Source organism: Ochotona princeps, chromosome 21 (genome assembly GCF_030435755.1).
Source record: "Ochotona princeps isolate mOchPri1 chromosome 21, mOchPri1.hap1, whole genome shotgun sequence".
Lineage (NCBI taxonomy): Eukaryota > Metazoa > Chordata > Mammalia > Lagomorpha > Ochotonidae > Ochotona > Ochotona princeps.
This window is the reverse complement of record NC_080852.1, coordinates 34,756,324-34,826,182: the sequence shown is the minus strand read 5'-3', so window position 1 is coordinate 34,826,182 and position 69,859 is coordinate 34,756,324. Positions and strand designations below refer to the sequence as shown.

Here is a 69,859-nt window from a genome sequence, read left to right as displayed (position 1 = left end):
GCAGCTGGTCTCCAACATGGGTTCGGGGCCCAAGTACTTGAGCTGTCTTTTGTTCTTTGCCACGCATATTAGCAGGGAACTGGAGCATCTAGGGCTGAAACTAACGCGCACAGAGGGTATTAGTGCTGCAGGCAGCAACCTAAGGTGCTGTGCCACAGCACTGCTCCCTCTCGCTTTTACTTGCTTATTTATTTTTACCATTATAAAAAAGTTTTTTATTTTGGGCCCAGCACAATGGCTCAGAGGCTAGACCCTAACCTTCTACACACCAGAATCCCATATGGGTACCAGTCTGTGTCCCAGCTGCTCCACTTCCCATCCAGCTCCCTGCTTGTGGCCTGGGAAAGCAGTCAAGGACAGCCCAGTCCTTTGGGACTCTACACTCATGTAGGGCATCCAGAAGAGCCTCCTGGCTCCTGGCATGAATTGGCTCAGCTCTGGCTGTTGCAACTACTTGGGGAGTGAATCAGCGGAAGGAAGATCTTCCATTCTGTCTCTCCTCCTTTCTGTATATCTGCCTTTCCAATAAAAATAAATAAATCTTTTAAAAAAAGTTTTCTCTGGAGCTCTGCCTTCCCAATGCAAATACAAGTCAAAGAAAATATATTTTGTTATATTGATTAAAGCACATTAAAAGCGGCCCAAGCCTCTCTCATCTTTTGAGAGACCCTGAATATTGAGTTAACGATGGAGTTTGCTTCGTACAATGCAGGGAGGTGATCGGGTTGATCTTATTCATTTTGCAACCTGTGGTGAGCCATGACACAAGCATGCTTGAAGGAGAACGCTGCGTGGCTGGCTGGGGACATCCTGCCAAGTGAGGAAGTCCAGTGGCTTCCCTCCCACCCCACCTGCAGCAGGTGCTCTGGTGCCCAGGGCACAGAGCCTGCCGGCCGGTCCCAGGGCACCTGCCGGCCCCGCTCTGGGGAGGGCACTGAGCACGCGGCTGTCTGGAATAACTCACGGTGGCTGAGCCAGGTTACCATTCTTTCTCAATATAGTCTCTGATTTGCTTTCCAAAGGTCAGCAGCTGGAGGTAATGTGTTCCAGGGATAACCTGGTCGACTTGTATGTAAGAGGACCTTCTTCAGGGGGCACCTAAGAAAGTCTGTGGAGGCATGGAATTAAAAATTTATTTTAGCGCAAAAATTTTTGAAATTTGTGTTCCTTCTTCTCTCTGTAAGTCTGCCTTTCCAATAGAAATAAATAAAACTTTTAAAACAAAAGAAAACTGTGGTGTGAGGGAGGCCCAGGGAGAGTCTCTTGGTCCTTGGCTTCATCCCGGCCCAGCCCGGGCATTTGCAGTCATCTGTGGAATGAACCAAGGAATAGAACACCTCTTTCTCTGTTTCTCCCCCTCTCTCTGTAACTCTAACTTTAAAATAAATAAATAAATCTTTTTTAAAAATTGTGGTATATTATAAATGATGACATTTAATAATTACCACTTTCAACACAAAAATATTCTATTTATAATAAGATTCTTCCAAAGATCATTGTGAATTATAAATATATGGATGGAAATAATGCATTTTCCTCTTTAAAAATATAGCTATTTTTTTGGAAAGATTTTATTATTATTATTATTGGAAAGCCGGATATACAGAGAGGAGAGACAGAGAGGAAGATCTTCCATCCAATGTTTCACTCCCCAAGTGAGCCGCAATGGGCCGGTGTGCGCCGATCCGAAGCCGGGAACCAGGAACCTCTTCCGGGTCTCCCACGCGGGTGCAGGGTCCCAAAGCTTTGGGCCGTCCTTGACTGCCTTCCCAGGCCACAAGCAGGGAGCTGGATGGGAAGTGGAGCTGCCGGGATTAGAACCGGCGCCCACATGGGATCCCGGGGCTTTCAGGCGAGGACTTTAGCCGCTAGGCTACGCCGCCGGGCCCCGTATAGCTATTTTTTTTTAAAGCTGGGAAATAAAAGCTTGCTATTTTTTAAGTAGTATGTTAGTTACATTTTCAAGTAACACGTTCAGTAATTTTTTTTTCTTTAATTCCTAGCCAACTTTTCAGGTAAAGCATCTCTGAATTTAAAGGAATGCAACTATTGTTAATTTGACGAACTAAGCAAACACACAGGGACATTTTACATGTACTTTCTCTACTTACAGTTCATGCCAGTCATTCTTGTTTGAAAAAGGAAGGCAAATTCAAGGTAATATGATAAGCATCTTCTTTTAATCCTGCCAAACTCTCTGACTCACACACACCCTTGTATGGCGATGAAGTGGTGGGAAAATGTGCAGCCTGGCCAGCTGCCCGTGGCAGGCCCTGCGCTGGGAAAGCAAGCGCTGCAGGCCGCCGACAGACTCTGCCGCTTGGAGTCAAAGGGTTCGGCCTGGAACTTGACTTCTGTTATTTCTAGTATTTGGATGCTATAGTAATAAAGCGGTCTTCACTGGGTTGTGTAGAGATGAACTGAGATAACGCATAGAAAGGCCCCTAGTATAGGGCTTAGTGTGTAGGTTGCCCAAAGGCTTGCTTCCTTGAACTGACTCTCCTTGGCTAGGTGCAAGGATTACACAGGATGATGTATGTGAAAACAAATGTTAGTTATAATTAGAACGGGTGACAGTGCCCTGAGTCCAAGGCCAACATCATATCTGTCTGTGAGGTTGGGAGTGTCTGTGATGGGATACTAAACCACAAACATTGTATTTTTTAACCTTTTAAAAAATGTTCAAAAACCAGAGTGTGACAGAAAGAGAGAGAGAGAGATTTTCCACCTGCTGGTTCATTCCCAAAATGTCTGCAGCACGAGCTGGGCCAGGCCAAAGCTGGGATCCAGGAACTCCCTCTGGGTCTCCCCCAAGAGTGACAGGGATTCAATTACTTGAGCTGTCATATCTTGTTTGTTTCCGTGTGTAGTACTTACTTATGCAGACTGAGGTAGATAGTTACACAAGTGGTCTACGACGAAACACATAGTCCGGTGTTTATGCTGTCTTGGAATCCCTGGGGTTAGCCATGGCTTGCTTTGATCAAAGCGAAGTAAGAGTGAAGGAAAGGAAGAAAAAAAAAGTGAAGCAAGCAGAGACTTGACATGCACAGATGTTCCTTGACTTACCATGGGATTAGGTCCCAGTAAGTCCTTTGTAAAGTTAAAAACAACTGTGCAGTGTAAGTAAGCAGTTTAAGTTGTCTGTCACCTGTATGTCCTCTTTTTTTTTTAAAGATTTATTTTTATTACAAAGTCAGATATACAGAGAGAGGAGGAGAGACAGAGAGGAAGATCCTCCGTCCGATGATTCACTCCCCAAGTGAGCCGCAACGGGCCGGTGCGCGCCGATCCGATGCCAGGAACCAGGAACCTCTTCTGGGTCTCCCACGCGGGTGCAGGGTCCCAAGGCTTTGGGCCGTCCTCCACTGCTTTCCCAGGCCACAAGCAGGGAGCTGGATGGGAAGTGGAGCTGCCGGGATTAGAACCGGCGCCCATATGGGATCCCGGGGCATTCAAGGCGAGGACTTTAGCCGCTAGGCCACGCGGCCGGGCCCCACCTGTATGTCCTCTTAAAACCAGTGACCCTGATGAGAACACAGGTCCCAACTCATTGTCCCAACCATCCCAGCTGAAAAGCCAACAATGTGAGTGAAGAATCCATTTTAGGTATTCTAATCCCAACAGATACCAGGTAGAGCAGAAGAGCCTTGTGGACCTTGCTGAGTCCAATTCCGTTGGAAGAATCACAAGAAAATTTGAAAAGTAATCCAAGGGGCCTGGTGCTGTGCCACAGTGGGTTAAGCCACAGCCTGAAGCACTGGAGTCCCTTTTGAGTGCCAGGTCCAGTCCTGCTTTCTCCACTGCCCATCCAACTCTGCTAATGTGACAGGAAAAGCACCAAAAGATGGCCCGATTCCTTGAGACCCTGACGTCCACATGACAGAAGAGGCTCCCGGTTCCTGGTCTGGCTTCCGCCTGGCCTGACCTAGTCTCAGCTGTTGTAGCCATTTGAGGAGTGATCCAGCGAATGGATGACCTACCTTTCTTCTCCTTTCAAGTAATAAGTAAATAAATAAATGAATAATCTTAAAAAAAAAACTAAGTTGGAAATTTATTATGTAGCAGTAAGAAGTGAAGATTGGTGTTTATATTGTGCTATAAATGACTGTATATATCTTTCTCCACTAGAGTTTAAGGTAACAGGTTGCAAATATATTAACCTTTGTACTCCCAATTTGCCTGGAATTCTGCACAAATTAGTCAATACAAGAGTCTACTTTTTAAAAGAATTTTTTAAAGATTTATTTATTATTTTTTATTTGAAAAGAGACAGAAAGATCTTTCATCTCCCCAAATAACCTTAACAGTCAGAGCTGAGCTGATCTGAAGCCAGAAGCCAGGCGCTTCTTCTGGCTCTCCTGTGTGGATGTAGCCATTCTCCTAGATTATAAGCAGGGAAGTGGATCAGAAGCAAAGCAGCTGGGACATGCAGTGGTTCCCATATGGAATGCCAGTGCTTGCAGGCAGAGGTCCCCAAGAGTCTAACTTGTCAATAATCCAAAGATTTACTGAGCTCTTTAAAAAAATTTACTTATTTTTATTGGAAAATCAGATATATAGAAGAGGAGAGACAAAAAAGAAGATCTTCCATCCGCTGACTCACTGCTAAGTGACTGCAACGGCCAGAACTGAGCCAATCCAAAGCCAGGAGCCCAGAGCTTCTTCTGGGTCTCCCACACCGGTGAAGGTTCCCAAGGCTTTGGGCTGTCCTTGACTGCTTTCCCAGGCCACAAGCAGGGAGCCAGATGGGAAGCAAGGCTGCCAGGACATGAACCGGTGCCCATTTGGGATCCCAACGTGTGCAAGGTGAGGACTTTAGCCACTTACACTAGGCTACCGTGCCAGGCCTTACTGAGTTCTTTGATGTGGTACTCTCCAGTGCTCTGTGTGTGTCAGGGATGGGGAAGGATATGAAAAGAGGAAGTGAAGATTCACTTCCCAATCATGTCACAAGTCAAAGACCACACCCAGCTCCCAGCATTGTGGCGTCAGCTCAGGACACAAACATCAGGGTCAGGAGATTTCAAAGGCAAGGGTTTGTGGGTGCCCAGAGGGGGCAGAGGTGAGGCAGGCGGGTGGGAGTGGCTTCCTCATCCAGGCAATGGATCCTGAAGTCAACACCAGCAAGGTCCTACTTGCTGTTTTCAAGCATAGGGAAGTTTGTAAAGTGCCTCTGATCATTTTTCTCATGAGCTCTTTCAGGCCGTCCTGAGGGGTACTGGCAAGGTTGTTTCACGGCTTGTCCCTGGTCATACAGCTTGTGAAGGACTTGCCACAGCCAGGCCAAAAAGACAAGCCTTCTGCAGATCTCAAAGCTGGCCTCACTGCTGTCTCTGGCCCCTAAGGTACACAAGCCTTTGTGTCTGGACCCTGGGCAGGGACACGGCCCACCTTCCCTGTCCCCTGCTTCCACAGCACCAGCTAAGCTGCCCTTTGGGAGAACACAGAAGTCAAGTCTCTAACCTTGCCAGATGGTAGCTTAACCTGATAACCACAACACCAGGCCTCAAGTTAGAAAAATGTTCCTTTCATCTGAAAAGCAGAAAGCTCTCCAAGTGCCTACATTGACCAGGGCTGGGCCACGCCAAAGTCAGGAGCTCTGTCCGGTTGTCCCACATGGGTGCAAGGAGCTCAACTCCCCGAGCCATCCCTTGCACCCCTGAGGCTGCACATCAGCCAGCGACTCACACGCTCTGCTCCGGGTTGTGCACATCCCAAGGGGCGACCTAACTGCTGCACTAAATGCCTGCCCGTTTATTTTTTTTAAATGCTTTTTGAGCATTTTAGTTGTAAAAGTAATCTTTTTAACTCTCAAATAATCGACCTTATCTTTTAATCCACTTCCAAGTGTCATCTGTTTGAAACTACTTCATTATATCCTAGAAGAAATTTTAACAAGGAAGAAATAAAGAAAACGAGACTTTCTGCTTCAGCTCAAGTTTATACAGAGCAGGGTTTTGTTTTTTAAACCACACATGAAGGAAACTGTAAGATAGCTCTTGCCTTTCCGTCTCCTATTCTCTCAGCCTTTCCTCTCCCACTTCTTTCTCATGTAAGAAGCTACAGGGCAGGCATTTGGTGCTGCAGTTTCCTGCATTCCGTATCAGAGCGCCTGGGTTTGGCACAGCTCCACTTCATGTTCATGCACATCCTGGGGAGTAACAGGTGATGATCCAAGCACTTGTGCTCCTACCACCTACAGGGGAGACCTGGACTGAGCCGTCGTCTCCTGGGGTCAAGCAGGCCCAGCTCTCGTTGCTGTGGTCACTTGGGAAGGAAACCAGAAGATAGATTGACACAATGACTCAGTGGCAAAAACCTCACTTGCATGTGCCAGGAATCCACGTGGGCACCAGTTTGTGTCTTGCTTGCTCCACTTCCCATCCAGCTCCCTGCTTGTGGCCTAAGAAACCAGTAGAAGATGGCCCAAAGCCTTGGAGCCTTGCACCTGCGTGGGAGACCGGGAAGAAGCTCCTGGTTCCTGGCTTTGGATCAGCTCAGCTCTGGTCATTATGGCCACTTGGGGAGTGAACTAGCAGATGCAAGATCTGTCTCTGTCTCCTCTTGTCTCTTTGAATCTGCCTCCCTAATACAAATAAATAAAATCTAAAAATTAAAAAAAAAGTCGATCTCTCTCTGTCTCACTCTTTCAAATAAATAAAAACAAATTAAAAGTTTTCTAAGTCCAACATACAAAACAGTTACAAAATTAAAAATTTGTTCATACTGGGTGCTATAGTAGCACAGCAGCTTAAGCATCCCATGTAAGGGTACTGGTTCGGGTCCTGTCTGTTCTACTTCTGATAATGCAGAAGATGCCCCAAGCCCTGGGCCTCTGCCACCCACACAGGAGATCCAGAAGGAGCTCCAGGCTCCTATTTCACTCTGGCCTAGCCCTGCCAGTCTATTGTGGGCATTTGGGAAGTGAACCAACGGATAGATAATCTCCCTCTTTCAGTCTCTTCCTCTCTGTTACTCTGCTTTTCAAATAAATAAAAATAAAATATAAAACAAAACAAAACAAAAACTTATTGGGCCCGGCACTACGGCTCAGCGGCTAAATCCTTGCCATGTACACACAGGGATCCCATATGAGCACCAGTTTGTGTCCCAGCTGCTCCACTTCCCATCCAGCTCCCTACTTGTGGCCTGGGAAAGCAGTTGAGGACAGCCCAAAACCTTGGGACCCCGCACCCATGTGGGAGACACACAAGAGGCTCAAATTGACCCAACTCTGGCTGTTGCAGCCATTTGGGGAGTGAACTAGCAGTTGGAAGATCTTTCTCTCTGTCTCTACTTCTCTCTGTATATCTGCCTTCGCAATAAAAATGCAAAAATCTTTAACATGTATATTAAAAATAAAACAACCTGTTAATAAACTGAATATTCACTGAGTGTATTTTCCTCACAGAATTAGAGCTGATTTCAGCTCTTGTACATAATCACCTAACATGTCACACTCAAGAAAATTTTATTCAGACACAATGTTTGGACATAGAACTTGAGGGTAAGGAAGTAACATCGTTATCTCCACTTCCTGTCTGGGAGCACAGGGCAGTGAGCCAAGGTGCTGGAACTAATGCACAGGGTGGGAATGAAAGTGCTCTGTGCTCACAGCCTTGGATGGGAGGTACTGAGGCAGCGGTCCACATTCTGAGCATGTGTAAGCAACTGCCTGGGCATTGGGCAGCCCCTGGGGGATTCTGCTTAGCTTTTCTGATAATCCTGGGGCCTGGGGAAGCCTGCAGCCTTCCCATTCCCTCTCTTTTCTTTTTTTTAAAGATTGATTTATTTATTTTTATTACAAAGTCAGATATACAGAGAGGAGGAAAGAGAGAAAGATCTTCCGGCCAATGATTCACTCCCCAAGTGACTGCAACAGCCGGTGCTGAGCCGATCCAAAGCCAGGAGCCAGGAACTTCTTCCAGGTCTCCTACATGGGTGCAGGGTCCCAAAGCATTGGGCCGTCCTTGACTGCCTTCCCAGGCAGCAAGCAGGGAGCTGGATGGGAAGAGGGGCTGCCGGGATTAGAACCAGCGTCCATATGGGATCCTGGCGCATTCAAGGTGAGGGCTCTAGCTGCTAGGCCACGCCACTGGGCCCTGATCTGCCTTTCCAACAAAAAATAAATAAATCTTAAAGAAATTGTTTACAACCTCGGGTTGTGACTGCAACTCAGACTGCTCCCATGCTTGCACATTTACCCAGAATGCTTTGTGGCTCACCTCATTCTGAGTCAAAACGAAAACTAAGGCTAGTATGAACCAGCATCTTACGCTCTCTCCCTGATGTCTACTCTGAGTCGTCTGAGGGAACAAACATTAAGTATCTAATCACTGCCAATGTTTGTGCAGCACTACACTGGAGCCTACCTCTTAGGCTCTGTGCCCTTCCTCCCCAGGCCCCAGCTCCTGCACACGCCACTTCCAAACTGAGCCACGGTACATCCCTAAAAACAATTTTTGAATGAAAAAAGCAAACTTACCCTAAGTGGCTGAACTCATAATGACTTCCAAGTGCAAGGGCTGCCACAAATTACGCTCCCCCAGCCCCACCCCGGGGAGACAATCCAAGTGTGTCCTTACACAGGACACACAGGTAGCAGGGACACGGGTGCTTGAGCCAGCTTCTGCTGCTGCGTAGGTGCCTTAGCAGGAAGCCGGATCAGAAGCAGAACAGCTGAGGCTTGAAATGGCATTCCAAGAGGCAGCTGAAGCTCCCTAACATGCTGCACCAGAATGTCCACACCTCCAAAGGACTTTTAGCTACAAAGTTCATCAACCTCAACACAACTGGAAGAATTGTTCAGTTATTTATTTAAAAAGCAGGCAGTGAGACAGATAAACAGAGATCTCCTAGCCACTGGTTCGCTACTCAAATGCCTGCAACAGGCAGAGCTGGAACACATGCAGCCAGGAACAGGGAACTTGTTCCAGGTATCTCACGTGGGTGACAAGGTCTTCAGGACTTGAGTCATCATCTTTTGCCTCCCAGGGTGTATGTGAGCAGGAAGCTCAGGTCAGGAGCTGAGCCAGGATTCAAACCCAGGCATCTTGTGATGTGGGATGTAAATACCCCGCATGGTGTCTTAGCTGCTTATGCCAAATGTCTGCCCCCAACCCAATGTTTACTGTGTCCAAGTGTAATAATTTGTATAAGAAGTACTACTAAGCAGGATGGCGGAGGAGGTACAGGCCTAGAGACTTCCTCACTGACCCTCCCTGTGAGTGAGTGAGCTTGTCCTTATGCATTGGTCTACTGGTGGGTGGAGACATCCTAAACCCTTTCTGCTGATTGTCACCAGATTCTGGTGACTCATGAATAGCCATACCCCTCCTCCTGGAGGGCGGGGAGAGTCCTCCTGCGGTGACCCGGAGGCTTTCTGCAGGCTTTGGCCAGCTCTCAGTCACACTCAGAAGGGCAAGTTGGGTTGGGAACCCAGGGTCCACCAAGGCTGCATTGATCCCCTGTCGTCGCAGGGCTTTCTCAGCTTTCTCACTGCAGATCCTATCCTCACCTGTCTGCAAAGACAGCAATTTCAAAATGAATGCTATCTTGTATCTTTTTTTCAGGAAATCTTATCGGGGTGGGGAGCCTTTTTTTCTGCTAAAGGTCTTTTAGATATTTGCAGTATCTTTCATGAGTCATACACATTTATCCACTTAAAGATTATCCTGCTATGGATTTATTGAAGACTTTTAAAGATTTACTCCTTTTATATATTTTTTAAAGATTTATTTATTTTTATTGTAAAGTCACATATACAGAGAGGAGAGACAGGAAGATCTTCTGTCCGATGATTCACTCCCAAGCGACCGCAATGGTCGATACTGTGCCAATCCGAAGCCAGGAGGGTCTTCCAGGTCTCCCACGCAGGTGCAGTGTCCCAAGGCTTTGGGCTGTCCTCCCTGCTTTCCCAGGCCACAAGCAGGGAGCTGGATGGGAAATGGGGCCGCCGGGATTAGAACCGGCGTTCATATGGGATTAGAACCGGCGTTCATATGGGAGCTCAGCACATGCAAGCCCAGGACTTTAGCTGCTAGGCCTCTGCGCCAAGCCCAAGGTTTATTTATTTTCAAGGCAGAGTGAGAGACAGAAGGAGATATACATCCTCTTGGTAGTTCACTCCTTCAAATGACCACAATGGCCACAACTAGACCAAATCAAAGTCAGCAGCCAAGAGCTTCCGCCAGGTTTCCCATGTGGGTGCAGGGCTCAAGTCTTTCGATCATTTTCCACTTGTTTCCAATGTACATCAGAAGTGGAGCACCCACGAACTACACTGGCACCCACTTGGGATGCTGGCATCACAGGCAGTAACTTAACCCAGAAGGCCACGATGCCAGCCTCTGACTTGTTGGGTTTTGAGCCTTTCCAATGGTTACCTTACAGGGCCAGATCGAATGATCTTTCAAGTTGGATATTCCCCACTCACGGTAAATGATCAAACTGAAGGAACTTCATCTTTCTTTACTAAAAATAATACATCTGGAGTTGCCCAGACCAGGGCCGATACCTGGTCATTTGCTCATTCAAGGAACGTGACCCGTGCACTGTGTAACTGACTGTGTGCCAGATACTGGGAGATGATGGAACAGCAGGGTGATGTTCCAGGGTGAACTTGATGGGCCTCAGGTACCCGAATGTAAGGGCAAACACTACTCTGAGTATTTCTTTTTTTTTTTTTTTTTATTGTATTGTTGTTGACAATCTTTACATAGTTAACTATAGTTGAAGGAAAATCAAGAAAGAGAAGAAAAAAAAAAAAAAGGTTCAGGGGGATAGGGAGGTGGGCAATGCTATTATGTCCATATTGTTTCCATCATGTATCTGAGGTAAAAGGGAATATTGAGGGAGAAGCCCCACCCGGTTTCCCGCCCACCCCAAGTCCCGGATGTGGGGCATGCTCTGAGATATGTGCTCAAGTGGAGTTAATAGTTCTCCAGTTATGAGTCACTGCCAGTTTCGCTCGATGAGGTGGTCCACTGATTGATATGGTCCATCATGAAGTCTCCATTTGTCCCATATTTCGCTGCCAACATGTAGCTGAGATGAATGATTGTCCTATTCTGTCTTCTGTCTTTTCTTGGTTAGAATTCTGAGTCCAGCAGTTCAAGTGGGGAGATCTCCAAAGATACTTTGAGGTATTCCCAGACCAGATTCTTGTATGTTCTAGCAAGCACAGGGCCCGGCACAGTCCATCACCCTGATCAGCTGGTGGTTGCAATTGCTGTGTTGGTTCTGTTTTCAGTCCCGAGTTGCACTGGAACCAATGGGTGTTGCAGTCCAGTCTGGTTCGGCCCTTACATCAACCAGTGGGAGCTGCAGCCTAGTTGGGGCGACCCACAATAACCCCCACCAGTATGGTTTGCCAGTATGTGTAGCAGAAGACCAATCTGTCCCCCATCCCATTTGGCTCTGGTATTTGTCAATGGGTATTAAAGCTTAGTTTTATCTAACCAACTCAACCATCCAGCCCTCACAGATATTGTTGAGTACCTCTCTATCTAGCCATCCCAGCCCCCGTCCTAGTTTTCATGCCCTCCCACGGGAATAGTGACCCAAGAAGGGGGAACCCACTTTTTCCCTCCCAGGTCTCTCTGTCCCGGTTTATGCACTCTTTAGGTGGTCCTGTGATTTGACTCGACAGAATTAGTCCCCAGTGCCAGCTTCTGCCAGCTGATGCTGTGGCCCTGATCTTGTCCACATGCAGCGCACAGGTGTTGTAGCCTTGCTTAGTCGTGTCTGTCTCTATCCCAGCCAACACTCTCCAGTGGGAGTGGTTGTCCAGCGAGGGGACCAGCCCCTTAACCCCCCCGCCAGCTCTGCCCCTCCCTTCCTGGATCTCACGTGTGCTGGATGGGTGCTGCATTCATATCCAGTACAGGCAACCACGCCCTGGCATTCCATAATGTGTACTGGTTTTGTCGCAACCAAACCCGGCCCATTCCACACTCTGTTCTGGTGATCGGATTTGCCAGAGGATGACATGAACTGATTCAGCCTGGTCTGCTCCTGACCCATGCCGAATGCATGCCAGTGGGAAACTTTCCATGGCCTATTCTGGGCTGTTTCCAATCATGCTTCTCGCGCTTACCTGCAGGGACTGTGTCCTGCCAGAGGAGTTGCCCAGGCTCCTCCATCAGAACCCCTCCCAATGCCAGATTTTGCGCTTGCCAGGGGGTTCTTGAGCCAACCTTACTCAGTTCACCTCCTGTCCTAGCAGGAACAGTGGCTTTTCCTGGCTGGCTTTCACCCCATTCTGACTCTTGTTGTTGGATGTTTCAGCCCAGCCATGGCTCGTCCATACCCACATACAGCTCACACATGGCTCAGAAGGGGATTGAGACCCAGCCTAGTCAGTCCCACATCTACCCTGTTTCTCCATAACACCAGATGGTGCTGGGATCTGAACCGGCCTGGTGCATCCAATCCCAGCCCACACTAGTGCCTCGGGTGACTGCAACTGTTTCCTAGATAGAACGCAGCCCCCATTCCAGCACATACACCCCTTGGTGGGAACCTCATCCCAGCTGTGGCATCCCAGATTAGGACCGTTTCTAGCCGTAAATCACGCACTTGCACGTGGTTGCTCCGAGGACCATTAGGTGCCAGCCTGCTACACAAGCCGGAGCTTATCTTTTACTTGATAGGTGTTCAAAGCTCAGCATTATTAAGGGATTGGAAGTTCTTCAAAGGAAGAGTTACTGGCATTGGGAATCTTTAGGATTGACTCAGATCCCAGAAACAGTGGGGTCACTCTAGAGCTATCTCAGCAGCGATTCAGATGTCCAATACCCCAAGGCTCCCCGGCCGGGCGGCCAGCAGGCTCAGCCTGGCGCCAAATGGCGCACTGGCATATCCGTGCCCAGCCCGCCATGAGCCATGGGCACATGGCGGACTGGGTTCGGGATCCGAGCTAGACGTCCTCTCCCGCAGCCCTCGGCTCGCCTCTGGCAGCCGGAGGTTAAATCCTGCAGGCCCAAGGTTGCGCCCCTCCCCAATCCCGTTCACCCACCACCCAATGAGGGTGGCGGGTGGGCCCCGGACATGCCCAGTCACGGAGGCCTCCCCCCTCGGCGTACTCACCCCAGAAGGAAGCAGGCCGCACCCAGGCATGTCCGGGCCCAGCCCGCCATGAGCCATGGGCACATGGCGGACTGGGTTCGGGATCCGAGCTAGACGTCCTCTCCCGCAGCCCTCTACTCTGAGTATTTCTGTGAGGGTGTTTCTGGATGAGGCCAAAATTCAAATTGGAGGACTGAATAAAGCAGATTGGGCCTTCCTAATGTAGGTGCGCTTCAACCCATCCGGTTCAGAGAAACCTCATGGTGTCTAATAACCAACCCAAGATGGTCATCTTTAGGAAAAGGAAGTTAGATTCCATGTGACATCATCTACACTCACTAACTGGCAGAAAGTGTGTTGAGTCAAATGGGATGGGCTGTGTACCCATGGTGGGGGTACAGTGCTGTAGTGACACTTCAGGAAGACAAGAGGCATTATCAGGATGAATGTTCCAGGCAATGTCCCTCCGAGAGGCAACTCTGAAGACGAGAATGTTCACAGCAAGTTATTTTTGTAACCAAAAAAACCCCTCTGAAAACAGCATGATGCCTAGCAATAACAAAAGTGATTAAATATAATGTGGTATATTTGCACTGGGATATTATACAATAGTGACAAAAACATAACACTGAGTATAGCAAGCTCTAGAATACTATCTATGGTGTGATAACATTTTTATAAAGCTCAAAAACAATCATACAAAATTTGACCTAGAGGTTAAGATGCCTACAACCCTGGAGCCAGTGTGATGACTCCATTGGCTAATCTTCCTCCTTAAGGACCAGGAGCCCATATGGGTGCCATTTCATGTCCTGGCTGCTCCCTCCCATCCAGCTCCCTGCTGGTGGCCTGGGGAAGCAGGAAAGGATGGCTCAAGTCCAAGGGACCCTGCACCCACATGGAAAACCCAGAGGGGGCTCCTGGTTCCTGGCTTCATATGGACTCAGCTCTGGCCATTGAGGCCATCTGGGCAGTGAACCAGCAGTTTCTCCTCTCATCTGTTTGTCCTTCTCTTTCTTTGTAAAGCTGCATTTCCAATGAAAATAAATGAATAAAAAAAATGATGCCCTTATCCTATATCAGAGTGCCTGAGTCTGATATCTAATTCTCATTTGAATACTCCTAGTCCCAGCTTCCTGTTAGTGTAGACCCTGGGAGATCCCCAAGTACTTGGGTTCCTCCCGGAGGACATAAACTGAGTTTCTGGCTTCCAGCTTTGACCCAGCCCAGTCCTGGCTGTTGTGGGCATTTGGGCAGTAAAGCAGTAGGTAAGAACTCTCTCTCTCAAAATTAAAATAAATGAATAAGCAAATAAAAATAACAATACAGGCCATCACTGCAGCGCTGTAGCTTCAGCCGCTGTCTGTGATGCAGGTATCCCACATGAGTTCAAGTCCTGGCTACTCCATTCGCAATCCATTAGCATTAGGTAATAGCAAGTACTCAGTGGATGCGGAAGGAACATATGGTTTCAAAAGCGGATGTAACTATTGCAAGGGGAGGACTTCCAATGCTAGAGTTGCTCCTAAAGGCAGGTTCCACCTGGGCCTTCCTGTAGGGTGCAGGGAAGTTCCGGGCAGGCTCCTGCACTGACACTGCCCTGGGCCAGTGCAGAAGGCACACAGAGCTCCTGGCCTCTCTCTTCCTGCCCCAGGCTTCTCAGAAACCACAGGTGAAAAGTGAGAGAGAGGGCCTGGCACAGTGGCCTAGCAGCTAAAGTCCTCGCCTTGAACATGCCAGGATCCCATATGGTCGCTGGTTCTAATCCCAGCTGCTCCACTTCCCATCCAGCTCCCTGCTTGTGGCTTGGGAAAGCAGTGGAGGATGGCCCAAAGCCTTGGGACCCTGCAGGAAGAGGTTCCTGGTTCCTGGCTTCGGACTGGCGCGCCCCGGCCCGTTGCGGCTCACTTGGGGAGTGAATCATCGGAGGGAAGATCTTCCTCTCTGTGTCTCTTCCTCTCTATATAGCTGACTTTGTAATAAAATAAATAAATCTTTAAAGAAAAAGAAAGGGGGGGGGGAGAGAGAGAGAGAGAGAGAGAGAGAGAGAGAGAGAGAGAGAGAGAGAGAGAGAGAGAGAGAGAACTGGCGCCACCTGGAGGGAAGAGGGGACATTTTCAGAACAGGCCGCATGGGATTAAGTTGTCTTAAACGCAATCTATCTCCACCACTCAAAAAAAGGTGCCTTTGCAGCCGGCAGCGCTCACCTGTCTGCCTTCTCTCTCCTTTTCCCAAACACAGGAGAAAAGGGAACAGAAGGAAAATTGAGAGGCATTTGTCCCACCCACCTTCCGTCATGCCTGGACACTCGCCCACCCTAATCAGTGGTCCTCACGTGCGTGCACCCTTGTCAACATAAAAAATATACCATTTTAAAAAAATCAAATCAAATCAATCAATAAATTTAAGGCAGAAAAAAAAATTGCCTATGAGTTTTTAGTTGTTGTTAATACAAAGAGAACAGATTTTATGCTTTTGCAAATAGTTGAAAATTTACATGTAGCGCAGGAAGTAACACAGAGTTGCTTCGGACCCTTTCCCAGGTTTTCCCCCAACAGCAACACATTGCAAAACTGTAGCACACAGAACAACAGGATAGAATCAGGAAACCAGAAATAAATCCATATTTTTATTGTCAATTGATTTTCTTTTTTTTTTTTTAAAGATTTTTTTTTTTTTTATTGGAAAGGCAGATATACAGAGAGGAAAATCCTCCATCCGTTGATTCACTCCCCAAGTGACCGCAAAGGTGGTTAAAGAAAGTGAACTTAATTAACATTAAAAACATTTTGTTGTTGTTGTTGTTTCAAAAGACTATCAAGGACCCTGTGCTATGATGGTGTAATAGGCTAATCCTCCACCTTCAAGTGCCAGGATCTCAAATATCGCCAGTTAATGTCCTGGCTGCTTTCCTTTCCAGTGTGGGAGACCTGGAAGAAGCTCTTGGGCTCTCTGCTTTGTCCTGAGTGAGCTCCAGCCATTGTGGAAGAAAACTCTCTGTTTCTTTCTCTCTCTGTAACTCAACATTTCAAGTAAATAAATAAATCTTTATATATATATATACCTCAAAATTTCTTTGGAGATCTCCCCAATCGAACTGCTGGACTCAGAACCCTAGCCAAGAAAAGACAGAGGACAGAACAAGTCAATCAACTACCTCAGCTATATGTTGGCAGCGAAATACTGGGCAAATGAAGACCCTACGATGGACTGTGTCAATCAGTGGATGACCTCATCGAGCGAAACTGGCAGTGATTCATAACTGGTGAACTATTAAAACCACTTGAGCAAGGATCTCAGAGCATGCCCCACATCTGGGACTTGGGGTGGGTGGGAAACTGGGTGGGGCTTCTCCCTCAATATCCCCCTTTACCTCAGAAACATGATGGAAACAATATGGACATAATACTATTACCCATTTCCCTATACCCCCTGAACCTTTTTTTTTTTTTTTTACCATAATTAACTATGTAAAGATTGTCAACAAGAATACAATAAAAAATATATATATATATAATAAAAAAAATCTTTAAAAAAGTAAAAAAAAAATGAATAAAAACAATGGGGACTGGTGCCATGGCACAGTAGGTTAACCCTCTGTCTGTAGTATCAGCATCCCATTTGAGTGCTGTTTTTCTTTTTATTTTTAAATTCTTTTTTTTTTTTTTTTTTTAAAGATTTATTCATTTTATTACAGCCAGATATACAGACAGGAGGAGAGACAGAGAGGAAGATCTTCCATCCGATGTTTCACTCCCCAAGTGAGCCGCAACGGGCCGATGCGCGCCGATCCGATGCCGGGAACCTGGAACCTCTTCCGGGTCTCCCACACGGGTGCAGGGTCCCAAAGCATTGGGCTGTCCTCGACTGCTTTCCCAGGCCACAAGCAGGGAGCTGGATGGGAAGTGGAGCTGCCGGGATTAGAACCGGCGCCCATATGGGATCCCGGGGCTTTCAAGGCGAGGACTTTAGCCGCTAGACCACGCCGCCGGGCCCTAAATTCTTTTTTTTAAAAGACTTATTTTTATTGCAAAGTCAGATATACAGAGAGGAGGAGAGACAGAGAGGAAAGATCTTCCATCCGATGATTCACTCCCCAAGTGACCACAACGGCTGAAGCTGAGCCGATCTGACAAAACCAGGATCCAGGAACTTCCTCCAGGTCTCCCATGTGGGTGCAGGGTCCCAAAACTGGAAGGGACGTGGAGCTGCCGGGATTAGAACTGGCGCCCATATGGGATCCTGGCACGTTCAAGTTGAGGACTTTTAGCTGCTAGGCCACCGTGCCAGTCCTATTCATATTTTTTAACCGTGAAGCTTCTGACTTCATTTTCATTTTGAACATGCTTGTACCTTACTTTTCTCTTTCAATATTCTGACTCATCTTAGGAATTTAAACTTTGCTGCCTACTGCATCAGAATTCTCCCTTGGAATATTTCATCTCTATTTCATCACTGGTGGATGACATCACTGCAAACTGCTACAGTGCCAACTTTCTTCTTTTGGGCTTCTTCCCGACCATGGGGGTGGCGTCACTGGGCGGGAGACCTGCTGCCCTCTTCCCAGCCTCCCTCAGCCTGGACCCCACAGACACCGACTCACGACCCCTGCCCCGTCTCGCTGCCACTCTCACCGTGTCCACCTGGGATCTCCCTGCGCTCTTGGGGTTTCTTCCCCCTGCGGTGGCAGTGCCATTCGCTGCTTTGGGGTGCACTGTGCTGACCCTAGCCTCACAAATATCACTCCGGGTGGGCTGTGGTTGTGTTTTTTCCTGCCATGTCCTCCTCACCCCCCGGGACTGGACGGCACTGCTAGCCTGTAAACACCATGAGGATTCAAAAGGCAACACAGCAGTTGCGTGACCATCAGATCCCTTAAAATAAACGAAGAACAGAACCAGCGGCACCAGCAGCAGATGGCAGAGGGGAAGGACAGCCCCGAGCTACATCATCAATGTCAGACATTCATTCATCCAAGCAAGGACCTGACAAGTCCTGGGTGCCAGCATTAGTCACTGCAATGCATAAAAATAAAGGGTGTTAGATGGCGATTCGGGCCAGGGAGGAAAGTCTGTCAGGAGAGCGTGGCCAGAGAGGCCCCGCGGGGGACACTCACGGGGCACACCTCACATCTGGAGACCCCGTTTAAGCGCGGTGAGGGTGTAAGGTGCCGAGCCCCAGCCCACCCAGACCGAAGCCTGCCCAGCCAGCCAAATCCACCCTTGGCGAGGACGGGGTTAACGGCGACCCGGGCTGCGGCGGCCCGGAGGTGCGCAGGCGCAGACCGCGGAGTGCGCCTGCGCGGTCTGCCGGGCGACGTGGCCCGCCCGGAGCCCGGAAGTGGTCCGTGTGGAACGGCCGCCGGACCTTGGCTGTACACCCATCCCGTCGGACTTTTCGCTGCTGCGTGGCGTCTGTCCCGGCATCACCATGTTGAAGAAATTCGACAAGAAGGACGAGGAATCGGGTGAGGTAGCCTCGGCAGAGGGACCCTCCCCGGGGTTCCCTCCGGGCCTTGGTCCTTCCTGAGCCCCTAGGGGGACGCGATCCACTGAAGGTCGGGGGGCCTGCAGTGGATTAGCTCTCCGGACCCCGAGCATCTTCTGCTGTTCTCACTCCCGGCCCGCGCGCGCAGGCTTAAGCCGCGATTCCTGGGTCGGCTTGGCCAGGTGCGGCCCCTCCGCGGGCCTTGGGGTCCCCGTGGGCCAGAAGGAGTCGGGCAGGCGCTCTGTTCTTGGAAATGGCCAGGGCTGCGCTGGGGCGGGCGTAACTGTGCAGGGCCTCTGTGCCCTGGCCCTGTCGTTCATTTATTCTACTAAGAGTATATTGCACCTGTGCTGTACGGCGGGGCACGAGGGGCCTGTGGTGGGGCCTGAGCTGGGAATGTTAGAGCCACAGCAGGCAGAGTGGAGGATACAGCATCACACCTGTAATTAGTTCCGGGTGCCTGGCGCTGTGGGGGAACCTGGTCTGTGGGGTCTCAGTGAAGTTGCATGAATGAGAGACACACAGAAGGACTCTCCGGGGCCTGCTGGCTGGCTGGAGGAGGAGAACCCTCTTGGCCGTGGACAGGTTGTACAGCTTTCAGGGCCAGTGCTGAGGCTCGGGGACCCTGCGTGGGCACTAATGGGCACATCTTCCGGTCTCTAGGCGGCGGCTCCAACCCCTTCCAGCATCTGGAGAAGAGTGCAGTGCTGCAAGAGGCAAGTGCCGTCCGCTCCGTGTCTGCCGGAGGGTCCAGCGGGCAGCGCCGGCGCGCTCCACACTCTGCTTTGAAGAGTAGTGTCCCCTGAAGGACAGGGAGGCTTGCGTCCTGGAGGCGGGTCGTGATGCTCACGCTTTTGTTCTTGTTCATTTCTGGAAGTTAGCCATGTATAGCACAGTGCCTCCCTCACATATATTATTTTAACGTTTTATTTTTGTTGGAAAGGCAGATTTTACAGAGAAGGAAAGAGAGAAATGTCTTGCACCTGCTGGTTCACTCCCCAAAATGGCTTCTATGGCCAGAGTTGAGCTGATCCAAAGCCAGGAGCTTCTTCTGGGTCTCCCACAGGGGTGCAGGGTCCCAAGGCTTTGGACCATCCTCCACCACTTTCCCAGGCCACAAGCAGGGAGCTGGACGGGAAGTAGACAGTCGGGACACAAACTAGCGTTTGTATGGGATCTGCGTGCTTGAAGGTGGAGGATTAGCCAGTTGAGCCATTGCACTGGCTCCCTCCCTAACTATTCTTAAGGGAAAATTTGAGGAATTGTTATGAAATGAGTTAGGAAAACTAACTAGCTACATGATATTTTTTGGCCTTGGGACTTCTCCAGCCTCAGCTCCTGGGGTGGATGTTGGGAGGGGAGCAGCCTGGCTGGAAGATGATCTCCATGCTTGCTTCTTCTTAGGCCCGCGTATTTAATGAAACTCCCATCAACCCTCGGAAATGCGCCCACATCCTCACCAAGATCCTTTATCTCATAAACCAGGTAACGGGGTAAGGCTTGGGGGAGGGGCACATGACTGGTCATTACCTTTTAGCACTTGGACAGTCTGTATGTGGTTGTAGCATTGTGGCCCGCGGCCCTGCTCTTGGGGGTGCAGAGTCTGACTGGGTCGTGCTGCCCATGGGGGGGGGTCTCTAAAGGGTCTCAGGACTTGGCCCAGGCTGATTGAGCAGGAAGTTCCGTGTGTCCCTTTATTCCAAGCTGAAGTTTATGTACTTACTGACTCAACAGAGTGACGGTGACAGAAACCTTCCATCGCTGATCATTCCCCAAGTGCTGCTCTAGCTAGGGATGAGCCCGGCTGACAGGAGCCAGGAATTCCATCAGGATCTCCCACATGGGTGACACCTTAGCAGGGAACTGGATCGGAAGCAGAGAAGCCAGATCTTGAACCTATACTCTAATATGGAATGCTGATGTTGTCAGCAGCTTAACCCACTGCACCACCATGCCAGCCCCTGAGCCTTCAGGTTTTTTTTTTTTTTTTTTAAGATTTATTTATTTTTATCGTAAAGTCAGATATCAAAAAAGAAGGAGAGACAGAGAAGAAGATCTTCCGTTGAATTATTCACTCTCCAAGCAGCCGCAACAGCTAGAGCTGAGCCAGTCTGAAGCCAGGAGCTTCTACCGGCTCTCCCACAAGGGTGCAGGGTCCCAAGGCTTTGGGCTGTCCTCGCTGCCTTCCCAGCTCCAAGCAGGGAGCTGGATGGGAAGTGAGACTCCTGGAATATGAACCAGAGCCCATGTAGGATCCTGGCGCTTGCAAGGCAAGGACTTTAGCTGCTAGGCTACCGTGCTGGGCCCTAGCCTTCTGTTTTGATTTTCACAGGGGGAACACCTGGGGACCACCGAAGCCACCGAAGCCTTTTTTGCCATGACCAAACTCTTTCAATCCAATGATGTAAGTGCCTGAACCTCTGCTTTCCTGGGGAGCTGGCAGTAGAATGGAGGGTGGGAAAGCCAAGGAAAACTGGTCACCTGTGTCAGTGTGGGTTACATCTGTGTCGACTGAAGGATTCCTACGTTTCACTGAACTGGGACTATTAGGGCTTCTCCCCTCCCGTTTCCAGCCCACACTCCGTCGGATGTGCTACTTGACCATCAAGGAGATGTCCTGCATTGCAGAAGACGTCATCATCGTCACGAGCAGGTGAGTCCTGGGGTTGCCGGGGCTCCCCTGGTGGCTTCCCCTGAGAGAGGCCGTTTTCCTCAGGTTTGTGGGATTTTCGTGTATGGAATGCCAGTTGCCCTTTCCTGTTCTCTCTCCCTCACCCTTCAGCCAGTCTGACCCCTGGTGGCTGCCTCCCCAGGGAGCCTGCTCTCCTTTAGTTCCCTGGCCTAGTTTGGACACAAGTCTTCCCTTCATTACCCTTATCAGCAGAACTAGCCTGGGACTCTCACCAGGACCTCAGTGGGTACAAAGAGAACACTAGAAAGCTAGACATAGATTGTGCGAGAGTTGTGGGGAGCAGGCTTGTGTCCCAAGTAGATTTCTGTGTCAAGCTACATGATTGAGGGTGGTCACTGCCCTGGCGAACCGGGATTCCCTCCTCTTGTTTCTGCTTGCCACAGTAGGGAAGAGGTGTGGGGCATTACAGAGTGAGTTAGAAGATACAGCCTATATCTGTTCCTGTGTGTAGCTCTGAGAAAAACAAATAAACATGGCTGTTAGGATCTCCACAGTCCCTCAACGGACAGAAACTGCCAGCGTGTTGAGCTCTGTGCAACACAGTTTATTATGGGGAGTACGATAGACTGGCAGGACAGATGAGAAGGGCACGTTGCTTGAGTCTGAACTAGGAAAGGCCTCCTAAAAGAGCAGTCTTGAGTCGGGGCTGGTGCAGGGGCATAACAGGCTAATCCTCCACGTGTGGTGCCAGCATGCCATGTGGGTCCCATTCTTGTCCTGGCTGCTTCACTTCTGATTCAGCTCCCTGCTTATGGCTGGGGAATGCAGTGGAGAGTGGCCTAAGTCCCTGGGCCCCTACGCCCATGTGAGAGACTTGGTAGAAGCTTCTAGCTCCTAGCTTCATATACGCCCAGCTCTGGTAATTGTAGCCATTTGGGGAGTGAATCAACAGATGGAAGCTCTCTCTCTGTCTCTCTTCTTTTTGTAACTCTGATGTAAGTATGATAAATAAATCTTTTTTTTTTTTTTAGATTTATTTATTTTATTACAAAGTCAGATATACAGAGGAGGAGAGACAGAGAGGAAGATCTTCTGTCCGATGATTCACTCCCCAAGTGAGCCGCAACAGCCGGAGCTGAGCCGATCCAAAGCTGGGAACCAGGAACCTCCTCCGGGTCTCCCACGTGGGTGCAGGGTCCCAAAGCCTTGGGCCGTCCTCGATTGCTTTCCTAGGCCACAAGCAGGGAGCTAGATGGGAAGTGGAGCAGCCAGGATTAGAACTGGCGCCCATATGGGATTCCGGGGCGTTCAAGGCGAGGACCTAAGCCGCTAGGCCACGCCGCCGGGCCCGATAAATAAGTCTTTAAAAAAGGAAGTCTGAGTGCTTCCCTGAAAGATGAGTAAGAAACTGCAGGACAGCAATGGAAGGGACAGATGAGGGGTGGTCCTGGCTGATGAACTAGCACAGGCAAAGGCCCAGAGAGCAGGGATAAAGCCTGTTAGGGGACTCTGTGTCCTGTTTGCGGGGCCTGTAGCAGCAGGAAGACACGAAGAGAATTTGGTGAGAGCAGGGGAGTGTCCTACTCAGTTTGGAGTGTTCTGCAGATTCCATTGGCTTCTGTGTGGACTTGTGAGGGAGGGCACAGGCGCCCTGTCGTAATCCAGGGGAGTGTGCTGCAGGAACTGGAGAGGAGGCCTGGGTCCCCTGCTTTTGACAGTACCATCTCCCTTGCAGCCTGACAAAGGACATGACCGGGAAAGAAGACAACTATCGGGGCCCTGCCGTGCGAGCCCTCTGTCAGATCACCGACGTGAGTTTATTGCCATCTCCTGGCCAAGGCCCAAGGCCTCACCAGCCACAGGCTGCAGCTTGTCCCCTGTTTCACTGGGCCAGGTGGAGCAGGGGAGGTGGGTGGCGAGCAGGAGCTCCCAGAGTCATCCTGTGCTCCACTGTCCATCGTTAGGGTTGCTGAGAACTTGGTGGGTCTCCTCCCACCTACTCCTTGTCTCCACAGAGCACCATGCTGCAGGCCATTGAGCGCTACATGAAGCAGGCCATCGTGGACAAGGTGCCCAGTGTCTCCAGCTCCGCCTTGGTGTCTTCTCTGGTGTGTGGCTGTTGCTGAGGGCCTGGTGGGGCTGGGCTGGAAAACCGAAGGAAGTAGCAGTCAGTTTCCTCTAGGAAAAAGAAATGTGTTTCTGTCTTCCCGAGTCTGAGGATCCTGCTGGCTTTCTCTGTTAGGAGAGTCAGGGGCTCTAGGTTATACGATTAGTCTTGATGTCCCTTGGAGTGAAAAACTGTTGGGATTTGGCTGTGGCAGGGAATCTGTCAGGGCGGGGAGGTGGGAAGCTGGAACCATCCTGAATTCATCCGCCATTACAGGATGAGATGAGGCCCTAAGCTGGGTCTGAGGGAAGACAGGGCCGGGTCTAGGAAGAGTGATGGGGAAAGCATCTCTCCTGGCTGCCTCTTAACCTGCCCTGTTGTCCATAGCACCTGCTGAAGTGCAGCTTTGATGTGGTCAAACGCTGGGTGAATGAGGCCCAGGAGGCAGCATCCAGTGACAACATCATGGTCCAGGTGAGATGTGTGCAGGGGACTATCTTTTAAAATATTTAGGCAGGGGCAGGTTATTTGGCTTAGCCGGTAAGACATCGTATCTCTTGTCCAGCAGTTGATAACTAGATAAAGAAAATGTGGTCTAGATACACAATGGAATTCCACTCAGTTATAAAAAACTGTCTTCTGCAACAAAATAGTTACAATTGGAGACCATTATGGTTAGTGAAGCTAGACCTGAAAAGACAGACACCATGTTTTCTTTGATTTGTGGTGATTAATATGTAGAATACAAAAAATTAATTTATATGAGTGAAATTGACATTTGAGATTTGGTTATTGTTTATAACCCTTGTTTGTACTCCTAGGAGCAGTATTCAGGGTGCTTGCCAAAATTGGGGCAGTAACTACTACAGGCATAGTCATGTGGTTTGTTAAGCATTGCTCTGGAGGCTGCGTACAGAGTATCAGCGGGCAGTTGTCACAGCCACCCTGTGTAGTAGCTTATCTTAGAGGTGAGAAGTCTGCAGCCTGCGTTGTGGTACAGCAGTAACACTACTGCCTGAGACAGCATCTCATGTCCTATCCCACTTCTGATCCAGCCCCTGCTCATGGCATGGGAAAAGCAGAAGGAGATAGCTCCATTGTTTGGGCCCCTGCTACCCACATGGGAGATCCAGATGAAGCTTCTGGCTCCTGGCTTTGGCCTGACCAAGTGCTAGCTATTGTAACCATCTGGGGAATAAACCAGTCCATGAAAAAACCAGCAGATGGAAGATCTCACCTCTGTGTGTCCCACTGTCTCTGTAACTACCTTCAAAATAGATAAGTAAATCTTTGAAAAAAGAAAGCAAAAGGTTAAAGCTTAGAGAGATTCAGGGACTGGCTGGGTCACACGGTGCTGTGTCCATGGCTGTTTCCTGTCCTCCAGTACCATGCGCTGGGGCTCCTGTACCATGTGCGGAAGAATGATCGTCTGGCCGTGAATAAGATGATCAGCAAGTTCACCCGGCATGGCCTGAAGTCTCCCTTTGCCTACTGCATGATGATCCGAGTGGCCAGCAAGCAGCTGGAAGAGGAGGACGGCAGGTAACAGCTCTGCCCTTACCAATCACGTGATGCCTCACTCCTCGTCCCGCGCTGGGCCGTCCCCAGCTTCCTGCCACCTGTGTTCTCTCGTAGCCGTGACAGCCCTCTGTTTGACTTCATCGAGAGCTGCCTGCGCAACAAACACGAGATGGTGGTATATGAAGCTGCTTCTGCTATCGTCAATCTGCCCAGCTGCAGTGCCAAGGAGCTGGCCCCGGCCGTGTCAGGTCACTAGGTGTTCCTTCCCCCGTCCACCGGTACCCAGGCCCTGGGAAGGGATCGAGGGAGAGGGAGGGGAAATGCCTTCAAGTAGGTTGTGAACTAGTGTGAAGGGGGCAGAAGGCAGGGCCCTGCCAGAGCCTTTCACAGGTATATTCTGGGCCAGGCTACTTTTATTTCCATCTAACCATTGAAGAGGCTGATATGCAGGACTGCTCAGCCAGGCAGGAAAAGCCGACAGAGGAGCTCAGGGTGTGTGATGCCACTGTGTACTGCTGGGGCTGAGCTATTCCAGGTGGACGGGAAGGCAGGGCAGACGCTGCTCTGAGCCTGGAGTTTGAGTCCTTACTCTGCCTCCTTTACCAACTCGGTCAATCTGGGTGATCCCCATGCTTTGCTGGCCTTTTGTCTCTGAAATGTAGATGATGGTCATGCTTATTACACAGGGTTATGGTAAGCAGTAAACGTGCGATGTGTACATGTTACTGGGGTGGTGCCCAGCACTGCAGTGAATGCAGCATGGTTGTTTGCTATTATTAAGGAGAATCCAGCAGCTGAGAGTGTATCAGCTTTAGTCATTGAGCCTTCAGCACGTCATCTAGGCAAGCCCCCGTGCTGCGTGTCAGATGGTGGAACGCACGTGTTAGGTGCCCGTGTTTGTGCCGGACCATGGCTCTGTTGAGGGCTAGGAAAGGAGAGGCTCCGAGGAGTGGTATTCCTGGACTCACGGGCCAGTGTTCCAGGCAGGATGTGATCAATGACAGCATTCTTATTAAATCCACCTTATTTCCAGAATCATGGAAGATACAAACTAGAGCCTTCAGAAATAAGGGTTCTATTATTTTAAGACAAAAGCAAATTCTTGAAAAAAATGCAAAAGCCACGTTATAGACCTAGATATGTTCACTGCCTTGGTGGCAGCCAAGGCAAAGGAGGGCAGTGGTAGGCAGTAAGCCGGGGTCTGTGAGAAGACCTTGTTCCTCAGCACTCAAAGTGCTGGATGCCATGCTGCCTGTGCCACCCCCCAGCACTTGAGTTGCCTCACCCTGTGAACCTCAGTCCCCTTGTCTGTAAAATGGGGTTGACAGAAGTTATGAGGGAGCAGTGAGACTGGCCAGCTCCTCAGCCCTGTGACTGGCATAGACTAGATGCTCAGTAAATAGCTGTTGTCATTCGCAAGATGTGAAGCATACTGGGCTCTAACAAGCGTATCGGGCTCAGGTACCCAGGTGGGGAGAATCTGTCTCCTTTGGGAGGAGGGGTATCAGCGGGGACGTGGGCTGAGCAGAGGGTCTGAGTCTGAGCAGCCTGAGGGCCCCTGCACAGCCTTGGTGTCCTGTTCCCCTCCGGGAGGCTTTCCACAGCTGCCCAGGAGTGAGAGCAAACAAACTAGCCCATGGCCTCTTTCCCCACAGTGCTCCAGCTCTTCTGCAGCTCGCCCAAGGCTGCTCTCCGCTATGCTGCTGTCCGCACCCTCAATAAGGTCAGAGTCCAGGGGTGGCAGTTGGGAGGATCCAGCTGGAGGTGCCTCCTGGCCCCCAGCCTGGCTGGAAAGGGGCTACCCTGCTCACAGTTATCTTAGGCTGGGTGGTGAGAAGAGCTCATCTGAAGGCCAAGGCATCTGGTGAAGTGACAGAACGGGGTCCCACTCTCTTCTCCATGCTTCCAAAACAGGTGGCCATGAAGCACCCGTCGGCGGTGACAGCTTGCAATCTGGACCTGGAGAACCTGGTCACAGACTCAAACCGCAGCATCGCCACCCTGGCCATCACCACCCTCCTCAAGACTGGCAGTGAGAGCAGCATCGACCGCCTCATGAAGCAGATCTCCTCCTTCATGTCCGAGATCTCGGATGAGTTCAAGGTATCTGGCTTCTCTGACCATCACTTGTGGCCCCCAGAGGAAGGAAGAGGACCTGCTGTCCACATCTGTCATCCTTGAGCTGGGATTGGTGTGAGGGAGCCCAGCCAGCCTCGAGGGCTCGGGGCAGGTGGCCACATCACCCTTCAGGGGGGTTGGCACATTCTGGGAGTGTGCACAGCTCTGCCTCTGGCCCCTCATCTAGTGTGTCCTGCTACTGTGAGAGGAAGAGTACTGTGAGAGAGGCCAGTCGGGGGGTTCACTTAGGCAGCACTCAGGTAGTTACTGAATGCTTGCTTGTCGGCTAAGTAGAGTTTGAGGAGAGGGCAGTGAACAGGACAGCTAAATTGCTCTCATTATGCAACTTCCATACAAGAGCGAGAGAGATAAATAGTAAATAGGTAATTGAGTAGACAAGATCATTTTGGCATGAGCAGTACAGTGATAGACAGAATACAGTGAATGTAGAAGTACGGCAGACGTTACTGAAGGGAGTGTGATCTGGAAGGCCAGCAATGAGATCATCAGGATAGAGGGCAGGAGCAAGCCGTGGTGGGCATCAGAGAGAAGGCTGGGGGCCAGTGCAGGCAAGACCCCAGTCTGGCCTTGCGGGTCATGACGCAGAGTTTCCATTGGAGAGGCACATTCTAGCATTTTTGTTGTTGTTGGTACTTAAGCTTCTATTTTGAAACAATTTCAGAGAAGATTATAAAGAAATGTAGTAACAATTCCTGAACATTCTATTATTATATTATGGTACATTATCATATAAGAAACTGACATAGGCACAATCTGTGGCGCTTACCCAGATTTCAGTTACTCTGTGTGTGTGTGTGTGCACACGCGCAGTGTGGCCCAAATGTGCCCTTTCTAAATACTTGCACTGTTCAGGCCCTCTACCATCACCAGAACAATCTCCCATGTTAGCTGTGGAGCCACTTGGGTTTCTACTCACTAGCCCTGATCCACAGCTCCATCTAATCAATTCCTCTAATTATGTTTTTTCCCAAGTGTTGTGTAACCAGAGTTGTGTAGTGTGACTGAGAGCAGTTAACAGTCTGATTGATTATAATATAGTGTGATTAGTTCTATAATGTGGATTGTTCACCATGGGCAAAAATCATCTCTGCCTGGAATCTGAAAATACTTTGTAGGCTGAAATGAAATTTCCGTGACGTGTACATTGGAAAGATCCTTCTGGGGCAGGTGCTGCACGGTGGATTAGGCTGCTGATGGGGTGCCCACATTCCCTATCAGAGTGTTTGGGATTAAGTCCTGCCTCTTCAGTCTAGCTTCCAGCTGATGTGCATCCTGGGAGGCGGCAGGTAGTAGACAAGGGCTCCCATATGGGAGACCCAAATGGAGCTCCTGATTGCGATCTGACCCAGCCCCAGCCTTTGCAGGCATTTGGGGAGTGAACCAGCAGATGGAAGACACCTCCCCTTGCCCATCTACTCCCTTCCTCTGTGTTCTGGCGTTCAAATAAAAAGAAATAAGATTTTTAGAAAGATGCAGAGCAATGTGGAGAGCTAACTGGGCGATGGACAGTTGCAACAGTTCCAGGAGGAGATGAGGATGCTCGAGCCAGGCCCAGGATGGAAAGCAGGGATGAAGAGAGCTCTCCAAGGAGTAGAGCCAGTTGGCAGGGCACGGTCTGAGAGCTGAGGGGGTGAGTGTTGGCAAAGATGATGCCACTTTCTGTTTTGGGATGGTGGTTGTGCCACTGACCTGCTCGGAGAAGTCACGACTGACTGCAGCCATCCTGAGGTCGCTACTACAGGCATGGTGGAGTTACCTGGGAACGTAGGTCTGAAATTCAGGCAGGAGAAAAAAAAGTGGGTTCATTGGCATCCTGGAGAAAGCATGTTGAGATCCAAGTTGACCAGAGAGACTGTGAGAAGAGAAAAGGGCCAAGGACAGAATAGCAAAGCAGCAAGATGGACCAGAAAGGTGACTAGGAGCGGGGAGAAACCAGGCAAGTGGAGAGGAGCGGGCTGGAGACTTGTTCTGAGGCTTGGGTAGAAAGGTAGAGCTTGGAGACCTAGGATCTGACTCTAACTTAGAAACTGCCATGTGTGCCACCTGTCCTGGGCATACTCAGGATCCCTGAGCCTAAGGGGAAGGGTGTAGCTCCCTGCCCTGTGTTGTGCCCAGGGCCTGAGGGTTCAGTTGGGTGCCACCTGTCCTGGGCATACTCAGGATCCCTGAGCCTAAGGGAAAGGGTGTAGCTCCCTGCCCTGTGTTGTGCCCAGGGCCTGAGGGTTCAGTTGGGTGCCACCTGTCCTGGCACACTCAGGATCCCTAGCCTAGGGGGAGGGTGCAGCTCCCTGCCCTGTGTTGTGCCCAGGGCCCGACTGAGGCCTCAGCTCAGCCTGGATAGCAGGGCTGCCGCTCATGCCTTTCCGCTTTGACTCAGGTGGTGGTGGTCCAGGCTATCAGTGCCCTGTGTCAGAAATACCCTCGAAAACACGCTGTTCTCATGAACTTCCTGTTCACCATGCTGCGGGAAGAGGTAAGAGCAGGGACACTGGGGACATGGTGGGCCTGGCAGCTGATTCCAGGGCTCAGCTTGGAGCCAAGAGCCTCTTTGTTGAAGGTGTACTCTGGGCTAGCTTTCCTGATGCCTGCAGCCAGCCTTTAAACTCCTTGCAGAGAGGCCATGTAAACACACATCAATTGCTAATAATTGCAGTAATAACTGTGTGACTCATCAGCCTTGCTATCAAGACATAGCAGATGCCCTGAGGTGATGCTGACGCCAGGGATGGGAAAGCACGTGTTTCCACTGCTGGAGTCCAGCACACAAGTATTCTAGCTGATTCCAAGAGCTCAAGGGGGTGTTTTATTATAAAGCTGCTCCTAAAAATGCAACTTGGGTTCTGTTTTTGCTTCTGATAGGAATTATTAACTCATTTATGTCACTGTTTTTGGATGATTCAACAGAACAGGTGAATTTCACAGGAGCAAAAGCCAGTGTTCTTGGAGCAGATTTGATCCCCATATACCTGGTGCCTCTGCCCCCAGAGTGGGCACCTTATTTTTTTAATTTATTTTTATTTTATTTATTTTATTTTTTAAATTTATTTACTTGTTTATTTTTATTGGAAAGTTAGATTTACAGAGTGAATGAGAGAGAGGAAAAGATCTGCCATCTGCTGATTCACTTGCCAAGTATCTGTATCAGCAGGAGCTGAGCCAATCTGAAGCCAGGAGCCAGGAGCCCCCTCTGGGTCTCCCATGCAGGTTCACGGTTCCAAAACTTTGGGCCGTCCTCAACTGCTTTCCCAGGCACAAGCAAGGAGCTAGAAGGGAAGTGGAGCAGCCGGGACGTGAACTGGTGCCTACATGGATCCTAGTGCGTGGCAAGGCTAGGACTTTAGCCACTAAGCTACTGCGCCGAGCCCCAGCATGGGCACTTCTTTCTGTCCGTTTCTGACTGGCTGATTTTACTTTTATCCATGCTGTGGCATATGTCAGAACTTTCTTCCTTTTAAAGAATGAGGAATAACTCCATCATATGGATGAACTGCATTTTATTTTTTCATCCATCTCTCAGTGGATGCTTCATGGGGCAGGCATCTCTGCTAGCATGTAGGATGCCTGCTTCCCACATTGGAGGACTAGGATGTGATTCCCAGCTCCAACTCCTGACGCCAGCTTCCTGCCAGTGCAGGTCCTTGGAGGCTGCAGTGGTGGTTCAGGTGCCACGGGTGAGAGACGTAGGTTGTATTCCCACCTCCCAGGTGCGCCCCTTGCTGCTGCAGGCATCTGCAGGGTGAGCCCAAGATGAGAGGCCCGTCTGTATTGCTCACTGTGTCTCTTTGCCTCTCAAATAAAGGAATAATTAACACTTAGGCTACTACTACACTTTAGCTACTATGGGTAATGCCACTGTGAGCAGGAGGGCACAGATAGCTTTGGACCCTACTGTCAATTAATTTGAGAATATATGCAGAAAAGGAATGTAGCAGATGGTAATTCTGAGTTTAATATCTTAAGGGAGTCACCATTCTCTTTTCCATAATAACTGTACCACCTGTTCTGCCTTTTGACTCAGAGTTGGAAAGAAAAGTAGGACCTATGATGTTTTTATTAAACTATCTACTATTAGGACTGGGAGTCTGGACCTAGCATTGTGCAGTGGGCTTAGCTGCTACCTACAGTGTCAGCATCCCTTATGAGCCCTGGCTCAAGTCCCAGCTACTCCACTTCACTTCAGTTCCCTACTAATGTGCCTGGGAAGGTAACAGAAAATGGTCCCAGGGCTTAGGACCCTGCCACTCATGAGGAAGATCTGGATGGATTTCTAGGTTCCTGGCTCAGTGTGGTCCAGCCCTGACTTTGTGGCCACTGGGAGAGTGAACACACAAATGGACAATCTCTCTCTCCCTTTCTCTGTATCTCTGACTTTGAAATAAATAAATCATTTTTAAAGTAGGGTGGGGGAGGCTTCAGCAGCCATTCAGCCTGAGCTTTCTGTTTTATATGAGAAGAGGTAGTGCCCTAGAGAGCAGGTGCTCCACCTGCAGGTTGTGTGTCTGTGCCATTGTCACTGAGCCTGATGGCTCTGGGCCTTAGCTCAACCCCTCTCGCTGCAGGGCGGCTTTGAGTACAAGCGCGCCATTGTGGACTGCATCATCAGCATCATTGAGGAGAACTCAGAAAGCAAGGAGACAGGACTGTCACACCTGTGCGAGTTCATCGAGGACTGCGAGTTCACTGTGCTGGCCACTCGCATCCTGCATCTCCTGGGCCAGGAGGGGCCCAAGACCAACAACCCCTCCAAGTATATCCGCTTCATCTACAACCGAGTAGTCTTGGAGCACGAGGAGGTTCGGGCAGGTAAGGCTGAGCCAGAGCTGACCGTGGGCTCTTAGCTTGTTTAGTGAATGCCCCCTCAAAGTGGTTTGAGCCCCCCTTGGAATCCTGGGCATTTCTCATAACCGAGAACACCGTGATAGATTTCAGGTTTTTTTTTTTCTTCAGTAATAATTTTGGTGACATAAAATTCAGCTTTTATATAGGGACAATTCAGTGAGCATCCACCTTGTTCTTCACTTTTTAAAATTTATTTTCTTGGGGTGAGCATTTGGCACAACAGGTAAGAAGCCGCTTCTAGGGCCAGCATCATGGTCAGCAGGGTAAGGCATTGCTTGTGACACCAGCGTCCCATATCACAGTGTGAGCTGGCGTCCCAGCTGCTGTGGTTCTGATCTAGCTCCCTGCTAATATGCCTGGGCAGCCAGTGGTGAATGGCTCACATACTCAGCCAGAGACCCAGAGAGTCCCAGGTTCCTGGCTTTCACCTGGCCCAGCCCCAGCTATCGTGGGCATTTGAGGAGAGAACCAGTAGGAAGATCTCTCAGTCTCTGGAAGTATATCTGGAGGGTGGAAATAAGAACAAAAAGTGCCTGTAGCCCTCAAAGGAGAGCCACCGTCCCCAGTGATGAGGAAGTTGGGGTCCAGGTGGTGCTGAGACCCACCCGGGGCCTCACATTGACTTTGGGCCTCCTGGCCTGAATGTCTTGTGCCTGAATGAAGACCCCTGGGAATGCTCACGTGATGAGGTGTTGGAACACGTGGGTAAATCATCTTGACTTCATGATCCCTCATCACAGGTGCGGTGAGTGCTCTGGCAAAGTTCGGTGCCCAGAACGAGGAGATGTTACCCAGCATCTTGGTACTGCTAAAGAGGTGAGTCTAGAGCCAAGGACTCTGGACCTGAGAGTGTTCCCGCAGGCCCAAGGTGACTTTCCTTATCTCTTTGTGCTAAAATCGGGGGGGAAAGCTGCGTAGTTATTGATGGTAAAGAAAGAATAGAAGGCTTAGGAAAGCATGGACAACAGTATTATACACATCCCACCACCCAGAGGGGACTGTTTTTAACTTGAATTAATTTTCAGTTTTTAAAAATAGCTTATTAAGATATAGTATGCGTACCATACAATTCACTATGTATAGTTTGATGGGGTTTTTTTTTTCTTTTAGTGTATTCATGGAGTTGTAGAATCATCTCCACAGCCTAACTTTGAAATATATTTACCGCCCTGAAAAGAAATCCACCCCATATCTATACACAGGTGCTTCCAGCACCAGGCAACGCAGAGTCAACCTTCTGTTATGGGTTTGCTTCTGGATGTTGTGTAGAAGCGCAGTCATGACGTGGGAGCCTTTTGTGTTGAACTGGCTCCTTCAGCAATGTTTTTAAAGTTTATCCATGCTTATACTGCCACAGTACTTTATTGGTTTTTATTGTGGAATGTGCTCATTTGCATAGCTACACCACATTTTCTCTACTTCTCAGTTGATGGGTTATCTGGGTTATTTCCAGTTGTTGGCTATTATGTGTGATGCTTTATGAATACTTGAGTACAGAGTTGTCTGTGAACATACAGTTTTTTGTGTCTTGAGCATATACCTAAGTGTGGAGTTTAATGGGACTGGGTCCCATTAAACACGTTTTGACATTTGCTGTTGGGTGAGGAGGCTTGTCACCCTCTCTGGCTGGGCTTCAGGAAGAGGATGCAGACATAGCCACCTCCTGGCCCATTAGCCTCATGGGGCCCTCTGTGTATTTTGATGCCATTGTTTAAGACCTGCCTGGTTGCCACAAGCTGCCAGAGCTTTAAGAGACTTGCTTCCTCCCACCACCCCCTGACAAAGCCCTTTAGGGCCATTCCTGCTAGGCCCCAGTCAGAAGCCTTTGTTCCTGCTGCAGGTGTGTGATGGACGATGACAATGAAGTAAGGGACCGAGCCACCTTCTATCTGAATGTCCTGGAGCAGAAACAGAAGGCTCTCAATGCAGGCTACATCCTGAACGGTGAGCCTTTCCCACCCGTCTGATCCAGCATCGTACTGGAGCTGTGTTCCTTCTCAGCGCTCCCAAGCAGGCGCCCCCTCCCTGGGCAGGGGAAGCCAGAGGCTGGCCTATCACAGTCGCCTCCCCAGCTCACACTGGCCTGCGTAGACAGCCCAGGGAGCTGAAACAAAGTCAGTAAGAAAAACTTGGGTCTCCACAGTGCTTTGCCTTCCATCCATGGTTTTGTGTCTGCATTTTCTCCTCGCAGCAATCCCGTGAAGGAAAGGTGTATGGGAAGGCAGAGGCTCGAAGGGTTGCCTGATTCCTCAGGATCATACACCCAGCATCTGCCATTCCCACAGCTTCGGGCTACGGTCTTTTCTGTGGGAGTCCTCGGCGCACACTCTGTGCCACCTTTCAGACAGGCTGCCCTTCCTTCCACTGCCCCTAGGTCTGACTGTGTCCATCCCTGGCCTGGAGAGAGCGCTGCAGCAGTACACTCTGGAGCCATCGGAAAAGCCCTTTGACCTCAAGTCTGTGCCCTTGGCCACCACACCCATGGCAGAGCAGAGAACAGGTAAGGTTCCCACAGGCCCGCAGGTCCAGGCTTCTGCTCAAGGGCTCTGTTTTGGTCGTGCAGCCACAGGCCTAGCCAGGACAACTGGGCTTGTACGAGAGGAGGGGGTAATCCTTGCTACCTCTGCGTCAAGGAGGTGGAGCCTCATACTCCAAAACACTTGCTGTTTTCCTTACATGTTCTCAGTGCCACACTCTCAGGGGTTTTGCTTTATAATCACCACTTCGCAGCATTGGATCCACAGCCACACTGCCCATGACTGACATGCATTTGCTCCTACAGAAAGCACCCCCATCACAGCAGTCAAGCAGCCTGAGAAGGTGGCCGCCACCCGGCAGGAGATCTTCCAGGGTGAGTAACAGCTCCACATGTGCATGGAAGACCTGCACTTGAGCCGTTCAGAGGAATTAAAAGCAGACATTTTACTGGATTTCTCCTGAGGACTGGGTCCCAGAGAATGCTTTAGATCATCACACCTGACCCTCACGAGACGGTTGCTAGGTCCTTTAGAATCTGAGGGATTGAAAGTTAAGAGAAAGTGATTTATCCAAGGTTGCACAGATACGAAGATTTGGTTCAGGGACCGACTTGGTGGTATAGTATGTTAAGCTTCCATCTGCAGGGCCACTATCCCATATGGACACAGGTCTGTGTCCGGTTGCTCCGCTTCCAGTCTAGCTTTCTACTTATGGTCTGGTAACAAGTCCTTAGGCTTCTGCATCCATGAGGGAAACTCAGAAGAAGCTCCTGTCTCCCAGCTTCAGACCAGCCCCAGCTCCAGCCATCATGGCCATTTGGAGAGTGAACCAGCAGGTGAAAGATTCGCTCTTTCTCTGACTCTCTTCTGTAAACATTTCCTTTCAAACAAAAACAAGTAAATGATTAAAATTATTTTTTTATTATAGTTTAATAAATGTTTGCTTTATTAAAAAAAAAAAAAGATTTGGCTCAGAACTGTCACTGGGTCCCACTTCTGAGTGCTCAGGATATCTGATTGAGAACAGCTGGAGTCCAGAGACACTGGTCCATTTTGCGGGTCCCTGTGGGTTAGGTCCACACTGTCATAAAACCTTGTTTAGGCATCCATCTGTTCGGCTGGCCTGGCATTGTTCCTTTATTCTTTCTGTTTATTGGAGAGAAATAAACAAATCTTCTATCCTCTAAATCACCCCCCCAAATATCCACAAATACCAGGAACCTTTGACTCAATCCAGATCTCTGTGGGTGGCAAGGACCCACGTCCTTGGGCCATTGTCTGCTGCCTCCCAGGGTGCCCCTTTAGCAGGAAACTGAGTCAAGACTGGCATGCCAGTGTGGGAATGAGACATTGTGTGCAGCAGCTTAACTGTGACATCCAATGCCCTCCTGTGGCCTTGCCTTTTTAACAGGAGAGGCGGAGTGTGATTGCGGACGGTTATCTCCACAGAATTCTTACTTTCAGTGCTAGCATGTGCCCCTTCGGCTTCATGAAGTTCTGCTGTTCCCTGAGTTCACCACCTCACCCAGCTGTTCTTTTTCTGTCTCTCTGCATTTCAAATGCGTTTTTTAATAAGTTTTATTTTATTTTTATTGGAAAGTCAGATTTACACAGAGAAGGAGAGACAGACAGAAAGATATTCTATCTGCTGGTTCACTCCCCAAGTGGCCCCAATGACCAGAGCTAAGTCGATTGAAGCCAGGAGCTTCTTCTGGGTCTCCCATGAGGATGCAGGGTCCCAAAGCTTTGGGCCGTCCTTGATTGCTCTCCCAGGCCACAGGCAGGGAGCTGGAAGGGAAATGGAGCTGCCGGAATACAAACCGGTTCCCATATGGGATCCCGGCACATGTAAGGAATATATTTCGGCCATTAGGCTACCGTGCCAGGCCCTCAAATAAATTTTAAAGATACTGTCCATAAATGGAATTGAGTCTAGGATTTTGGTAACTGCTTGTCAGGTTCTTGCTGGCTCTGGGGGTGGGGCATATTCCTGGGAGATGGCACATTGTGAGCAAAGTCAGGGAAATAAGGTACCACTATACTCAGATAACTGAGCAGCCCTCGTATGTACGCATCCGCCCGTCTCCAGTAGGGTGGAAGACCTGGAGGACTGATGTTGAGGTTTATTGGAAACCCACTTAGCCTGAGGGTTGAACCCACTTAGCTGAGTGACTGGCCTGTGGTTTCCAGAGCAGTTGGCGGCAGTGCCCGAGTTCCAGGGTCTGGGGCCCCTCTTCAAGTCCTCGCCCGAGCCTGCGGCACTCACTGAGTCAGAGACGGAGTATGTCGTCCGCTGCACCAAGCACACCTTCGCCGATCACATGGTGTTCCAGGTGAGCAGAGCGGCTGAAATCTTGCTGGGGCCTGTGCCCAGGGAGGGGCTCCCAGTCTGTACAGTGGGGCCTGTAGCATCCTGGCATTCCCACACTGGCGCCCAGCTGGATGACAGCCTCTGGTCCTGGCATCCATGAGTATTTCCCAAGGACCCTTCTGGCTCCTGTGTGGCTCTTTAGTGGGAGTCAGCATGGCTCACAGCAGAAGGGGGGAACCTCCTGGCCCTTGCTCTGTGACTTCTCTTGGACCTAGAGCAGTATCTTAGCTCCTCTCCTCCCTGGGCCAGTTTGACTGCACAAACACACTCAATGACCAAACCCTGGAGAACGTCACCGTGCAGATGGAGCCCACCGAGGCCTATGAGGTGCTTTGTTACGTGCCTGCCCGGAGCCTGCCCTATAACCAGCCTGGGACCTGCTACACACTGGTGGCATTGCCCAAGGAAGACCCCACAACTGGTAAGCTCCACTCCAAAGGCTGCCGGCCTTTTGGAGTGCATGGGGTGGGCTGCTGAAAACCAATTATTTGTCTTCTGTAAGAACTTCATCTTCTAGATTTCAGACCTGAGAATAATACGGGTCAAGTATGAGCTACTTACATGTGTGATTTATCCTCATAGCAAATCTGTGGGGATAAGCATAAGGACTGCTGTACCTCTCTGTGTAGGCAGGAAGCAAGGCTCAGGTTAGATTGTACCTCATTGTTCCTGAAGACAGGCTCAGACATCTCAGATCCATTCCTGCCAGTGCTTTTCCAGGCCATGGACAGTGATCCGGTAGGGCTGCTGTTGCCATCCTGTGTCATCAGTTTACTGCTATTTTCCTTCCTTGGACCCAGGCAGGAACTTTACAAGCAGTGCCCCTGTCTAGCCTGGTGGGGTGGGATGGCATATCGCGGCTGCTAGAAATGTCGCAGAGGCCACAGGGTAGGCTGCGGCCATTTGCTCGGTGAGGGAGTGAAGCTCGTGCCCTCGTAGCTTCGGGGGATATTCCACCGACCCCAGACTTTGTTTCCCATAGTGGCCTGCACCTTCAGCTGCATGATGAAGTTCACTGTCAAGGACTGTGACCCCACCACTGGGGAGACTGATGACGAAGGCTACGAGGATGAGTATGTGGTAAGAAGCCAGCAGAAGGAGGCTTGGTTTTGAATCCAAGGCAGCTCTCTCGTGAAGCTGACAGCCAGAGCAAATGAATCCTTTCCCTGCTCTGGACAGCTCTTCTGAAACAAAAATGAAGTACAAGACAAAGTATAACCAAGAAAACATCCATAATCCTTGGTAGGGACACTTTTAGGGATAGTTGTGTAATTGAGGTGATTTTGAATATCATAGATCTTGCTATTTCTGCTAAAAACCTTCATGTATTTTCCAGTAGCATACAGATACTTCACAGACGCAGTTTTTAATGGCTTTAAACTGTTCCATAAATAGCAGTATCACAGCTCACTTGACCTTTTTGCTCCTTTAATGCTGGGCATTTAAATCCCCAAATTCTCAGTATTTGGGATTTCAGATATTCACTAATTTATAGTGGTACATTGAACATCCCTTTTGGTACAGCTTTTAGTCAGTATTTCAGACTATTTCCTTAGGTTAAATATCTAGAAATAGAATGAGTGAAGGTAGGCCTCATTTGCCCTGCTGGGCTGACCTGGGCTGTTCTGGCCTGTCCTGCACACCTCCTCCCCAAGCTCGGTAGAAGTTGAGTGCAGGATCCTTCTGGAATTTGACTGTGGAACAGTTGTTTGGTGCTGTCCTTATGGGTCAAGCATTTTTGTTCTGAGGATTTATTTATTTCTGTTTTAAAGGCAGAGTTACAGAGAGAACTAGAGACAGATCTTCTTTTCCCTAGTTCACTCATCAAATAACCAAGGCAGGAGCCTCTCCTGAGTCTCCCATGCGGGTAAAGGGGCCCAGGGACTTGGGCCAACCTTTGCTGCTTCCCCAGGCCATTAGCAGGGAGCTGGATGGGAAGTGAAGCAGTCAGGACTGAAACCAGCATCCATATGCGATGCTGGTGCTGCAGGTGGAGGCTTTATGTGATAAACCATGGCATGAGCCTCAGGGGTCAGGCCTTTTTAAAACTCTAGAGGGATGATTGTGGTGTACGACATCTGACATTGGCCTTCCTGTCATCCTGGAGCTTCTGGTGGGCCTTCTGTGAACCAGAAATGACCCTAAGGCTGGAATTGGCCTAAGGTTCTGTTAGGAGCTAGGTCTTGTGTACACCTTACACAGGCACAAATTGGGGGGTGGTGAACATCTGTTGGATGAATAAGTGGGAACCCCCAAGCAGAACCATCAATCCAAAGTGGGTGGGAGGGAGTACTAAATGTATCGGTTTATGGTCATCACAGCTGAGATGGAGATGGAGCTCAGTATATACTCGGTCCAGACGACACAACTGGGGTCGGGGCAGGATTTGCTGACTCAGAAATGACCGCTGCCCTTGAGAAGCTCACTGGCCTCCGGGAGGGAGACCTTAGTGTGAGCACTGCCATGTCACCCCTGCTCACGGGTCACTGAGCCACTGACTCCGGGTCGATCCAGGAAGGACCCCACAGCTGACAACTCTAAGATGGAAAGTGATGGAGGACTGGTAATTGAGGTTGGCATGTTTTCCATGGAAGGGTCAGCACTTGGTGTGAGTGCTTGAGGACAGATAACCTCCCAATCCAGCTGCTTTTGTGTTGCCTGGCCTAGCACATCCTCAAAGCCTCTTGGATTTCTGCTGGGCAACTCACTGGAAGAGAAGAGCTCTGAGGCCCCAAGGTGTGCTGAGAGTAGCATCCTGGGGTACCTAACATCTGCCTCCCTCTCTCCAGCTAGAGGACCTGGAAGTCACTGTAGCTGATCACATCCAGAAGGTCATGAAGGTGAACTTCGAGGCAGCCTGGGATGAGGTAGGGGACGAGTTTGAAAAGGAGGAAACGTTCACCTTGTCTACCATCAAGACACTTGAAGGTAACAGTCTTGGGGATGTTCTCTCTAGACAACCCTGGGTGGCCCTTGGCTACTGTTGATGTGTACCTCCCCTTTGCCTACTTTGGACCTGGGCCATGGCTAGACCATATCCACTGCTACTTCACTGAAAGCCATTTAGAGCACAGAGGGGTGGTGGCCCACATGGGAGACAAGATGCATGGCTGAACAGTTTCCGGGTTTCTATCCACAGAGGCTGTGGGCAATATTGTGAAGTTCCTGGGAATGCACCCTTGCGAGAGGTCAGACAAAGTGCCTGATAACAAGAACACCCACACACTGCTCCTGGCCGGTAAGCAGCATCTTCAGGTGGGATGCCTGGAGCCTGGGCTGATGACAGCCCTGGGAACAGGAAGAACAGAATCCAGAACCTTTAAAATTCACCCAGTGTTTCCGGCCGAGGGGGAGGTGGTGTGGCACAGTGTCAAGTCACTGCCTGGATTGCCTGTGTTCCCTGTCTTTTCCACTTCTAGTTGGGCTTCTCATTAACGCATCCTGAGAGGCAGCAGATGATGGTTCAAGTCACTGCCTGTATTTCCTGTCTTTTCCACTTCTAGTCGGGCTACTTGTTAACACATCCTGAGAGGCAGCAGATGATGGCTCAAGTGTCTGGACCTGTTACCCACACAGGAGATGTCGCTGGAGTTTCAGATTCCTGGCTTTGGCCTGGCCTAACACTGCTTATGGTGGGGCATTTGGGAGTAAACCAGCAAATGGAAGGTCTCGATCTCTGTCTCTCTGCCTTTTAAGTAGATAAAAAATAAACATTTAAAGTTCACAAAGGATAAAGAAAGGATAGGGATGCGTACCCTCCTTGCTGCCAGCCATTCCGGCATCCTTCCAGCCCGCATGTAGAGTTTCCAGTACAATGCCACTATGGCCTTCCAATTCTTTTGTAGTGAGAAAAGCTAACAGGAACACCCATTTTTTTTTTTTTTGAAGTTTTATTTATTTTTATTGGAAAGGTAGATATACAGGGAGGAGGAGAAACAAAGGAAGATCTTCCATCCGATGGTTCACTCCCCAAGTGGCCGCAACAGGTAGAGCTGAGCCAATCTGAAGCCAGGAGCCTCTTCCAGGTCTCCTACGCGGGTGCAGGGTCCCAAAGCTTTGGGCCGTCCTTGACTGCTTTTCCAGGCCACAGGCAGGGAGCTGGGTGGGAAGTGGAGCTGCCAGGATTAGAACCGGCGCCCATATGGGATCCTGGTGCGTTCAAGGCAAGGACTTCAACCGCTGCACTATCACATCAGACCCAGAACACCCATTCTTTTTTTTTTTTTTTTTTTTTTTTTAAGATTTATTTATTTTTATTACAAAGTCAGATATACAGAGAGGAGGAGAGACAGAGAGGAATATCGTCCATCCGATGATTCACTCCCCAAGTGAACCGCAACAGGCCGGTGCGGGCCGATCCGAAGCCAGGAACCAGGAACCTCTTCCGGATGTCCCACGCGGGTGCAGGGTCCCAAAGCTTTGGGCCGTCCTTGACTGCTTTCCCAGGCCACAAGCAGGGAGCTGGATGGGTAGGTGGAGCAGCTGGGATTAGAACTGGTGCCCATATGGGATCCCGGTGCCTTCAAGGCGAGGACTTTAGCCGCTAGGCCACGCCGCCGGGCCCAGAACACCCATTCTTAAACTCATTTTGTAAAATTACATTTTTGTACAAGTATGCATTTTGTGCAACTGCATTGCTCTGCAGCACAAAGTACACCTTATTTTTGTTGTTTACACAGTGCATCTTAAAGATCTTTGCTGTGGGGCCCGGCAGCGTGGCCTAGTGGCTAAAGTCCTCGCCTTGAACGCGCCGGGATCCACATATGGGCGCCGGTTCTAATCCCGGCAGCTCCACTTCCCATCCAGCTCCCTGCTTGTGGCCTGGGAAGGCAGTGGAGGACGGCCCAACGCATTGGGACCCTGCACCTGCGCATGGGAGACCTGGAAGAGGTTCCAGGCTCCTGCCTTCGGATCAGCGCGTATTGGCCCATTGCGACTCACTTGGGGAGTGAATCATCGGACAGAAGATCTTCCTCTCTGTCTCTCTTCCTCTCTGTATGTCTGACTTTGTAATAATAATAAAAAAAAAGATCTTTGCTGTGAATATGTAGAGCTTCCTCAGTTTTTAAAAAAGAAAATATATGTGATAAAATATAATTTTAAAATTTTTTAAAAGCTTTGTCTTATTTATTTTAAAGGCAGAATTACAGAGGCAGGGAGGGAGAAAGAGACTGGGATGGACATAGAGAGGAAGAGGGAGAGATCTTCCATCTATGAATTCAATCCCCAAATGATTATAACTGCTGGAACTGGGCCAGACTGAAACCAGGGGCCAGGAACTTCTTTGGGGTCTCCCATATAGGAGTTACAGTGAATCCCATGTACTTAAACTTCCAGCACTAGTGACTGCCAGCACCTGCGTCCACACTCATGCCCCCCCAGATGACTTTCATGCAAATTCCAGATAGAACATTTTATTTATAAATGCTTTTGTGTCTGTATGTTCCTTTCTCTAAGATGTCACCGTTAAACGGTTAACAAAAGGAAATGGGACTTGGGGTCTGGGAGGACGTTTCACTTCAGTGCCCTGCTCACAGCTGACAGGCTCCAAGCCCATAATTTCTGGCCGCATTGAAACAACCCAGTCCCCTGGGTCTTGCAGACACCTGCTTTGTGGTTTTCTCCTGATAGGGCCTCTGATAAGAGGTATGTGCTAAATCGTGGCAGAAACTTAGGGGACAGACACCCCTCTGCTCCCACAGAGGCTCAGAGAGGTCCATGAGGCACAAGCCTTGGGCATGCCTGCGGGACGCCCCCCTGACCCCCAGCAGTCCTGCTGCTTCCGTGGGCTTCCTCTTACCTTTGCCACCTGCACTTCTCTCTTCCTCTCTAGGTGTCTTCCGGGGTGGCCATGACATCCTGGTGCGCGCCCGGCTGCTGCTCTTGGACACAGTGACCATGCAAGTAACAGCCAGAAGTTCAGAAGAGCTTCCAGTGGACGTTATCTTGGCATCTGTGGGCTAAGGGATCAGCTGGCGTCTGTCCTTTTCTAATCCCTTTTCTCCCCCAAGACTAAGTGGGAGTGACACCTTGGCCATGAAATGGGTGAAAACCCCTTCACAAGCTTCTGGGTAGAAAAGTAATTAGGAATTATTTTGCATTTTTTATTTGACCCCATTCACAACTGTTGGGGCTTTTTTTTTCCACTAGGGGATCATTTTGACTTGTCCTAGATCTTGCTGTCCTGCCTGCCAGTGAATGGGCATTGCAAATGAATAAAATGCTGGCACCTCCTCTAGAATTTATCCCCAAAGAAGCCATCTTCTGCCTGAAATAAATCAGCATGTATTTATGGAATAATTACTAAGAGACTTGTGCATAGGGATCTACCTCCCCTTTGAGACCACCTACCACCCAGTACAGCACTCCTCCTTCCCTGTATCCACAGCCCTTGGCCCTTGCTCACCCCATGGTAGAATCCTCTCCTGCTCATTCCCCGACCAGCATCAAGCCCAGAGACCAAGACCCTGAAGGTTTGTCTGGGGAATGCCAACATCTTAGTAACAGCCCCTCTGCTGTGAGAGTGGGCAGATGGGAACTGCTGTGGGCCAAGGTGGGAGATGGGGTGTGGGCTGGTGTTGCCCACCTGCTGGGAGGTGATGGGGAAGAACAGCTTGGAGTGTCAGGTGTGTCAGGACTAATTGAACAATGAGAAGATGCTTAACAGAGAAATGATTTTATTAATAAACTACACTGCGGCCATCCACGCTTTTAGGATGATGCACCTTGTCTAAGAACATACAAACTTCTATCCCAAAAAGCCTTGGTGTCAAAGGCCAAAATATGCAAGCTGTTGTTAATCACTACCTTGGGTGGAACTAAGAATCTCTAGGGTTGGTTTTCCTATGTTAATTAGACTTACAGCCAAAAAGGAAGAGTAACAGCAATTTACAACCTGAACAAAGGGGGAAGAGGGAAGACAACTTTTTTTTTATTATTATTACAGATATACAGAGAGGAGGAGAGACAGAGAGGAAGATCTTCCGTCCGATGATTCACTCCCCAAGTGAGCCGCAACGGCTGGTGCTGCACCGATCCGAAGCCGGGAGCCAGGAACTTTTTCCAGCTCTCCCACACACAGGTGCAGGGTCCCAAAGCATTGGGCCGTCCTCGATTGCTTTCCCAGGCCACAAGCAGGGAGCTGGATGGGAAGTGGAGCAGCTGGGATTAGAACCGGTGCCCATATGGGATCCTGGCACGTTCAAGGCGAGGACTTTAGCCGCTAGGCCACACTGCCGGGCCCGAGAGAAGACAGTTTTGGAGTTAAGGGAGCCTTCCTCCAGAATTTACAACCAGAGGGAGACAAGAAGGAGAGATAGCAAGGGGACTGGATTGCTGTGGGTTGCTCGCCAGACAAGTTTAGGGTGTATTAAGGCATCTCTATTAACCAAGCTTGGTGGTAACACGGCCAACTAGAAATTAGCAAATAACAAGTCTATATGGCAATCTAGTCTGAACCTAAACCCTAAGAGGAACAAACCGTTACCCTGAAGACCATCTGATAAACTGAAGACCTTTGTCCCAGCTTCCCTAGCAATCTAAGTTATCCTGAGACACAGTGAACACCTGGACTCACAAAGCTGCAAACATTCATCTTTTTCCTGGCTTTGCTGTCCACATTCCATTACTGCTAGGCCTTACCTCGGGACTCTGGAAAGTACAAAAATTAGAAACACAAAGCATCTTGGCATTAACATCTTCAATGACTCGCTCAAGGAGTGAACTGAGAGTGAGGAATACAGACATTCAGAGGCCGACTATCCTTGGAGTCTGGGCGGCCAGAGAGCAAGCAGGAACTGGGGAGGCCAACAGTCAGAGTGCCAGGCCGACAGAAGCACACGACCAAGCGAGCAGCCCCTCGCCATCACGGGCCTTTGTGAGGGCAGTGGCAACGCAACAGTGCGATACCACCCCCTCTTGGGTTCCATCTGATGACAGGTTCGCAGAAGGGACGCCTAGGTGGAGGGGGAGTGGCTTCAAGCCCTGACCCCCAACTAGCTGCCCACCCCACAGCAGCTCCAAGATAAACCATCACACCAGGTGTTCTTGGCTCGTGATCTCTTGTCCACACTCTCAGCCCCTTCACAGCTGTGACAGGAGTATCTGCAGTGCCTGTTTTCAGGAATCCTAAGATAGGGCAACCCTGGGAAGCCTCATTGAGGTGTCCACCAGCGCTTGAGACAGACTTGCGTGACTCCCCATGTTTGCCCCACACTGTGAGGCCGTCTGCAGGACTGTGAAGATTACAAGAGTTTCCTGATTTCACCCTTCATCGACCCCGCGCTGGGGGGGGGAGGTTAAAGCCGCGTCCCCGAAGCTGGCCATGGTGGCAGTAGCTCAGGGGACTTCCGGGAATTCATCCGGCGAGGGGAGACTCCGCCTGCTGCGGCTGCGGGCCAGGCCGTGAGGACGCCCCGCCGGGCGGCCGGTGAGGGGACGCGAGACGGGCCGGGGCTGCGGGACGAGGCGGGAGGACGCCGGAGGGGCCGGAGGGGCCGCGGCCCAGGGCGGAGGACGCCCCGTCGTGGGCGGGGCCGGGAGGGCCTCTGGGGGCGGGGCCTGAGGCCGCGGGGCGGGCGGTGAGGAGTCGCGGGCGACGCGGGCTACGCGAGAAGGTAGACGGTGCTGAGGAGAGGTGAGGCGACGCGGGCGTCCGGGAAAGGGACCTGGGCTGAGGGGAAGGGAGGCCACCCGGCGGCCTGGGCTCCTGTTAGGCGAGGAGGGCGCCGGTCCTGGGGACCTGGGCCGGGCGTGGTAGAGTTGGGGAGCCTGCCCGGAAGGCCGAGCCGGAGGCCAGCTCCACGAACCTCGCCGTTGGCTCAGCGAGGTCGGCTGCGCGTAGGGGGCCGCTTCAGGCCTGTTGGGCCGTGGCCGGCAGCTGAGGAGCCCCGACGGGTGGGCAGGAAGCCCGGCCGCTTCTTCAGGCTGGCGGGTGCGGGCCGGCGGGAGGCGCGGAGAGCCAAGCAGTGGAGGGACCGCGAGAGGCAAGTGGCCGCAGCTAGCTCCTCTCGCCTTCCGGGGAACCCTGCCTTAACACATTCAGAAATCATTAGCCGAACACCTGCTGAACCCTCAGTGCCTTGCACGGGGCTCGCCCGCGGGTCAGGGAGCGGAGAGCAGACGGTGCTTGTAGGGGAGGACTGGCCAGCGGTCCAGTCTGTTCTGGGCAGTACAGAGCGGGGTTCGTCAGGACCCTGACGCTTCTCTGTGTTTGCCAGTTTCAAAGTTGCAAGAGGCTGAGCTGAAACATGTGCGGGCGGACCTCCTGCCACTTGCCTCTGGACGTGCTCACCAGAGCGTGTGCCTATCGGGATCGGCGGGGCCGGCAGAGGCTCCCGGAGTGGAAGGACCCGGACAAGTACAACCCCTCCTACAACAAGAGTCCCAGGTCGCACAACCCCGTGCTCCTGTCGCGGCTGCACTTTGAGAAGGTAACTAGCTTTGTGTTGGCAGGTTGCAGGTGTGGTCTCCAAGGTGACACCAGAAACCCACCTTTGGTGACGTGTTTTGCACCCGGTGTTCCAATGGCTGTGGCCTGAGGGACATCGTTAATCGTGTCGGATATCTATGTGCCTTCTATTTGAGCATATTTAAGAGAACAGCCTTCAAACTTCGCTGATTATCAGAATCTTTTTTTTTTTTTTTTTTTTAACATTTCTATGCTTCATACCAGGCCAGCTGAATTTTAGACTCTCCAGGCCTAAGGCAGATGAAGATCAGCTGATCTAAAACACTTGACATTTCATTACTGTTGAAAAGCTTCCATTATGCTTGCATGTGCTCTAATTCTTTATATATATATAAATTTATTATTATTATTACAATTGGAAAGGCAGATATGCAAAGATCTTCCATCGCTGGTTCACTCCCCAAGTGGCCGCAACAGCTAATCCGAAGCTAAGAGCTTCTTGGTGCAGGGTCCCCAGGCTTTGGGGTGTCCTTGATTGCTTTTGCAGGCCACAGGCAGGGAGCTCGATGGGAAATGGAGCAGCTGGGACATGATGAGGGGATGCAAGGGAAGGATTTAGCTGTTAGGCTGATGTGCCAGGCCCTGAGGATTCATGAAGGGGAAAAGTTAGAACCTGTTTGAAAGGAAGATTTGTAGTGAGATTAAGTGCATATGTGTTAATTGCTTTCTTTTTTAGTCTTAATTCTCTTCGTATCACTTCTTTAGACTTACAGAATGAATGATAGTAAGAAGAAAAAGTTGTTCAACAGATACATAAAGACAGATGTGGAAAGATCCTGGGTTGTCTCAGTTTACCCAGTTGGTAAGGGGCGGAGCTGGAACCCCGCTCCAAACCACAGCCCCCTCTTGAACGGTACATGGTTCACCAACAGTCTTTCTCTGGTCGGTGGTTTGCATTTACTACTGATGGAGTGTTTGACTCCGCATCTCCACTAAGTATAGTTTTTATAATTTTATAAATATTTGTTATTTCATTTTTCTCAAGCTTGTAAATTGTAAAGCAAAATTAGAACCAGGAGCTCATTCATCCAAGCCATTAACGGCCCCTGTGTATGTATAGATTGTGGTATTTACATTTGAAACCGCTGATTTGCCAATTACTTCCTGTTTCATTCATCTGCCCATTGCCCCCAGCTCTTCGCTTCAGAGGTTCAAAGGGGGAAAGGAAAAGATGACTAATATTGATCAGTTTTTTGGCTTCTCAACTACTTCCTATTCGTTGTCTTCACATTTGGGTTTGGTTTGTAATTGTCCAGTTGAACACACTCTAGTCACAGGAGATCTGTAGGCTTGGATAGAGCGCGATTTCTCAACAGTGGCGCTACTGAAATATTTGCACAGGACGATTCCTCATGTGGGAAGCTGTCTGTGCGTTGGAGAATGTTTATCAGCATCCTTGGTTTCTGCCTACTAGATGCCAGTAGAACCTTCCCCCTCCCCTGCACTGCACTTGGTCATAACTCTTGAAGATGTCGCCAGATACTGTCAGAGTCTTTGGGCAATGGGAAAGGTGTGGAGAATTGATTGGCAACCACGGATTTAGAGTATTGTTGTCTTGCAGATTTTTATTAATAGATTTATTTCTTTTTCTTGGGAAGTCAGATAAACAGAGGAAGAGAGACAGAAAGATCTTTAGTTTGTTGATTCACTCCACACGTGGCCACAGCGGCTGGTGCTGAGCCAGTTTGAAGCCATAAACCAAGATCCTACTCCGGGTCTCCCATGCAGGTGCAGGGTTCCAAGGCTTTGGGCCATCCTCTACTGCTTTTCCAAGTCATGAGCAGGGAGCTAGAAGGGAATTGGAGCCCCTGGGACACGAACCAGCACCTGTGTAGGATCCCGACGGTACGTGCAAAGGCGAGGATTTAGCAGCTGAGGCATCGTGCCAGGGCCCTAACGTGTAGAAGAAAACAGGAGGAAGCCTTTGCATGGATTTTTCCAGATTCCTGCCAAGTCTTCTCCCTTTGCTTATTCCATTCTGTGTCCTCAAACTTTTTCTGTAATGAGCACCTGGAGAAATTGATGAAATCTGTAGATTTTAATGTACTGACACACTTGGGTAAGAAGGGACCGATGCCTTTTGGGATGCCAGTGCCACAGGCTGGGGATTAACATGCTGTGCCACCATGTCAGCCTCATGATTGTCTGAACTTCTTTACGTTCTTCTCACTGAATTTTAACTCTTTTTTCTGTGGCAGAATGCAGACTCATCTGAGCGTATCATTGCCCCCATGCGATGGGGCTTGGTCCCATCTTGGTTCAAAGATGACCTTTCCAAGTTTCAGCTCAACACAAGCAACTGTCGTAGTGATACCATTACGGAGAAACGGTGTTTCAAGGTAGGTGGCTAGGGGAAGGATCGGAGGGAGGAAAAGAATATGATTATATTCTTAGAATTGTACCTGTGGAAAAAGAAATAATAATCCATTTCAGAAATGGCCTAAGGATATGAACCTGCTTTTTTCAAAGGATAAAATACAACTGACCAGTAGAAACATGAGAAGATGCTCAGGATAACATGCTAGCAAGGAAACGCAAATACAAACCACAATAAAAAAAATTGTATCCATGAATTCCATTAAATCTGATCTCTCTGTGTTAATATTACATTAAGATAAAAAATGAAGTATGGGAGAAACAAGATGGTGGCTCTACTCTGCTCTTTTTTTCCATCGGAGTTATTAGTACTCTGCATACCTGAGAAATAACAATTTCCACGATTCCCAGTTCGTGTTGATGCTGTACTGCTTATTACTGTCTGACAACAAATCATCCCCAAAGTTACTGATTTAATGTCCCGACCTGCAGGACACGACGCTCAAACCCTGAGGGTGGACTGGGAATTCCGGGCTGCTGGCCCAAGAAACACACGGACACACGTACTTGGTGGAAAAGAGTGTCTTTTGCTCCTTATTTTATTATATATATATATATATCTGTATATATATATATATATACACACACCTTCTTCTCTAGGGGAGGAGGAGAAGGGGGGGTTTCTTTTTTTTTCTTTAAACATATATTTTTATTGCATTTCCTTTTTTTTTTTAATTAATTACATTGCATTATGTGATACATTTTTTTTATGCACTGGGATTCCCCCCGCCCCTCCCCAAACCCTCCCCCCACGGTGGATTGCTCCACCTTGTTGCATTTCCATAGTTCAAATTCAGTTGACATTTTTTCATTGGAGGTATATACCAAGCATAAAGTCCAGCATCTAATTGTCCTGGTAAGTTCAATGGTTTCTTGGTGAGACCATCTCTGGTGTGAGGGTAGAGCCGGCAGAGTATCATCCCAATCAATTAAAAGCCCCAACATAATATTTCCAACCAATTACAACATTATGGCATTCATTGACATGGTATTGATTAACCAGTATGTTAATAGGAAAATGCAGGTTCTCAACCACAACCTGTGTCTTCTTCATAGACATTTCATTTTTTTTTAAACAGCTTTATTCACTTTAAAAACATAAGACTTCTTGTACAATAAAGCATAAGCATGTTTCATCTACAAAGTCAGAATATCTTCCTCATAGAACATGCAGGAAGAAAGGAAAAACACACACATGGCAAAGTAGTCACAGATTACCTCTAAAATAATTAAGACTTTTGGCCAGAAAAATTAATCTTTTGAAAACAAAAGTATAACAATAACAAAAAGCCATATTTCACACCTGGTACTAACAGTAAACATTCATAGTACAAAATTATCTGTTAAAATCAAATTCCTATATATTGAAAGTATTAATATCATCAAAATACCCATCGTACTTAAAGCAATTTACAAGCTTATTGCAATCTCAAAATACCAAAGACATTTTTTTTTCTCATATCTAGAACTTTTTTTTTAACTATTTTTCGGATTGACATGCACCATAGTTCCTAAGAGACTTCTGTGTTTCCTTTTAGTTAAGCATGTGCTGCCTACTCAGTGGCACATTACTTAATCAAGGTGCTACAATTTGTTGTTGACGTTGTTGCTGTTGTTATTCATGCTGTGATTGATGTGGCTGTTGATAGACATTTCAGTTTTGGTTTACATTCAGCCGTGTTCTATACACCTTAAAATGGCTTAGATTGCTGGAAGTAATTATCTTCATTGAAGCAGGGAAGGAACTAATCATCTATATTGAAATGGGAGGAACTAATTATTTGAACAGGAACAAGGGTGGAGATTCTATTCCACTTGCTTTACATTGGATGTTCTGGCCTAATATCCTGCTTACTGTGGCCCTGCTTGCCCAAGGCAGGCTTTGCAATGCAACAGGCTGTCAGGTAGGCCAAGTCTAAGACCCATAAGTCTGTGGCTCCTAACAATTTAAAACAAAAATTATTATTGCTATGTTCTGAGGAGTGGCCAGGCTGATTGGGGCAGTTTTTGTTTGGAAGATCTCATGTGGTTGTAATCAGATGGCAGCTGGAGCTGGATGTCCAAGACAGCTTTTTCTATCCACATCTGCCCCGTTAGCTAGGATGACTGGAATAACAAAGCCATTGAACATGCCTAGCCTGAGCGTGTCAAGATAGTGACACGGAGGCCCACTGCCCCACAGTTGAGGACCTGAGGGAGCTCAACAGAAGCTGCAAAGCTTTGACATGAGTTATAGGTCACATTTAGTCAGCTGAAATTCACAGTGGGAGTGAGTGGACTAGGTAGGGAATGAATATGAGAACATAGTTCATTGAGCATCTGGTTTTGGAAACTAGCCACCACTGGTGCTTACTTGTTCAAAAAGAGCTAACTGCTTTTATCTACATTAATCTTTTTAATATCTATGTAGCTGAGTGGTCACAATACATAAGAAAATTGAGTACAGAGAAACCAAATACCTACACTAAGGTTAATCATGAGTTTTTTTTTTTTTTTTTTTTTTTTTTTTTTAAGATTTACTTATTTTGGGCCCGGAGGCGTAGCGTAGCGGCTAAAGTCCTCACCTTGAAAGCCCCGGGATCCCATATGGGCGCCGGTTCTAATCCCGGCAGCTCCACTTCCCGTCCAGCTCCCTGCTTGTGGCCTGGGAAAGCAGTTGAGGACGGCCAGTGCATTGGGACCCTGCACCCGCGTGGGAGACCCGGAAGAGGTTCCTGGTTCCTGGCTTCAGATCTGCGAGCATCGGCCCGTTGAGGCTCACTTGGGGAGTGAATCATCAGACGGAAGATCTTCCTCTCTGTCTCTCCTCCTCTGTGTATATCTGGCTGTAATAAAATGAATAAATCTTTAAAAAAAAAAAAATTATTTATTTTTATTGGAAAGTCAGAGAGAAAGATCTTCCATCCACTGGTTCACTCCCCAAGAGGCTGCAACGGCCAGAGCTGAGCTGATCAGGAGCCAGGAGCTTCTTCTGGGTCTCCCGTGTGGGTACAGGGTCCCAAGGCTTTGAGCCGTCCTTAACTGTTTTCCCAGGCCTCAAGCAGGGAGCTGGATGGGAAGTGAAGCAGCTGGGATTAGAAGCAGAACCCACATGGAATCCCAGTGCATGCAAGGCAAGGGCTTTAGCCACTAGGCTGCCGTGCCCAGCCCAATCATGATTTTGTTTTTTAAGATTTATTTATTTTATTACAAAGTCAGATATACAGAGAGGAAGAGAGACAGAGAGGAAGATCTTCCGTCCGATGATTCACTCCCCAAGTGAGCCGCAACAGGCCGGTGCGCGCCGATCTGAAGCTGGGAACCAGGAACCTCTTCCAGGTCTCCCACGTGGGTGCAGGGTCCCAATGCATTGGGCCGTCCTCAACTGCTTTCCCAGGCCACAAGTAGGGAGCTGGATGGGAAGTGGAGCTGCCGGGATTAGAACTGGCGCCCATATGGGATCCCGGGGTGTTCAAGGCGAGGACTTTAGCCGCTAGGCCACGCCGCTGGGCCCCCAATCATGATTTTTTAAAGTCTATGTAGTAGTTCCTTGTGAACACGACTGTATCACTAACACCATGTCTTGCTCTCAATTTTCTTCAGGTGCCTCTGGGAAAAGGAAGGCGATGTGTCGTTTTGGCAGATGGATTCTACGAGTGGCAGCGAAATCAGTGCACCAATCAGAGGCAGCCGTATTTCGTCTATTTCCCCCAAATCAAGACAGAAAAGGTAATATGACCAGTACTCACTGTATAATTTGGAAAAGTACGGGGAAACAGATTAATCCAAAGAAGGGCATTTTTTTCTTAACTCATACGTTTTTGGGTTTTTTAAGGTTTATTTTATTTATTTGAAAGACAGAGTTACAGAGAGAAATAGGGAGAAACAAAGAGGCTCTTCCCATCCAGGAGTGTACTCCCAAAGCGGCTGTGCAGGCAGACTGAAGCCAGGAGCCTCATGGTGCAGCGGCCGACGCACCTGGGCCATCTTCCCCTGCTTCCCAGGTTCAGTAGCAGGGAACTGGATTGTCAGTGGAGCGGCAGAACTCAGACCAGCACTTGCATGAAAGGCCACATTTTTTTTAATAAGGTTTATTTTATTTTTATTACAAAGTCAGATATATAGACAGGAGGAGAGATAGAGAGGAAGATCTTCCGTCCGATGATTCACTCCCCAAGAGTGCGCAACAGCCGGTGCTGTGCTGATCCGGAGCCAGGAGCCAGGAACTTCCTCCAGGTTTCCCACACGGGTGAAGGGTTCCAAGGCTTTGGGCCATCCTCGACTGCTTTCCCAGGCCACAGGCAGGGAGCTGGATGGGAAGCGGGGCCACTGGGATGAGAACTGGCACCCATATGGGACCCTGACACATGCAAGGCAAGGACTTTAGCTGCTAGGCTACTGTACTGGTCTCCTCCATGTCCTTTCTAATAAAGGATCAAGTGACATGCTTTCCCGCTTTCTGTATGCTGGGTCTTTTTTTTTTTAATTTTAGAATTTTATTTTGACATGGTTTACAACTACATAAAATAAGAATAACACAAAGAACACCTGTGTATCTTTCCAGAGCCCACACTTTTTTTTTTTTTTTAAAGATATATTTTATTTTCATTACAAAGTCAGATATACTGAGAGAAGGAGAGACAGAGAGGAAGTGGAGCTGCCGGGATTAGAACCAGCGGCCATATGGGATCAAGGCGAGGACCTTAGCCACCAGGCCACGCTGCCGAGCCCCACACTTTTTTTTACTGAGTTGACAATATTTTTTTATGCTGGGTCTTGATAGGAATCTTCAACAGCAAGTAGCAGTTAGCAAGATGAGGAAGGGTGGGAAGGACATCTTGGGCAGAAAAAAGTGTTTCCGTTAACACAGGGGCTTAGCATTGTACAAGAGCCTCTTTTATAGTTGTTTGGGGTTCAGATTAACAGTATGAGTTCTAGTTAGAGGAACAGACTAGACCATAGAAGGCCTCTGTGCCCACTGAAGGTGTTAAATGAAGCCATGGATCTACACTCACACTGAGCTGCTGCCTTAGTAACGTTGGTCAAGAGGGGTTAATTGGTCCTGGGCTAATGACTTCTAAGGCGATCGCTGTGTTCTTATGCCTGGAGTAGAATCCAGCCTGATGTGGAGGAAGGTTGCTGCCTGCATCTTACTTGCCTGTGTGTTTTGCTTGCAGCCGGACATCATAGGTCCAGAAGACTGGGAGCAAGTATGGGACAACTGGCGGCTGCTGACAATGGCTGGGATCTTCGACTGCTGGGAGCCCCCGGAGGGAGGAGACCTCCTATACTCTTATGCCATTATCACAGTGGATTCCTGCCCGGGCTTGAATGACATCCACCCCAGGCAAGTCATCATTCTTATCCCTGGGTCCAAAAGGATTCTAGTAAGAGTTTATGCTTTTAGGTTTTGAGAATGAAAAACTTGAGGGAAGCTGGGGCTGGTGTGGTGGCATAGCAAGCTGATCCTCAGCCTGTGGCACTAGATCCTGCATGGGTGTCTCTTCGAGTCCTGGCTGCTCCTGTGCTGATCCAGATCCGTGCTAGCGGCCTGGGAAGGCAGGGTAGAATGGCCTAAGGACCCTGCACCAGTGGGAGACCCAGAAGAAGGTCCTGGCACCTGGCTCAGTTGCAGCCGTTGCAGGCACTTAGGGAGTGAACCAGCCGATGGAAGAGCTTTCTCTCTATCTCTTCTCTATAAATCCAACATTCCAACAAAAATGAAAAACAAAACACCTAATGGAAATTGTATTATTTGTTATTTTTTTAAAGATTTATTTTTTTATTGCAAAGTCAGACATACAGAGAGAAGGAGAGACAGAGAAGATCTTCCATCGATGAATCACTCCCCAAGAGTGCGCAGCAGCAGGTGCTGGCCAATCCGAAGCCAGGAACCAGGAACCTCCTCCAGGTCTCCCACGCGGGTGCAGGGTCCTAAGGCTTTGGGCCGTCCTCGACTGCTTTCCCAGGCCACAAGCAGGGAGCTGGATAGGAAGTGGAGCCGCCAGGATTAAAACCAGCGTCCATATGGGATCCTGGCACATTCAAGACGAGGACCTTAACCACTACGCTATCATGCCAGGCCCTGAAATTGTATTATAAAGTACAATTACAGTCACGTTGGCTGAAATATGACTTGACATTCCTAAAAAAATCATTCAACTATGTAATATGTGGAGTGACAACTGTATAGCCTATCGGAAGAGTGAGATAAGAAGGCAACAGTTAAAAACTTTTGTCAATGACATGTTAAAAAATAACAGGAAGAGGCCCGGCGCAATGGCCTAGTGGCTAAAGTCCTCTCCTTGCATGTGCCGGGATCCCATATGGGCATCGGTTCTAATCCCGGCAGCTCCACTTCCCATCCAGGTCCCTGCTTGTGGCCTGGAAAAGCAGTCAAGGACGGCCCAAAGCCTTGGGACCCTGCACCTGTATGGGAGACCCGGAAGAGGTTCCTGGCTCCTGGCTTCAGATCAGTGCAGCACCGGCCGTTGCAGTCACTTGGGGAGTGAATTATTGGACGGAAGATCTTCCTCTCTGTCTCTTCTCCTCCCTGTATATCTGACTTTCCAATGAAAAATAAATCTTTAAAAAATAAATAAATAAATCTTTAAAAATTTTTATATAGACCTTTTAGAAGGCGAAGTGCAGCAGAACCGCAGCGCCTGAGCTACTGCAGTGGCGGGAGGGTCGGGGGGCGCTCCTGGTGTTTGATCTCACAGCTTCAAGTCCTGAAATGTCTTTCAGGCTTTGAATGCAACTGCTTTGAAGGATTTGATTGTTAACAGATGCCCTTTGTTTTTTTTAAGATTTATTTATTTTTATTACAAAGTCAGATACACAGAGAGGAGGAGAGACAGAGAGGAAGATCTTCCATCCGATGACTCACTCCCCAAGTGAACGCAGCAGCCGGTTCTGTGGCGATCCGAAGCCGGGAACCAGGAACCTCTTCCGGGTCTCCCGCACGGGTGCAGGGTCCCACGCCACAAGGAGGGAGCTGGATGGGAAGTGGAGCTGCCAGGATTAGAACCGGTGCCCATATGGGATCCCAGGGCGTTCAAGGCGAGGACTTCAGCCGCTAGGCCATGGCGCCGGGCCCAACAGATGCCTTTTTAATCAAAGTTGAATATTTGATCCAGTGTTTTGGCCGCCCCCCCTTCAGTTAACATCTGTGTCACTGCTCTGAGTTCTTCAGCAGCATTTTCAGCTGTATCAGCCTTTCTTTCTGTTGTAAGAAAGCATTGCAAATTGTATCCACTCACTAGCAGCACTAGAAGGAGCCACTTCGGTGGGTGGAAGTTCTTTATAAATCAGTAGTGCTATTTGTAAGAGGTTCCTTTTTTTTTTTTTTTTTGTTAGATTCCAGGTTTCGGAATGTGTTTCTTATTTTAGCATTCATGCCTGTGCTAATGATCTTTCCATCACTTCTGTTATTTTAGGTCTGGTTGCTATTGGCTTCACATCACTTCTTGACTTTTTTGCAGCGTTTTGTCAAATCCTTAAAAATGTGAAGAGAATCAGGTTCTCATTTTTGTTCCCAAGACATTGTATCATTTGAAATCCTTCATCCTTTACAGCATTACATTTGCATGCACCGCCTGCCCAAGAAGAGCAAGTCAGCTTTGTTTGTAATAAGCCAGGAGGCGAGGTAGTCGTCAGCGCTGGAGCTGAGTGTGGGTGTGCGTTCTGTGCACTCCGTCAGCAGGGGCGCTGTGTGCGTTCACCCTCTGGTGAGATTGCGCAGAAGCAGAGCAAGCCTGGAACCTCCATGGAGCTCCAGGTGCTCTGATGTATCAGTTGCATGACAACAGACTTGTATTTTATTTTATTTTTTTTTATTCATTAATTACATTGTATTATGTGACAGTTTTATAGGTACTTGGATTCTCCCCACCCCTCCCTAAACCCTCCCACCATGGTGGATTCCTCCACCTTGTTGCATAACCACAGTTCAAGTTCAGTTATTTTATTTTTTTTTTTAAAGATTTATTTATTTTTATTGGAAAGTCAGATATACATAGAGGAGGAGAGACAGAGAGGAAGATCTTCCATCCGATGAATCACTCCCCAAATGAGCGCAGCAGCCGGTGCGCGCCGATCCGAAGCCAGGAACCAGGAACCTCTTCCTGGTCTCCCACGCGGGTGTAGGTCCCAAGGCTTTGGGCCATCCTCAACTGCTTTCCCAGGCCACAAGCAGGGAGCTGGATGGAAAGTGGAGCTGCCGGGATTAGAACCGGCGCCCATATGGGATCCCGGCGCGTTCAGGGCGAGGACTTTAGCCACTAGGCTACCGCTGCCGGGCCCTTTTTTATTTTATTTGAAGATGTATTTATTTTTATTGCAAAGTCAGATTATATAGAGAGAGGAAGAAAGAGATAAAGATCTTCTGTCTGATGATTCACTCCCCAAGTGACCACAACGGCTGGAGCTGAGCCAATCTGAAGCCAGGAGCTTCTTCCACACCTCCCACGTGGGTGCAGGGTCCCAAGGCTTTGGGCTGTCCGCAACTGGTCTCCCACAAGCAAGGAGCTGGATGGGAAGTGGGGCTGCCGGGATTAGAACCGGTGTCCATATGGAATCCCAGCGCATTCAAAGCAAGGACTTTAGCCACTATGCCATTGCACTGGGCCCCAGACTTGTATTTTAAAAGCAGGCATTAACAGAGCTAACTGTACACCTTCACAATTTTTGCTAGTTCAGCATGCTCTCTGAAGTTCCACTGGAAAGAATGTGTCATGCTATACCTGTACCCCCTTTATTTAGCCTTGTCCTAAGCTATATCTGTAAAAATGTGCCTTCATGTGATAGTTTTTTGCTAATTAACCTAAAAATAAGTTCCTCCATCTCATATAATCTAAAAATTACTACTTTTAAAATGTACTATTTCCACCCACTTTTTTCTGTACCTGACCCTCCCCACCATGATCAAAGGCCCACATGGGCACACAGCCCACTCAACCATGGAAACAACACTAAAAAGAAAATTTTTTAAAAAATTTAATTCCTTTAAAAATGTACTATTATTTTATTCGGTTTTAGGTGAAGATGTGTGAATTACAGCAAGTTAAACTGTGGGATACTTCAAAAAAGTTTATGAAAGAAAAATTTCATGAAAAAAACATTTTCTGGAAAAGATTTTTGAAATCTAGTCATAGGGTTTTTTTTGGCAAATACTCATTTCCTTCCTTTTTGTATTTTTAAATGAGTTTTATTTGTGGTCTCCTATGTGGGTGACAGTGCTTGATCTGTCTTCCACCTTTTTCCCAGGCACATTAGCAGGGAGACTGACCAGAAATAAAGCAGCTGGGATTTAAACCAGCACTCTGATATGGGAAGCTAATGTCATAGGCAGTGCTTAACTTGTATACCATAAAATCAGGCTCCCCACCCCTTTCTCCCACAGGGAGGAAGATCTTCCATCTGCTGATTGACTCTCCAAGTGGCCACAATGGCCAGAACTGTGCCTATCTGAAACCAGGAGCCTGGAGCCTCTTCCCGGGTCTCCCCTGTGGGTACAGAGGCCCAAGCATTTGTGCCATCCTCCACTACTTTCCCAGATTGTCAGTAGGGAGCTGGATGAGAAGTGGAACAGCCAAGACTTACCAGTGCCCAAATGGGATGCTGGCACCACAGTCCGCTATACCATGGCACCAGACCGACCCACCACAAAATTTCTCAGTGTGGCTCTCTGGGAGTTGAATCTAGCATCCTTACCAAGTTGTGCTCAGGGAACAAGTGGCCGCTGTCAGCTGGGAGTTGTCAGCTCACTTGGATCTCTCTTCCTTTCTGCTTCCCCTTTATCCTCACCTCCCTTTATCCTCACCTCCCTGCCTAGGATGCCTGCTATCTTGGATGGGGAAGAGGCAGTCTCTAAATGGCTTGACTTTGGTGAGGTCTCAACTCAGGAAGCCCTGAAGTTAATCCACCCTACAAACAACATCACCTTCCATCCAGTCTCTCCCGTGGTGAACAACTCCCACAACGACACTCCCCAGTGTGTGACTCCTGCCCACCTCATGGTCATCAAAAAGGTGCGTCCTGGCACCGGCAGTGTGGGGTAGCCCTTTCTGGTAGGAGACAGCTGTTTACAGCCAGAACTTCTTGAGTGGGCCTGGTAAGTCAGCTGGACGACTCTGGAAAAGCAGTACAAGACAAAGGGGTGCTTGACAGTGCTGTGTCTGGTTCCTGTCCAGCTAGGGCTTGTGACATTATTTGTTTCCCCAACCATTAAGTTGAAGGCATTCCAGGCGTCAGTCTCTTCAGAGGGATTGTACAGCATTCTAATTACAAACTTGAGTCCTTAAAATTGGCAAGGATATGGAGGGTGTGTTATTGAAGGGAGAATAAACAGGCAAGGAGCTGGCCCCAGATCATTCTGGAGTAAAGGCTGTGGCACGGGCATTGTGCCATGGTAGGACCTCAGTAGGACCTGCTCCTGATATTCCAGAACAGACCTCATCATGCCTGAGCAGTCAGGGGGCGGTGGGGGGGGGGATCGTGAGAGCAGCCACCTCATTCCTGTGGGGTTTTTTCTTGTTCTTTTTAAAATCATTTTTATTTATGTATCTTTCTCTGTGTACGTCTGTTTTTCCAATAGACATGAATAAATTTTTGAAAAAAAAATTTTTTTTTTTTGGAAAGGCAATTTTACAAAGAAGGAGAGAAAGATTTTCCATGCACTGGTTCACTCCCCAAATGGCCACAATGGCCAAGAGCTGAGTGAATACAAAACCAGGAGCAGCAGCTTGTTTTAGGTCTCCCACACGCGGGTGCAGGTCCCAAGGCTTTGGGCCGTCCTCCCCTGCTTTCCCAGGCCACAAGCAGGGAGCTGGCCGGAAGTGGAGTAACTGGGAAATGAAACAGCACCCATATGGGATGCTAGCACTTGCAGGCAGAGGATTAACCTGCGAGTCCCGTGCCAGCCCCTCTCAGTTTTACAGTTCGCTTTACATATTCATAGTCAGGTTCATGTGTTTTGTCTCAGTTCTCCACAAGCTGCAGTTCTGTTGTTCTTGTTTGTTTTCCACTAGTGGTCTAAAAACTAAGCAGTTCTTAAGGTGTTGTTTTATTTATACCTGCAAAAGTAGTGTTCTGCTGAGGTGTACTACTGGACCTTGCAGTTACGGGTGGAGAGCAGTCGAAGTGGTGACAGTGGGAACTTGTGCAGACAGCCAGCTGTGATCTGGCCTGGCAGCTGTGGGGAGCTCAGGCACGCCTCTGCAGCCTCTGGCAGCGTTCTCGTGAACTGCCTTCTCCGACCAGTCTACCTTGTCCTCTGTTAAGCCTCTGAGACCCTCTGCCCACCCTTAGCATCTCTTCTCTGCCCACTCAGGGCCAGAGGGCCCCATCTGGCCCTTAGCAGTCATCCAACCCTGGTCAGCAGCTGGGGCCTCTCCCCCAGGTCTCCGCGGAGTGGGCCTTTTGCAGAAGCACCATGGAGTGGTTTGAGCCTTTTCTACTTTCTCCTAGGAGCCCAAGGCCAGTGGCAGCAGCCAGAAGATGTTGCAGTGGCTGACCTCAAACTCACCCAAAAAAGAAGACCCAAAACCATTCCAAAAAGAATCAAACGTGTTCCAGTGGTCCAGGCATTCCCTGCCAAAGAGCAACCTTCCGGTCAAGAGAGGGGGCCAAGGACCCCTTAAGCGGTGGCTGAAACAGGAGAAGCAAGAGGGGCCCGTGGCTAAGCGGCCGCAAAAGCAGTAGTGCAGGGCTCTGCGAGAGCTCTACCACCACCTGCTACACCCAGCGCTGCAGCTCACGTCTCAGCTGCTGCACTGCAAGGCGGTGGCACGATACTACTCGACAGTGGGGGGCTCAGGTGGAAGTAGCCATCCTGATTGTGGCTAGAAATCCCAGGTGAGGCTTTTGGGTACCCACTGCCATCACTGGCCCAGGGGCACCTGGGCTTGCCTAGATTTCCAGCCAAGCCTGACAAAGCCTTCCCTCAAAGTGGGTCCCTGCTGGGAACCCTCAGCCCTGATCTGAGGCTGCTTTCTACTCCGCCTCTGGCTTTTGGTCTTCTAGAATTAAGTTGCTAAATATTTTATCAGAATAAGTTGTATTTGATAAACTTTTGCCTACAATATGGGAAATGATGCTGGGGGGGCGGGCAAGAAGAGTTCTGGATCTCACCCAGTCTTCCTCTAGCATCAGTCCTAAGGAATGGATTTTGTCACAAATGGGACACTGGAGCCTGGTGAGAAAAAATAAATAAAAAGGTTTGGTGGAGCTTCTTACTGGCCTCTATTCACCCCCTCCACCTGGAAGCTGTTGGAATCTTTTAGCTGAAAACCAGCCTGGGGGGCAGGGCCTGTTATGCCAAGGCCAAGACCTAACCATGGGGTAGCGTGGGTTCTGGGTGGGCAGTGACAGCCCACCAACCTGACAGGGTCCCCAGGCTCTGCACAGAGGGAGGAACAGGCAGGACCGGGGCTTCGGGCCACATTCTGAGAACTAGAAGCTGAAGCTGTGGGGAGGTGTCCAGGGCCCTAGGGGCCACTTGGGCCCCCCATGTCCCTGTCACTTCCATATCTAGACATGACTTTCACCACATTAATAGTTGTTTTGCAAATACTTGTTCGTGGAGCCAGCCCTGAGGCACATTTCCAACGTGGGCATCCAAAATGGGCAGCTGGTTCAAGTCCTGGTCCTGGCTGCTCCACTTCCCATCTACTTCCTGCCAGTGGCCTGGGGAAGCAGCAGAGGACAGACAGCCCAAGTCCCTGAGCCTCTGTCACACTGAGCCGGAGGCGCTCCTGGGGTTGGCCTGGCCCAGCGCTGGTCAGTGCCACCATTTGGCAAGAGAACTAGCAGATGGAAGATAGTGTGTGTGTGTCCTCTCTACAACTCTACCTTGCAAATAAATCTTTGAAAAGAAATTGTTCTACCGCAGTGCGATGTCTAGTGGCTAAAATCCTCACCTTGCGAGTGCCGGCAGCCCATGTGGGTGCCGGTTTGCGTCCTGGACTGCTTCACTTCCCACCCAGCTCCCTGCCTATGGCCTAGGAAAGCAGTAGAGGATGGCCCAAAGCCTTGGGGTCCTGACCCACATGAGAGACTCGGAGGAAGCTCCTGGCTTCAAATTAGACTAGCTGCAGCGATTGAGGCTATTTGGGGAGTGAGCCAGTGGATGAAGATCTGTGTGTGTGCCCTTCTCTAATTCCGCCTTTCAAGTAAGCCTTTTTAAAAGAAGTGATTTCGTAACGTTGAGCACTCCTGTGAGTGCAGCAGCGGAGGACCGGCAGGTGTTCACTATCCGGACGCCACCACCGGCCCTTGCAAAGGGGCCTGGAGCCGGGAAGGCAGCGGCGGCCGGCGGCCGAGAGGGCCCCGCCTTCCCGCCGGCCTGGAAAGAAGCGGGGAGGAAGGGGTGCTGGGGCTCCGGCGCCGAAAGGCCGGGCCTGCGGGGAGCCCTGAGCCGCCGTTCGAGCCATGGAGCGCCGGGCCTGGTCGGCTCCGGGAATAAGGATCCCGCAAGACGCTGTCCTAGGTCACCGAAGCAAGCGGGCGGGGACCACCGGGAGAGAAGGGAAGAGCAAAAGAACTGCAGTTTGCACGAGTCCAGGCCTGACGCCCTATGCAAATTAGGGATCGGCATCTACACCAATCAGAGGGAGGCTCGGCCCGTAACTGCTAATGGGAGTGAGCGGCGCGAGGCGCGGCTGGTCCCGGTTCGGCGGGGAGCCGGGCCCCGGGGCAGCAGGGGACGCTGGCGGCAGGCCGTGCGCGGGACCCCGGCCTTCCGAGCACCCTCCTTCCCCGGCAAAGCGCAGGGTAGGCCGGCGGGGGGGGTGCGTTACGTACTCAGGAACTGCCAAGCAGGTCGGTCAGGTGTTCCTTTGTGTGCGGTTAGTTGTTCGGTGAATTTTGAAAGTTAAGCCAAGTTGCTAGAACGTTCACCACTGTCGCTTTGGATGCAGATTCTTGCCGCGGTTCACTGTGGCTTTACAACATCCTCTGCTTTCCATGCGCGCCTCCCGCGGTTCTCGGAGTCGTTTCCAGTCCACGTGGAGGAACCTGCCTGCAGGAGCGCGCATCCCGCCCACTCGCGCGTGTGTTTATACTTGCAGACAGGTGTATTGTAAAAGCACTTACTGGTCTCTGAGAAGCCCTCCCATCCCCGGCTTCATGTTGGGCGTCTCCTTTTCCAACTTCTTTTGTTCTGAGTCATCAGCCTTGCTAGCTGTGGCCACGTCTAATTTCCACTTGTCCCAGGGGTTTCTAAACCCCACCAGTACTTACCCGCTCAGGAGCGCATGTTGTCCTGGGTTGGAAACACACCTCTGGGACCAAACCGAGGCAGTCCTCACCTGCCTGGACAGGGGTGGCTCCACCGTGTCTGCAGCTGAGCGCAGCCCTGCAATGGCTCCCCTCCCACCCCTCCAGCAGCTGCCAGGCTGGGCTGCCACCTTGTGGGCCCTGGAATTCAGGGTTCCCATCAATTCTGGAGCCTGCCCACACCCTGTTCCTGTGCACCTGTGGCTTCTTCATCTAGACCCCAGTCCTGCAGTGTGTTGGGACTGAACAGGCCTGGGTGAGGGCCAAGCACACCAGTTAGATTAGGTAAACTATGGTGGATCTGAGGAGCTTCTGGCAGGGGAGGAGTGGATCTGCCAGAAGAATTTGAACAAGATTCTGTTTGTGCCATGAAGGGTCTGCAGGGCAAGTGTTTTGGTGGGAGCTAGAGACCACTGGGCTCCCCTCTGGGCCTGCATACCCTCCCTCTCCCAACCAGCATGAGCAGCAAGGCATGCCGCAGGAAGAGCCCACTCTCCTAGGGAGAGGAGATGGAGTATAGGCCATGGGGAGAGTCCTCAGGACACACCAATCCAGTCCCCAGTCCTTTGTCCTGCTGGACTTGTTTGACCAACTTTGAAGGGGGAAGGAGGGTGGTGTGCTCACACCCGCACTCCCAGGAGCCCAGGACCAAGAAAAGACCTAGGACCCGACTCCGTCCTTGTCCTGCTTGGCCTGCTTGCCTCCTGGGACCCCAGAGAAGACAAGTATGCTTCGGGTTCCAGCAGACAGCGTCCCTAGCAGGCAGGAGCTGCAGTGCTGCTTGTACAATCTGCGGCTTCAGAAATCAGATCATGTGACACAGGACATCATTTTCTTTTTAAAGATTTTTTTATTGGAAAGTCAGATATACAGAGAGAAGGAGAGACAGAGAGAAAGGTCTTCTGTCGATCACTCCCCAAGTGACCGCAACCGCTAGAGCTGCACTAATTCGAAGCCAGGAGTCTCCTCTGGGACTCCCACGCGGGTGCAGGGTCTCAAGGCTTTGGGCTGTCCTTGACTGCTTTCCCAGGCCACAAGCAGGGAGCTGGATGGGAAGTGGCACTTCCAGGATTAGAACCGGCGTCCATGTGGGATCCCAGCACATGGAAGATGAGGACTTTAGCCACTAGGCTACCATGCTAGACCCAAAGGGCTTCTTTTTTTTTTTTTTTAAGATTTATTTTTTTTTCAAAATCAGGTATACACAGAGGAAGATCTTCCATCCGATGATTCACTTCCCAAGTGACCGCAATGGCCGGTGCTGCACCGATCCGAAGCCAGGAGCCAGGAGCTTCTTCCAGGTAGGTTTCCAAAATGGGTATAGGATCCCAAGGCTTTGGGCAGTCCTCTACTGCTTTCCCAGGCCACAAGCAGGGAGCTGGATGGGAAGCGGGGCTGCCCAGAATTAAAACTGGTGCCCGTTTAGGATCCTGGCGTGTGCAAGATGAGAACTTTAACCACTAGACTACTATGCTGGGCCCAGAGGGTTTCATTTTTTTAAAAAAAAAATCTTTATTTTCATCAACTTAAAAGGGAGAGCAACAGAGACGTGTTTTCCAACCACTGGTCCACTTCCCAAAGTAGGTCCCCAGGAACTCTAGCCACCACCTACTGCTTCCCTGGGTTTATCGGGAAGGTGGGTTGGAAATGGAGCTGCTGGAACTCCAAGCTCTGCTCCATTATGGGATGTGAGTGTCATCCTGTGCCACAATGCCTACAATGTCCCAGCCAGCCGGGTTGGGACTGGAGCTCAGTCCCACATTTCTAACTCCTTCAACTGAGCCAACCAGGACAGCGGCTGGGAGAGCCAAGAGTTCTGCCGAGCTCGACTCCAGCAGGCCAGGTTCTGCGTTGCACCTGCTCCTGCCTCCCTTCAATTCCTCCAGGATACCCCGCCTTGTGGGACTTCCAGGGAAGTGGCTTGGAAGGGGCTGTGCAGAAGAAGGTGGGACTGAGAAATTTCAAAGGTGATAATACACTCAGCTAAAACTTTGATTTTGTTAGGCCTGTACAGTACTTTTTATCATAATTGTGAAAAGACACACATCATATTTGCCAACTTAGGCATTTCTGAGTGTGCAAATTCAATTGTTTTGTCACATGGCTGAGCCATCTCTGGAATGCTGTTGCCAAACCAGTGACTGATGTACCAGCTTCCCTCAGCCTTGGACATCGCCACCCTACTTATTTGAAGGGTCAGAGAGTGAGATCTCCTATCTACTGGTTCATCCCCCCAAGTGCCTATGACAGTTGGGACTGGCACTGGCCAAAGCTGGGAGCCAGAGGCTCAGGCTGGCAAGGAGTGTGTTACTTAAGGCATCACAGAATGCACTTTAGCAGGAAACTGCACCAAAAGTTCAGTGGCTGGGACTTGGGCCAGGAACCCCAAGCGTTGTCCCAAGTGGCCTCTTATTACTGCTCCCTTGGTGTCCCGTGTCAGAAGGTCACGCAGAGTTTGTGCTCTGGTTGCCTGGCTTACTTTGCTCAGCGTGGTCTCTTCAGGGCGCATCCATGTGGTAGCACGGGTCAGAATTCATCTCCTGTGTTAAGTCACATCTCGTGTGCCCCTGGCTCTCCCCCAGGCCGCTTCCTGCAGCAGTTACATACCACTTTGCGTCATCAGCAGAGCAGCAAGGCTCCCGCTGCCCTACATGCCACCCTTGTTGTGTTTTGTGATTTTAAAGTAACCATCCTAATGAAAATGGAGTCAGTACTTCTTTCAGCACATCTTAAAAAAATTTTTTGAAAGGCAGAGTAATAGACAGAAGGAGAAAGATCTTCTATTCCTTGGTTCATTCTCCAAAGGGCTACGATGACTAGAACTAGGCCAGAAGGAAGCCAGAAGCTTTGTCCAGGTCTCCCACATGATGCAGGGTCCCCAGCACTTGGACCATCCTCTGCTGCTTTCCCAGGCACATTAGCAGGGAACTGGATTGGAAGTAGAGCAGCTTGAACTCAAACCGGTGCCTGTATGAGAAGCCAGCACTGCAGGCTGAGGCTTAGCCTGACATATCACCTCAGCCCATCTTTTACAAATGCGAAGTTTCACAAAAATAGTTCCATTTCTACCCAAGAAAATTCTTGAGAAATGTCTCCAGTGACCAGGCCCCATGTGGGACCACTGAAGCTAAGGAATCCTCCCCAACCCAGAAGGGGACTTAGGAACTCCCAGGAGGTGCCTATGGCATGTTGTAACAGGTTATTTATTTGAAAGGCAGAGTTCTAGAGAGAGGCAGGGGCACGGACGCAGTGGGCAAACACACACAAAGTGCTTTCACCCACTGGTTCACTCCCCAAATGGCCAAAACAGGGCTGAGCCAGGCAGAAGCCAGGACCCAGAAGCTTCTTCCAGGTCCCTTGCGAGGGTTCAGGGGCCTAAAGTCCTGGGGTCATCTCCCACTGCATTTCCTGGTACATGAGGAAGAAGCTGGGCTGGAAGTGGAGCAGACAGGACTTGGACCAGCGGTCATATGGGATGCTGGCATCACAGACAGCAGCTTGACTTGTATGTCCCAGTGGGATGCTTCTCAAACTATATTGGAAAAGCAGATGGAGTTCCAATCCTCCTCTTCTCCAAGGGCCACAACGGTCAGGTATAGCCCTGGCCAAAGCTGGGAACCAAATTCACGTGGGAGTTCCAGCCGCTTGAGCCAGCAGCTGCTGCTTCCATGGCACGTGGCACAGAGCTGAATGTAAATGCAGTCAGTCATTGGGCCCCAGCACTCACTCAGAGCGCCTCTGGCGTGCCTTACGGACTGTGTTGCAGCTCAGCCATCAGCAGCTGAAGCTGTGGCCCCTGCTCAGGAGCACCCCTGTGCACACCCCTTCTCTATGGATGATCTATCTTTATAATGTGCCACAACTCCCTCCCTTGGGTGCCTCCCCGAGGGTGGACCGCAAGGCCAAGGTCTGCCCAATTTGGGGGGAAGCAGCCCCTCACAGGAGCCAGGGCACCTGCTGTCTCTCCTTGGACCTGCCCCTTCCATTTTTGTGGCAGCTGTCCTGGTGCCCGCAGGGTGCAATCTGCTTATGAGCCTCCCTCCAAAAACACCTGCCAGACTTGGAAACCCACCAGTCCCAGAGGTGCAGCTCTGCAGGCCACTCTCCCTGACAAGCCAAACCTGCAATTCCTGGGCATGCCTGCCATGTCCCCCTGCTGCTTGGCCAAAGCAGGACAGACCCTGGGAACCTCAACACTCCCCAAACTCAGCAGCTTCTTCCAGGCGCCAAGACCTGTGCAAGTACTGGGTTTCCCAGTCTGAAATATTCCTTCCCCTTCATCCACATCTGGCCAAGCCCTCACCTTGAACTTGACACAGCCTTGAAGACAGACAGGGGTCCGCCTACCAGGTGCTCATGGGACCACGGACGAGACCTTTAACATGTCCTCCTGTTATCTGGGAGTCGCTGTCCCCAGTCTGCAAAGGCAGGTGGCCCCAACAACAGTTGTGCTGTCTTTTAATTGGGGCAGGGAGATGTGGGAGGCAGGTGTGGGTGCCCTAGTGTTTCTTCAACAGGTCCTGTGCTCAGCTCTGAGCCTTGGCCTGGTAGTAAAGGGACAGCTTGGGGCTGGGTCAGCCCAGGGAAGCTGACTGGGTGGGGGCTGCATTCTTGTGTCCCTAAGGCTGTTCAGCTGGGAAGGGGCTGCTGTTGCCTATTTGGGGCTCTCCCAAGAACCCAGGAGCCCCAGAGAAGGCAAGTCCCAGTGCCGTGCGAGAAAGGTGGCAGCATTTCAGGAGCGCCAGCCTGCTCATCCCCTGGGAGGCCTCCCCATATCACCAATCTTGATTTCTCTTTCAACAGACTAAAACTCAATGAAAATAATCTGCCCCGAGACCGAAACCTCAACCCCAGCCTCGGGCTCAGGGTCAGGGAGGCAAGGGATGCCTGGGTAGGGGTGCAGAGTGCAGAGAGGAGCTCAGGCTGGGGCATCTTCCAGGCGAGCCTCTTGGGGCTGTCGTAGGTCACAGGCAATAGAGGTTCTGGGGTTGGGGGGGTAAGATGTGGTCAGCCCTGAGTAGTGGCCTGGAGCATGGTGTCTGATAGAAGACTCCGTACCTGCACTCCCTACCCCCGTGACTCCGTGTGCAAGGTTCTGACAAGGCCCATGAAGTCTTCTCCCCAGACCACCTGGCACACACTGAGTGCTCGTGGGCGGCTGGTGCTAGTCTCTGGGCTGCCCCTTGGGACGCGTCAGGATAACCAGGATCTGCCCTTGTAGGGGTCACATACTCAGAAAGCTGCCCAGCAGAACAAGCAAACTGCAAGAGAGGGGAGGCGCCTACAGGCAGACAATGATGGGACCCTGGAGGATGGGCCAGGAACATGTGGAGGAAGTCAAGGGAGGCAGAGGAGGAAGAAGCCGGGAGGCAAGTGGCAGACCCAATTCAAACTGGCTCAAGCCAGGAAGCAGGTGTGAGAGCCACTGGGCAGTCAGATCGAGCCATGCCTTAGCATCTCCCCTTGGGTCCTCAGGCATCTGTCCCTTACCCAGCTCCCACCAGCCACCCTAAGCCTGTGTCCCTCTGCTCCATGGGCCTGGAGAAAACAGTACCTGTTTGTCAGCACAGGGTTATGAGCCTATTTCTGGCCCAGTCAATGGGACCAAGTGGACCACTGACCAAGCGCTCACTGGGGAGGTGGGTGCTTGGGGCATGCAACCATTCGGGGGACTGGAGGAGCTGGGTATCCAGAGCCTGGCGCTGGGGCCTGAGACAGGGTGCCCAGGGAACGCGACAGTGCTATTAGCAATGAAGAGTAGGCCTGCCCTGCCGAGGGCTGGGGCACTCACTGGGTGCTCAAGGAGCATACCATTGAAATTGGCACACTGGAGATTTGCTCGGGGAGAAGCAGCCAGCCATGTGTGCAGGCAGCTGGCATGAACAGCCATTGGCAGGGCAGTGGGCACTGAGGACCACTGGGGACTTGCAGCTCCCGGCAATGTTCCCAAAGGTCAGATGATGAACAGGGTGGGGGGGCTTAGGTCAGGGCAGGAGGTGCTGGCAGTACCCAGAGAGGCAGGCATGAGGCTCAGTGGCCTGGGAGCTTTGTGGACGCTCCAGTAGGAAGCCATGGACAGCAGGTGGCCAGGGACGTGGCAGCTGCGGGGGAGCCTTCCCAGTTCTCTCAGATCACAAAGCCCACTCCCCAGGCCCCAGCCCAGAACTCGGATAGCTGGGATGGAGCCAGGCCCCCTGGGGCTTCTGGTTTAAGGCTGTTAAGTTGTATCTGAGGCATCACATCTAGCTGGCCAACAGCACCATTCCCACAGCATCATGTATGGGCGAGGTGCGTCTACCCACCTCAAAGAACATGGCTTGGCCATGCAGTGGCACTGTAGGATGTCAGGCACGTGTCCGGGCTGCCCAGGCAGAACTACAAGTACATGTGGCTGATGCTGGCCAGGAGGGCAAGCAGGGGCCACAGGCCCCTGAATCCAAAATGGATGCTGTCCAGTGCACCTGTGCCCTCTTGTCCCCTTGGGTCCCACCTGGCTCTAGGGCATCCACTGTCTCCCCTTATTGGCTGGTCTTGTCCGCTGCAGGAAGTTGGCTGCACACAACAGAGCAGGTGGGCAAACGACAACCTTCATTGGTTATTATCAAACAGGAAGAGGCCCCCAGACGGGGTCTGAGTTTTAGAATGCAATGACCACTTGCCAGTGTGGCCCAGAGCTGTTTTGGCAGACCAGCAGGCCAGTGTCTCCTCCCCAACCCGCAAGGCACACAGCTCCAGCCTGACGTGGGCTACCGCTGACCCCCGCGGCTTTGCAGGTTACCTCTTGATCAGGGCACCTGGAAAGTAAGACCACCAGCTCCTGAAATGCGAGGATGTCCTCTGGCTAGAGCCGTATTCATGCCCAGCAAAACCTTGGCGTCTTCTCCTACCCACTCCAGAATAACCAGATGGTGGCCGAAGGCTCGGGTAAGGAGACCCGCACTGCCACCAGCGTCCATATCCGTGGGCTCTCCGCCCACCCACAGCAGGGTCTCCACCGCAGGCCTGTTCCTTGTGCTCCACCAGCCCCACCCCAGCTCCCCCCGCCCCGCATTCCTTCCGAGAAAATGAGCGTGGTGAGGTGGTTTGAACAATTTATTGTGCCCCTGCAACAGGG

At 50.1% G+C, this 69,859-nt stretch overlaps 2 protein-coding genes across 3 annotated transcripts; both read left to right on the top strand.

Annotated features, from left to right (window-relative positions):
* Positions 1-18,379: 18,379 nt before the first annotated feature.
* Positions 18,380-43,519, top strand: COPG1 (COPI coat complex subunit gamma 1). Its single transcript, XM_004581339.3, has 24 exons — positions 18,380-18,538; positions 19,222-19,274; positions 19,963-20,043; positions 20,891-20,962; positions 21,132-21,211; positions 22,926-23,001; positions 23,206-23,298; positions 23,685-23,771; positions 24,682-24,839; positions 24,933-25,066; positions 26,474-26,541; positions 26,733-26,921; positions 29,335-29,430; positions 31,517-31,760; positions 32,537-32,612; positions 33,637-33,740; positions 34,171-34,296; positions 34,579-34,647; positions 36,464-36,606; positions 36,894-37,065; positions 37,627-37,724; positions 39,434-39,572; positions 39,784-39,882; positions 42,478-43,519. The coding sequence occupies exons 1-24, from the start codon at positions 18,502-18,504 to the stop codon at positions 42,606-42,608; spliced, it is 2,625 nt and encodes an 874-aa protein (XP_004581396.1). The 5' UTR covers positions 18,380-18,501; the 3' UTR covers positions 42,609-43,519.
* A 2,323-nt stretch (positions 43,520-45,842) lies between these two features.
* Positions 45,843-60,514, top strand: HMCES (5-hydroxymethylcytosine binding, ES cell specific). Of its 2 annotated transcripts, XM_004581693.2 has the most exons (6): positions 45,843-46,075; positions 48,312-48,452; positions 52,072-52,197; positions 53,646-53,815; positions 58,304-58,499; positions 59,938-60,514. In XM_004581693.2, exons 1-6 carry the CDS (start codon positions 45,893-45,895, stop codon positions 60,169-60,171), a joined length of 1,050 nt encoding a protein of 349 aa, XP_004581750.2. In that variant the 5' UTR covers positions 45,843-45,892; the 3' UTR covers positions 60,172-60,514. The 2 variants fall into 2 exon arrangements, with proteins under 2 accessions (XP_004581750.2, XP_036353424.2); XM_036497531.2 differs by lacking the exon at positions 48,312-48,452.
* Positions 60,515-69,859: the final 9,345 nt, after the last annotated feature.

What these genes read in the sequence shown, in the direction of transcription:
- COPG1 (XM_004581339.3), top strand. Translation starts at nt 18,502, where the DNA reads ATGTTGAAGAAATTCGACAAGAAGGACGAGGAATCGG. An exon ending in TGCAGGCTACATCCTGAACG is followed by an intron (nt 33,741 to 34,170) that starts GTGAGCCTTTCC and finishes CACTGCCCCTAG; the next exon opens with GTCTGACTGTGTCCATCCCT. An exon ending in CCGGCAGGAGATCTTCCAGG is followed by an intron (nt 34,648 to 36,463) that starts GTGAGTAACAGC and finishes TGTGGTTTCCAG; the next exon opens with AGCAGTTGGCGGCAGTGCCC.
- HMCES (XM_004581693.2), top strand. Translation starts at nt 45,893, where the DNA reads ATGTGCGGGCGGACCTCCTGCCACTTGCCTCTGGACGTGCTCACCAGA. An exon ending in CGCGGCTGCACTTTGAGAAG is followed by an intron (nt 46,076 to 48,311) that starts GTAACTAGCTTT and finishes TTTCTGTGGCAG; the next exon opens with AATGCAGACTCATCTGAGCG. An exon ending in ACCTCATGGTCATCAAAAAG is followed by an intron (nt 58,500 to 59,937) that starts GTGCGTCCTGGC and finishes ACTTTCTCCTAG; the next exon opens with GAGCCCAAGGCCAGTGGCAG.